Source organism: Natator depressus, chromosome 20 (genome assembly GCF_965152275.1).
Source record: "Natator depressus isolate rNatDep1 chromosome 20, rNatDep2.hap1, whole genome shotgun sequence".
Taxonomy (NCBI): domain Eukaryota; kingdom Metazoa; phylum Chordata; order Testudines; family Cheloniidae; genus Natator; species Natator depressus.
Genome location: NC_134253.1, coordinates 23770323 through 23838139, shown reverse-complemented (window position 1 = coordinate 23838139; position 67817 = coordinate 23770323). Strand labels below are relative to the sequence as shown.

General features: G+C 61.7%; 4 protein-coding genes across 5 annotated transcripts in view; 2 read left to right on the top strand and 2 right to left on the bottom strand.

Moving 5' to 3' along the window:
- Nucleotides 1–6580, top strand: part of RGL3 (ral guanine nucleotide dissociation stimulator like 3) — a 10656-nt gene extending 4076 nt beyond the window's left edge. Inside the window, 15 exon segments of the mRNA XM_074934965.1 lie at nt 287–417; nt 729–944; nt 1170–1273; nt 2092–2176; nt 2573–2659; nt 2945–2977; nt 3516–3637; nt 4227–4316; nt 5007–5035; nt 5038–5150; nt 5446–5607; nt 5806–5878; nt 5881–5919; nt 6302–6513; nt 6515–6580. Of these exon segments, the coding sequence (XP_074791066.1) occupies nt 287–417; nt 729–944; nt 1170–1273; nt 2092–2176; nt 2573–2659; nt 2945–2977; nt 3516–3637; nt 4227–4316; nt 5007–5035; nt 5038–5150; nt 5446–5607; nt 5806–5878; nt 5881–5919; nt 6302–6513; nt 6515–6580 (1562 nt within the window).
- A 7519-nt stretch (nt 6581–14099) lies between these two features.
- Nucleotides 14100–30097, top strand: EPOR (erythropoietin receptor). Its single transcript, XM_074935053.1, has 9 exons — nt 14100–15035; nt 16077–16267; nt 22438–22567; nt 22917–23095; nt 24023–24174; nt 24259–24412; nt 25326–25413; nt 26056–26143; nt 26622–30097. Exons 2-9 carry the CDS (start codon nt 16162–16164, stop codon nt 27213–27215), a joined length of 1491 nt encoding a protein of 496 aa, XP_074791154.1. The 5' UTR covers nt 14100–15035; nt 16077–16161; the 3' UTR covers nt 27216–30097.
- A 7-nt stretch (nt 30098–30104) lies between these two features.
- SWSAP1 (SWIM-type zinc finger 7 associated protein 1) lies at nt 30105–31635 on the bottom strand. The gene is made up of 2 exons (XM_074935054.1): nt 31426–31635; nt 30105–30850 (listed from the first exon to the last, which is right to left on the bottom strand). The coding sequence occupies exons 1-2, from the start codon at nt 31633–31635 to the stop codon at nt 30311–30313; spliced, it is 750 nt and encodes a 249-aa protein (XP_074791155.1). The 3' UTR covers nt 30105–30310.
- Nucleotides 31636–51492: 19857 nt separating this feature from the next.
- PLPPR2 (phospholipid phosphatase related 2) lies at nt 51493–64989 on the bottom strand. 2 transcript variants are annotated; one of them, XM_074935297.1, is made up of 9 exons: nt 64839–64989; nt 59677–59795; nt 57682–57870; nt 55851–55971; nt 55314–55567; nt 54824–55000; nt 53454–53591; nt 52266–52384; nt 51493–51717 (listed from the first exon to the last, which is right to left on the bottom strand). In XM_074935297.1, the coding sequence occupies exons 2-9, from the start codon at nt 59740–59742 to the stop codon at nt 51612–51614; spliced, it is 1170 nt and encodes a 389-aa protein (XP_074791398.1). In that variant the 5' UTR covers nt 59743–59795; nt 64839–64989; the 3' UTR covers nt 51493–51611. The 2 variants fall into 2 exon arrangements, 1 of the variants encoding a protein (XP_074791398.1); XR_012635868.1 differs by having other exon boundaries at nt 51596–51717; nt 52198–52384.
- Nucleotides 64990–67817: the final 2828 nt, after the last annotated feature.

Below are 67817 nucleotides of genomic sequence, written 5' to 3'. Positions count from 1 at the left end.
CCTGTTCCCACTCCCCCACACCTCTGCCTGCCCCTGTTACTCCCTGCTCCAGCTGTCCCCTGGTTACAACCCCCACCTCTGCCTGTCCCCTGGTTACAACCCCCCAGCACCTGTCCCCCTCCTGGCTCTTCCACCACCACCTGTCCCCTGGCTGCAGCCCCTCGTCTGTCTGTCCATCTTATGCCCTCCTCCAACCATCCCTTGGCTGGGACCCCTCAGTGCCTGTCCCCCTCGCAGGCCGCTGTGCAGCCGGCTGGTCTGATGCCCGGCGCTGTCTCCCCTGCAGGCTGTGACTCCCCTGGGGCTGGTCCGCTGGCGCTGGGGGGCAAGGGGGGGCCAGAGGGCTGCGGGGAGCCCCCTGATCTCCTGTCGTTCAGTGTGGAGGAGGTGGCCGAGCAGATCACGCTAATGGACATAGTAAGTGGGGGGCTGGGGGAGGGGGGCCAGAGCTCCCAAGAGAGCATAGCCTAGGGGTTAGAGCAGGGGCCCCGAGGGGCAGAACTCCTGGGTTCTCTCCCCAGCTCTGGGAGGGGAGTGGGGTCTAGGGCTTAGAGCAGGGAGGGGCTGGGAACCAGGACTCCTGGGTTCTCTCCCCAGCTCTGGGAGGGGAGTGGTGTCTAGTGGTTAGAGCAGGGGGGTGCTGGGAGCCAGGACTCCTGGGTTCTGGTCCCAGCTGGGCCTGGGCACAGAGCACGGTCCCTTCCCCGCTCCCTCTCCTCCCTCCCCAGGAGCTGTTCATGCAGGTGAGGCCCTTCCACTGCCTGGGCTGTGTGTGGTCGCAGCGGGACCGCAAGGCCGGCGAGGGGGCCGCGCCCAGCGTCCGCGCCACCGTGGCCCAGTTCAACGCTGTCACCGGCTGCGTCGTCGCCTCGGTGCTGGGTGACGTGCAGCTCCGTGCGCCGCAGAGAGCCCGGCTGCTGGAGAAGTGGGTCGCCATCGCCCAGGTGGGGGCAGGGGACAGCTGAGGGGGTGGGGGTGGGAGGCGGGCCGTGGGGGCCCAGTGGGGTGCGGGGGAAGGTGAGGGGCACTTACGGGAGGTTGGGGGGAATCCAGGCCAGCAGGGGCTGGGGGAGGGAGTCCAGTAGTAACTGGACGTGTGCCGGCCTGGGGGGTTGGGGGGCAGATCGGGGGGGGGGGAGCTGGATCCCACTGACTCCCCTCCCGCCCAGCACTGCTACTTTCTGCGTAACTTCTCCTCCCTGCGAGCCGTGATCTCCGCCCTGCAGTCCAGCCCCGTGCACCGGCTCAAGAGGACCTGGGCTGCTGTCAGCCGGTGAGAGCCGGGGGGGCTGAACGGAGGGGGCTGGGGACAAGCGCAGGGGGCGGGGGCTGTCCAGCTCTCACGGCCTGCCTCCCTTCAGCTTGGTCGGGAGAGCTCGGGGGTGAGTTTGGCTCCATGCAACCTGACTAGCGTCCCCCAAAGGTGCGGCTGGGATGGCCAGGGCTAATCCAGGAAGTCCCGCCTTCCAGAGCGTGGGACTTGTCCCCAAGAGCCAATGCTCTTGGGTTGGGGCTCACGGTGGGGAGTGGGGTCCAGAGGGTCCTGGTGACCCTGGGGGGTGCTATGGGCGGGGGTCAGGGCATGCTGGGGAGGCTGCCAGGATGGGGTTCAGCGGGTGGGCAAGGGATTGGGGGGGTGAGAGGATTGGGGTGCTGGGGTGGGGGTAGTGTCAGGACGATGCAGGGACCAGGGATTGGTGGGTGCTGGGATTGGGGGTTGAGGATTGGAGGTGCCGGAGATGGGTGGGGATTGGGGGTGAGGATCAGGGGTGCTGGGGCAGATGGGGGTGGGGATCAGGGGTGCCAGGGTGGGTGGGGGCAGGGATCGGGGGCTGAGGATTGGGGGTGCCTGGGCCGATGGGGCCGGGGATCAGAGGTGTCGGAGCCGATGGGTTCGGGGATCAGGGGTGCCAGGGTGAGTGGGGGCGGGGATCGGGGGCTGAGGATTGGAGGTGCTGGGGCCGATGGGGCTGGGGATCGATGGGGCCGGGGACCAGGGGCAGTGGGGCCGGGGATCGGGGGTGCCGGGGCCGATGGGGATGGGGATCGGGGGTGCATGCATGGAGAGAGCTCTGCCTCGGTTCCCCCCAGGGACACCATGGGCGTCTTCCGGAAGCTCTCGCAGATCTTCTCCGATGACAAGAACCACCTGAGCTGCCGGGAAATCCTGCTGCAGGTACCTGGCACGGGGGCCGTGCTGTGGGGTGCTGTGCCCCAGGGAGCAGGGTAGGGGGCTCGGGGGGGGTTGGTGAAAGGTGGGTGGCTTGCCAGGGGATGTCGGGCTGCAGGGGGGCAGGAAGCTGGGCAGGGGGCGGGGTGGGGGGCACCGTGCCCCCGGCAGTGGGATTTTGCTCCGTGTACCGGCGGCGCCCGTCAAAGGTTTCTTTCCGCTGGGCCTCTGCCCAGGGAGACGCTGCCCGGGGTGCCCCCGACGGAGCCCGCAAAGCGACTCAGCGAATGACTCCCCCGGGCTGGGGGAGGGGAGCCCAGGGCTGGGCTAGCAGGGGGCTGCGGGTTGGGAGTGAGGGGCGCTGGCAGAGCCGGTGGGTGACCCGGACCCTCCCCCCTCCAGGCGCCCCCCCCGGCCACGGTCCCGTACCTCGGCACCTTCTTGACGGATCTGGTGATGCTGGACACGGCGCTGCCGGATTTCCTGGAGGTGAGTCGGGGGTTGGGGGGGTCTCCCCAGGCTCACACCATTGCTGTGCCCCCCCCCCGCAGTGCCCGACTCAGGGGCCCCTTGGGCCGAGCTGCCTGTTCCCCCGAGACCCCCAGAGGCTCTTCTGCACATCCTGCCCCCGGGGGCCAGGACATATCTCATCTCACCCCACCCCCATTGTTCGTCAGTCCTCCTCGAGTGCCAGCCCCTTCCCGGGGTAACCACCTAATGTGAACACTGGCGGGGCCCCAACCGCCCTCATGTTCTCTCTCTGATTCCCCCCAGGGTGGGCTCATCAACTTTGAAAAGAGGAGGAAGGTGAGTGTGTGGGGGGGGCGGCGGGGGAGCTGGCCGGGAGAGCAGAGAGGAGTGGGGTCTAGTGGTCAAGGGGCGGGGGGCTGGGAGTCAGGACTCCTGGGATCTCTGATTCATTGGTGGGAGGCTGTGGGGAGGGTAAGGGGATGGGAGATGGGGGGGGGGAGATGGGGGACAGGAAGCTGGAGGGGTGGATAAGAGGCTGGGGGGGTGATGACGGCCGGGAGCTGGGGGGCAGGAGGCTGGGGGGATGGGAGGTGCGGGGGATGGAGGACAGGAGGCTGGCAGTGGCGGGACGAGTGCTGGGGGGCACGGGGAATGGATGGGAGGCTGGGGGGCACAGGCTTGGGGGGACGGGAGCTGGGGGGAACGGAAGGCTGGGCAGATGGTGCGGACAGGAGCTGAGGAGGATGGGGGATGGGGGGATGGCTGGGGGGCAGTAGGGAACAGGAGCTGGGGGGCAGGAGGCTGGGCGGAGTGGGGGACGGGAGCTGGGAGAGAGGGAGCCCCGAACCCAGTCTCACCCCATGTCCGGGCCCAGGAGGCAGAGATCCTGCTGCGGATCCGGCAGCTGCAGGCGTCGTGTGGGGGCTACGCCCTGCACCCCAACCCCCCCATGCTGGCCACCTTTCAGCGCCACGCCCAGCTCTCCGAGGAGCAGAGGTACCACGGGGGGTGGGGAGGGGGTCTCGGGGGGAGCAGGGCGGGGATAGGAGGGAGGTGGTCAGGGAGCAGGGAGTGCAGTGGGGGGGCAGGGAAGGGGCCGGAAGGGGGCCGGTGGGGAGGGGGCGGGGAGGGTGGGACAGGAGAGAGGCTGGGGGCCAGCAGGGAGCGGGGCAGGGAGAGGCAGGGGGGCAGCAGAGAGGCCGGGGTGGGGGCAGTACGGAGGCGAGGGAGGGGGCAGTGAGGGGGGCAGGAGGAAGTCTGGGGAGCAGCAGTGAGAGGGGGCAGGAGGGAGGCCGGGGAGCAGCAGGGAGCGGGGAAGAGAGATGCAGGGGGGCAGCTGGGAGGCCGGGGAGGGGGCAGCGAGGGGGGGCAGGAGGGAGGCTGGGGGGCAGTACAGAGGTGGGGGAGGCGGCTGGGAGGGGGGGTAGGAGGGAGGCCGGGGGGCAGCGGGAGGTGGGGGAGCGGGTAGTTGGGCTTCACCTGGGGAGCTGCCTGGAGCGTCCCCCTCCATGACGGACGGAGCGCAGTAGCAGCGGGGGGGGCAGGACGGACACGCACTAACCCCCCCAATCCGCTCCCCCCCCAGCTACCGGGTCTCCCGGCTCATCGAGCCCCCAGCCAACTCCTGCCCCAGCTCACCCCGTGTGAAACACAGCCTCAGCAAACGCTTCAGCTCGTAAGTGGCCCCCGGCCCCCCCGGGGCCCCCGCCGCGGGGAGCCCCCAAGCTACGGCCGGGCGGGCAGCTCCGGAGCTGGCCTGGGCTCCGCGAAAGGCCGGATGGGACGATCCCAGTGGGGGAGTCTGTCTGTCCAAGCGTCCGTCTCCCTGTGAGCAGGCCCCCCCCCCAAAACCTGAGCGAGGGGAGCCAGGAGCCCTGCCCGGGAGGTGTGGGGATGGCCCTGGCATGGGGGCCATGGGCTGGTCACCCTCCTGCCCGTGACCAGCCTGCCTCAGTTTCCCATGGGGGTTCCCGTCAGCATCCTGCATCCCCTGTTCAGAGGGGTTGATCCTGCTCGGCTCCTGGGGGCGCCAGGGGGCAGCTCTTGGCCAGGCATCACTCCCCTCTCCTCTGGGGGTCAGTCCCTCGGCACTAGTGGCTGGTCAGGCAGAATCAGTGGGGAAACTGAGGCACACCTCGTGGTCATAAAACTATTACCAGAATTCCCACATTCAGTCGAGGGATGGGGGAGGGGCAGGGGGTCCGTGGGTATTCGGGGGAGGAGGTGGGCGTTGGGGGGCGTCTTGCTCTGTGGGGGTGGAATTGGCATCTGGAGGGGGATAGGGATGTCTGGGGGGCAGGTTCTCCTTTCGAGCCCCCCCAGCCCTTCTCCCCTTTCTTGCTCATTCACTCCTGTCTCCCCTCAGGCTCCTGCTGGGGTCCGAGGCCCTGCCCCCCGGCTGTCCTCTGCAAAGGGCAGCATCTCGCCCTCGGGCACCGGCAGCAGCTGCAAAGCCGATGAGGGGCCCAGTGCCCCCTGCTCCCCAGAGATGGGGGGGCCCCTCTGCAAGGTATTGTGGGGTGCCGGGGCGGGGGGATGTGCTGGGGTGGCTCAGACCTGACTGGGGGTAGCCGGGGATGGGCTGGGCTGTCCCAGTGCAAAGGCCAGTGCCCGCTGGGCTCCCGGGGTTAGAGCAGGGGGAGGGGGGATTGGGAGCCAGGACTCCTGGGTTCTCTCCCCAGCTCTGGGAGGGGAGTGGGGTGCAGTGGTTAGAGTTGGGGGGAGGGCGGGGCTGGGAGCCCGGACTCCTGGGTTCTATCCCTGCTCGCTCACCAGCTCCCATTTCTCCCCCTGCCCTGGCACAGAGCCTGCTGGAGCTGCCATTGAGCACCTGCCCCCCCGAGGAGCCGTCCTCCCCCCTCGCCCGCCGCCCCTGCTCGCCCTTCTACAACCAGCAGGGGGCGGACTCGTGCGTCATGCGGGTCAGCATGGAGAACGCCCACGGCAACCTCTACAAGAGCATCCTGGTGAGGGGGGGCTGGGGGTCCTGCCTCTGGGCGGGGGGTGGGGCTGGGGTCTGGCCCCGCCCCTTTGGGCCCCACGCCGTCTCTGCCCTCCTCCCCACCCCTGCATGTGCTGCCCCCTCCCCGAGCCTGCTCTGCTCCGCCCCCCCCATGCCCGTCTCTGCTCCCCACGCTGATCCTGTGGCCCCCGCTGCCCCCCAGCTGACCAGCCAGGACAAGACCCCAGCCGTGGTGCTGCGCGCCCTTCAGAAACACAGCCTGGAAGGGACCCCGCCCGAGACTTCCAGCTCCTGCAGCTGCTGGGGGGCGGCCGAGGTGAGGGGGGCACGGCTGGGATGGGGAGCAGAGGGCGGGGTGGGAGAGCATGGGGGGTGGGGAGGTGTCACAGGTAGGGGGAGAGCATGCTGGGTGTGGGGGGAGGGGCAGGGGGTGTTGCTGGAGAAGAGGACCAGGTGGGGGGAGTACATGGGGGGGGAGGATGAGGGCATGGGAGAGGGGAGGTGTCACAGGTGGGGGGATGAGGTCATGGGGGGAAGGTGGTGTTGGGGAGGGGCAGGGGGTATTGCCGGAGCAGAGGACCAGGTGGGGGGACCTTGCGGGGGGGAGCAGGGGGGTGTTCCTGGAGAAGGGGACCAGCTGGGGGTCTCCAGTATCATTGTGCCCCCTCACGCTCTCCCCCAACCCCCCCCCCCCCCAGAGCTGCTGATCCCCGACGGGGCCAACGCCTTCTACGCCATGAATCCAGCTGCCGACTTCAACTTCGTCCTGCGCCGGAAGGGCCCCCCCAGCCCCCGCCTGCCCCCACCCAGCCCTGCCCACAGAGCCCCCACTCCCCTCCCCCACAGCCCCGCCCTAACCACGGAGCCCGCACTCCCCTCCCCCCTAGAGCCCATTTTACCCCGTGCACCCCGCAGCCGGCCACCCCCCCACGCTCCCTCCTCTCCTCGCTCCCAGCCCCCAGCCCCCCCCATCCTAGCGCCTCCCCCTGGCAGCCTCCCCCCTGATCTCCACCCCCAGAACCCCCTGCTTCGTTCCCCAGCTCCCCTGCCCCCCGACTGGCTGCACATCCAGCTCCTCCCTGCGCCCCCTGTTGGCCCCTCCCCAGGCTGCTGTGCACAGGGCCCCCCATTGTCTTGACCCATAGGGGTCACCAAGACTCTGGGGATCTATACTATCCCTCCCCCCGCCCACCACGCCAGCAGGGAAAGGGTGACAGGGAAACAACCCTCAGCTGGGCTCTCCCAACTCCCCCCTCAGTCAGTCCCTGGGTATGGGCACCCCCCAGCCTGCCCCCCGTCCCGCCTGGCAGCCAGGAGCGCCGAGCATGCCATGGGGCACCGGAGATGCGAGGATCGGCTGTGCTGAGGGCCGGGCTTCCCCCGGCTGCCCTGCTCCTGGGAAGAGGGGTTTGGGGGGCAGGCGATCCATGGGGACCTGGATGGGGCCAGCGCTCCTGGGAGAGGTCCCCCATCCAGGTCCCCATGGATCGCCTGCCCCCCAAACCCCTCTTCCCAGGAGCAGGGCAGCCGGGGGAAGCCCGGCCCTCAGCACAGCCGATCCTCGCATCTCCGGTGCCCCATGGCATGCTCGGCGCTCCTGGCTGCCAGGCGGGACGGGGGGCAGGCTGGGGGGTGCCCATACCCAGGGACTGACTGAGGGGGGAGTTGGAGAGCCCAGTGAGGGTTGTTTCCCTGTCACCTTTCCCTGCTGGCGTGGTGGGCGGGGGGAGGGATAGTATAGATCCCCAGAGTCTTGGTGACCCCTATGGGTCAAGACAATGGGGGGCCTGTGCACAGCAGCCTGGGAGGGGCCAACAGGGGGCGCAGGGAGGAGCTGGATGTGCAGCCAGTCGGGGGGCAGGGGAGCGGGGAACGAAGCAGGGGGTTCTGGGGGTGGAGATCAGGGGGGAGGCTGCCAGGGGGAGGCGCTGATGGGGGGGCTGGGGGCTGGGAGCGAGGAGGGAGGGAGCGTTGGGGTCTCATTCCCCTCCGCAGCTTTGTGTGTAGGTGTGGGGAGTCCCCACTTCAGCCCTTCGCAACCCCAGGATCAGGGTGTCTGCAACTCCTCCCAGCCCAGGATCGGGCCCTTGGTGGATGTACCCCCCCCCCACTCCAGAATTGGGCCCTCAGTCACCCCCCACCCTCAGGCTGGGGCCTGGAGCTGAATCAGGATTGGACCTTGGGGGATGGGGACAGAGGAGGGGTTGGCTCCTGGGGTCCCACGTCCCCCTTGCTACGACTGACGCTGGGGGCTGCGTGCCCAGGGCCACGAGGGCAGCGAGACGCTCGCCCCCAGGCCACTGTGGGGGGAAGGAGGGCTCCGGGCTGGGAGGGGGCAACGGACCCCAGCTGGGAGCCTGAGCCCCAGAGAGATCCCCAGGGTCTGGCAGCCACCCCCTGCTTCCTGCCCGTCACAGCCCTGCCCCAGCTCTGCCAGCAGCGGATAGAGAGGGTCATGGGGGCGGGTGGGTGAGAGGTGGGAAGGGATGGATAGAGGGGGCATGGGGCAGGTAGGGATGGATAGAGGGGGGCAAGGGGAAGAGTGAGAGGTGGGAGAGGATGGATAGGGGGCAAGGGGATGGGTGGGGTGGGAAGGGATGGATAGAGGGGGCAAGGGGATGGGTGGGATGGGAAGGGATGGATAGAGGGGGCAAGGGGACGGGTGGGGGTGGGAAGGGATGGATGGGGGGTATGGGCGGGTGGGGGTGGGAAGGGATGGATAGAGGGGGCAAGGGGACGGGTGGGGGTGGGAAGGGATGGATAGAGGGGGCAAGGGGTGGGTGGGGGGTGGGAAGGGATGGAGGGGGGGCATGGGGATGGGTGGGTGCCTGTGGGGAGGGACGATAGATCAGGTGGAGGGCAGACGGGTTCTGCAGCTGGCTGGCGCAGGGCCGTGCCCTGGGTTCCTCCAGGTTGGTATCTGGGGCCCACGGTGCCTCCCTGGTGCCAGGCCAGGCTCCCTGCCCCTCGCTGGGGGGTGCCCGGCTGCATGGGGCCGGGTCCATCGGCTATGAATCGCGGCTGGACGCGGGCGCTCCCGGGTGCATGACCCCCAGTTTATTCAGTGCCCACTGGGGCCGGGGACTCTGTCTTCCCGTGGGGACCCGTCCCCCCGGGATCCGCTCCCAGCCCAGAGCCCATCTCACCCCGGCCGCGCCTGTGGGTCCATTGTCCTTTAAACACTGGCCTGGATCCACAGGGGCTGCTCCAGGCTGGGTGTTTGGGGGTGACTCCCTTATGGGGCAGCACCCCCGGCCCCACGTGACTCTGGAACTGGGCCTGTGGCACCAGCCACCCTCTCTCTCGGTGGCTCCCTGGAGCGGAGGCCGGCCAGCCCCCTACGTGCCCCCCAGGAGCCAGATCCCACCAGAGCAGGTTCATTAGTCACCTGCTCGCAGCCTCAGTGGGGCCCAGGGTGGCACTGGGGGGTCGCATGGGGCAGCCTGGCCAAGCCAGAGCGTGTACCCAGCAGAGCTGCGGTGGGCACCATTCTGGCTCCGTCCTTTGTCCGGCCAAGGGGCAGCGCTTAACTCCTGGCCTGACCCCTTTGTTCTGGTGCCGGGGCCTGTGCTGGGTTGCTGGGTGTGAATGAGGGGTCCGGGGGGCTCCCCTTGGCTGTTGGGAGTCTCCAGCTGGTCCTTAAACGAGCCCTTGGGTCCACCCCAGCCAGCCCCAGGTGCCTGCTCTGGGCCAAGAGCAGATTTAACACTTTCACATCTCACCACTAGTTTCCTGCCCCCCCAATCCCTGCAGTTGCCTAGCAACCAGCCAGCCTTATTCCTCCCCCACCCCTGCTGTTAAGGGGGGTCCTTAATATCCCCCCCAGTCTTGGTGATCCTGGCTCCCCCAACCCCACTGTGACCCCTGTGGTGACAAGAGGGGGGCCGTCAGCCTGTGGTGACCCCCAGTCTCTTCTTGCTGTCCCAGCTCAGAAAGGGTTAACGGGCAGGCCCCAGTGGGGGAAATCGGGCGGGAGCCCCCGTGGGGGGGCGTGATTATCCCGCGTGGGGCGGGGGAGATAAGCAGCAGGGAGAGAGGGAAGTGTCCTGGGAACGGCTGATATGGGTCCTTCCCCCCACATCGCCTGCACCTTCCCTGAGCACAGAGTATCCCTGGCCGCCGCCCATCCCCCCCCCCAACCACTAGCCCCCGAGGCCTCTCCCAGAGCTGGGGCTTGAACCCAGGAGTCCTGATCCCCCTCCCCCCAACCACTAGCCCCCGAGGCCTCTCCCAGAGCTGGGGCTAGAACCCAGGGGTCCTGATCCCCTTCCCCCAACCACTAGCCCCCGAGGCCTCTCCCAGAGCTGGGGCTAGAACCCAGGAGTCCTGATCCCCCTCCCCCCAACCACTAACCCCCGAGGATTCTCCCAGAGCTGGGGCTAGAACCCAGGAGTCCTGATCCCCCTCCCCCCAACCACTAGCCCCCGAGGATTCTCCCAGAGCTGGGGCTAGAACCCAGGAGTCCTGATCCCCCTCCCCCCAACCACTAGCCCCCGAGGCCTCTCCCAGAGCTGGGGCTAGAACCCAGGGGTCCTGATCCCCCTCCCCCCAACCACTAATCCCCGAGGCCTCTCCCAGAGCTGGGGCTAGAACCCAGGGGTCCAGATCCCCCTCCCCCCAACCACTAGCCCCCGAGGCCTCTCCCAGAGCTGGGGCTAGAACCCAGGGGTCCTGATCCCCTTCCCCCCAACCACTAACCCCCGAGGCCTCTCCCAGAGCTGGGGCTAGAACCCAGGGGTCCAGATCCCCCTCCCCCCAACCACTAGCCCCCGAGGCCTCTCCCAGAGCTGGGGCTAGAACCCAGGAGTCCTGATCCCCCTCCCCCCAACCACTAACCCCCGAGGATTCTCCCAGAGCTGGGGCTAGAACCCAGGAGTCCTGATCCCCCTCCCCCCAACCACTAGCCCCCGAGGATTCTCCCAGAGCTGGGGCTAGAACCCAGGAGTCCTGATCCCCCTCCCCCCAACCACTAGCCCCCGAGGCCTCTCCCAGAGCTGGGGCTAGAACCCAGGGGTCCTGATCCCCCTCCCCCCAACCACTAATCCCCGAGGCCTCTCCCAGAGCTGGGGCTAGAACCCAGGGGTCCAGATCCCCCTCCCCCCAACCACTAGCCCCCGAGGCCTCTCCCAGAGCTGGGGCTAGAACCCAGGGGTCCTGATCCCCTTCCCCCCAACCACTAACCCCCGAGGCCTCTCCCAGAGCTGGGGCTAGAACCCAGGGGTCCAGATCCCCCTCCCCCCAACCACTAGCCCCCGAGGCCTCTCCCAGAGCTGGGGCTAGAACCCAGGAGTCCTGATCCCCCTCCCCCCAACCACTAACCCCCGAGGCCTCTTCCAGAGCTGGGGCTAGAACCCAGGGGTCCTGATCCCCCTCCCCCCAACCACTAACCCCCGAGGATTCTCCCAGAGCTGGGGCTAGAACCCAGGAGTCCTGATCCCCCTCCCCCCAACCACTAACCCCCGAGGCCTCTTCCAGAGCTGGGGCTAGAACCCAGGGGTCCTGATCCCCCTCCCCCCAACCACTAGCCCCCGAGGCCTCTCCCAGAGCTGGGGCTAGAACCCAGGGGTCCTGATCCCCCTCCCCCCAACCACTAATCCCCGAGGCCTCTCCCAGAGCTGGGGCTAGAACCCAGGAGTCCTGATCCCCCTCCCCCCAACCACTAGCCCCCGAGGCCTCTCCCAGAGCTGGGGCTAGAACCCAGGGGTCCTGATCCCCCTCCCCCCAACCACTAATTCCCGAGGCCTCTCCCAGAGCTGGGGCTAGAACCCAGGGGTCCTGATCCCCCTCCCCCCAACCACTAATCCCCGAGGCCTCTCCCAGAGCTGGGGCTAGAACCCAGGGGTCCTGATCCCCCTCCCCCCAACCACTAGCCCCCGAGGCCTCTCCCAGAGCTGGGGCTAGAACCCAGGGGTCCTGATCCCCCTCCCCCCAACCACTAGCCCCCGAGGCCTCTCCCAGAGCTGGGGCTAGAACCCAGGGGTCCTGATCCCCCTACCCCCAACCACTAATCCCCGAGGCTTCTCCCAGAGCTGGGGCTAGAACCCAGGGGTCCTGATCCCCCTCCCCCCAACCACTAATCCCCGAGGCCTCTCCCAGAGCTGGGGCTAGAACCCAGGGGTCCTGATCCCCCTCCCCCCAACCACTAGCCCCCGAGGCCTCTCCCAGAGCTGGGGCTAGAACCCAGGAGTCCTGATCCCCCTCCCCCCAACCACTAGCCCCCGAGGCCTCTCCCAGAGCTGGGGCTAGAACCCAGGGGTCCTGATCCCCCTCCCCCCAACCACTAGCCCCCGAGGCCTCTCCCAGAGCTGGGGCTAGAACCCAGGGGTCCTGATCCCCCTCCCCCCAACCACTAGCCCCCGAGGCCTCTCCCAGAGCTGGGGCTAGAACCCAGGGGTCCTGATCCCCCTCCCCCCAACCACTAACCCCCGAGGCCTCTCCCAGAGCTGGGGCTAGAACCCAGGAGTCCTGATCCCCCTCCCCCCAACCATAGAATCATAGAATATCAGGGTTGGAAGGGACCCCAGAAGGTCATCTAGTCCAACCCCCTGCTCGAAGCAGGACCAATTCCCAGTTAAATCATCCCAGCCAGGGCTTTGTCAAGCCTGACCTTAAAAACCTCTAAGGAAGGAGATTCTACCACCTCCCTAGGTAACGCATTCCAGTGTTTCACCACCCTCTTAGTGAAAAAGTTTTTCCTAATATCCAATCTAAACCTCCCCCATTGCAACTTGAGACCATTACTCCTTGTTCTGTCATCTGCTACCATTGAGAACAGTCTAGAGCCATCCTCTTTGGAACCCCCTTTCAGGTAGTTGAAAGCAGCTATCAAATCCCCCCTCATTCTTCTCTTCTGCAGACTAAACAATCCCAGCTCCCTCAGCCTCTCCTCATAAGTCATGTGCTCTAGACCCCTAATCATTTTTGTTGCCCTTCGCTGGACTCTCTCCAATTTATCCACATCCTTCTTGTAGTGTGGGGCCCAAAACTGGACACAGTACTCCAGATGAGGCCTCACCAGTGTCGAATAGAGGGGAACGATCACGTCCCTCGATCTGCTCGCTATGCCCCTACTTATACATCCCAAAATGCCATTGGCCTTCTTGGCAACAAGGGCACACTGCTGACTCATATCCAGCTTCTCGTCCACTGTCACCCCTAGGTCCTTTTCTGCAGAACTGCTGCCTAGCCATTCGGTCCCTAGTCTGTAGCGGTGCATTGGATTCTTCCATCCTAAGTGCAGGACCCTGCACTTATCCTTATTGAACCTCATCAGATTTCTTTTGGCCCAATCCTCCAATTTGTCTAGGTCCTTCTGTATCCTATCCCTCCCCTCCAGCGTATCTACCACTCCTCCCAGTTTAGTATCATCCGCAAATTTGCTGAGAGTGCAATCCACACCATCCTCCAGATCATTTATGAAGATATTGAACAAAACCGGCCCCAGGACCGACCCCTGGGGCACTCCACTTGACACCGCCTGCCAACTAGACATGGAGCCATTGATCACTACCCGTTGAGCCCGACAATCTAGCCAGCTTTCTACCCACCTTATAGTGCATTCATCCAGCCCATACTTCCTTAACTTGCTGACAAGAATACTGTGGGAGACCGTGTCAAAAGCTTTGCTAAAGTCAAGAAACAATACATCCACTGCTTTCCCTTCATCCACAGAACCAGTAATCTCATCATAAAAGGCGATTAGATTAGTCAGGCATGACCTTCCCTTGGTGAACCCATGCTGACTGTTCCTGATCACTTTCCTCTCATGTAAGTGCTTCAGGATTGATTCTTTGAGGACCTGCTCCATGATTTTTCCAGGGACTGAGGTGAGGCTGACTGGCCTGTAGTTCCCAGGATCCTCCTTCTTCCCTTTTTTAAAGATTGGCACTACATTAGCCTTTTTCCAGTCATCCGGGACTTCCCCCATTCGCCACGAGTTTTCAAAGATAGTGGCCAAGGGCTCTGCAATCACAGCTGCCAATTCCTTCAGCACTCTCGGATGCAACTCGTCCGGCCCCATGGACTTGTGCACGTCCAGCTTTTCTAACCACTAGCCCCCGAGGCCTCTCCCAGAGCTGGGGCTAGAACCCAGGAGTCCTGATCCCCCTCCCCCCAACCACTAACCCCCGAGGCCTCTCCCAGAGCTGGGGCTAGAACCCAGGGGTCCTGATCCCCCTCCCCCCAACCACTAGCCCCCGAGGCCTCTCCCAGAGCTGGGGCTAGAACCCAGGAGTCCTGACACACACACCCCTTCCCTGAGCTGGGGATAGAACCCAACCCCAAGCTGGACAAAGTGCCCCGTGGCTGATGTTTTAACCTTCCAATGCAAGGAGCTCGTGTGTATGTTTGTGTGCATGGGTGTGTGTGTGTGTGCATGCAGGGATGTGCCTGTATTCGGGGGGGGGGGGTGCATGCAGAGAGGTACATGTCTTTGTGCGTGTGTGCATGTGTGTATTGGTGTGTGTGTGGAGATGTGTGTCTGTCCCTGCAGGCGTGTGTGTATGTAGTCACGTGTACATGCAGGGATGTGCCTGTATTCGGGGGGGGGGGTGCATGCAGGAACGTACATGTCTTTGTGCATCCATGTAGTCGTGTGTGTGCAGGGGTGTGCCTGCACCAGTGTGTCCGGGGCGGCATGCGTGCATTCCTCGTTTTATGGCCACGCTTGTGCACGTGTTGGGGGTGGGGCTGGGGGCGTTGAGCGGGACGCTCAGTTACCACCCCCGCAAGATCCTGCTACTCAGCTGTTTCAAAGAGGCCCGGGGCTTGGTGTAAACAGCCCGGTCCAGCCCGGCGCCACTCCAGCGCCTTATCTCTGGCCAACACGCCGTGTTTGTTTCAGCCTGTCCCGCCCCATGTTCTTGCTGTGACAGATCTCACCTGCGTCACGGGGGGCCGGCGTGTGGGGCCCGGCTTTGATTGAACGTGGGACAGTTTGTTTTTCACAGTAAAAAGCGAGGACAGGGGTGTTAGTGAAAGCTACAAATACCTGGATGATCTGGGTCCAATTCCCAGCTGTGCCGCAGACTCCCTGGTGACCGCACGGCACGGCTCTGTGCCTCAGTTTCCCCACCCGTACAATGGGGATAATGAATCTACTTTGGTCTGGCTTGTGAGTTCAGACCGGGAGTGCTTGGGGCAAGGACTGTCTCAGTGGGTCTGGGCAGTGCCTGGCACAACGGGGGCCAGTGGCGTAGCTAGGGGGAGCGAACAGGGCCACCTGCTTGTACTCACCGGGCGGCGCGCCGGGTCCTCGGCGGCCCTGAAGGCCCCCGCCGCTGAAATGCCGCTGAGGACCCGGAGCGACTGAAGGCCCCTGCCAAGCCGGACCCCGTGAAGACCCCCCCCACCGAAGACCCTGGGCGACTGAAGGCCCCCACCGAGCCGGACCCCGTGAAGACCCCCCCCACCGAAGACCCGGAGCGTCGCTGGGTGAGTAAAAATTTAAAAAGGCACTGCTCCCCCCGCTCCCCCCTCCCGGCTGGGCGACTGACGGGGGCCCTGAGCTCGGTCAGGGTCTGGGCAGCACCAGGCCCAATTGGGACCTGATCTTGGTTGGCGCCTCTCGGGCTCTTGCAATGCACAAAACCCAGCAATACCGATGTGCTGGCATCACAATGCCCTGGTTTATCTGCTGCCCAGTTCCAACGTCCCCTGGGAGGGTTTGATTATCTTCCTGCTGCTGGGAAGGGACCTGCCCTCCTTCCAGCCAGACGGTTGGGGAGTGCAGGCGGGGGGTGTCTAAACCCCCTTTAACACCCTCTTTCCAGCACCCTCTGGGTCTGGGGTGCATCACCCCCCCCCCCCCGTTTGGTCCAGGTCCTGCGACCTGGAGCCTGAGTGTCCCTGTTTGCGGCATGGTGAGGGCCATCTCCCGCTCGATCCCCCCGCTGCACCCTTGATCGGCAAAGCGCAGGATTGGCCCGGCTAGAGCCCACGGGGTGGGGATTCACTGCCTCGTCTGATCAGCTCCCCAGCTGTGCATCCTACGGGCCAGTGAATCCTGTGTGATGGGGATCCACTCTCTTCTGGAGCCCACTGGCCAGTGATCCACACAGCCCCCCACTGGATCCCACCAGGCAGAACCTTCTGGATCCCATGGGGCAGTGATCTGCTCCCCCCGGATCCCACGGGGCAGTGATCCGCTCCCCCCTGCATCCCACAGGGCAATGGTCAGCTCCCCCCGGATCCCACGGGGCAGTGATCCGCTCCCCTCTGCATCCCACAGGGCAATGGTCAGCTCCCCCCTGGATCCCATGGGGCAGTGATCTGTTCCCCCCGGATCCCACGGGGCAGAGAGCTGCTCCCTCCGGATCCCACAGGGCAGTGATCCGCTCCCCAAGGCAGTGGAGGGGGCATTGGTGGAGACATGGGGGTGTCTCTACCCCTCCTGGCTCCTCTCCAACTCCCTGCCGTGCTCCTCAGCCTCTCCTAGCAGCAGCCCCAGCCCAGCCCTTATCTGTCCCCTCCCAGCCTGCCCGCCCCGCCGAGCGCAGCCACAACCTGCAGCCAGGGGCCAGGGAGCCCTGCCAGGCCAGACGGCTCAGCGCTCCGGACCATGGAGCCTCGTTGGAGCCACATCGCTGCCCTCTGCACCCTGCTGGCCTGGGCCACCTGCACCACGCAGGAGGGAGCCGGACCCGACAATGGCTTCAACATCCAAGGTATCAGCGCGGGCCCTGGGGGCTGGCAGTGCCCTGCGGGCTGGGGGAGGGTGAGTGGCCCGGGGGCCAGGCAGGGGCACGGGGCAGGAATGTTTCATAACAGGAAACTGATTTCCTCCCTCTGCTGTTAGATCCTGACAGCTAGTGTGTGTGTGAGTGTGTGCGCGTGAGCGCGTGCATGAGTGTGAGTGTGTGTGCGTGAGCATGTGTGCGTGAGTGCGTACGTGAGCATGAGCAGAAGTGTGTGTGTGACCGTGAGCACGAGTGTGCGTGGATGTGTGTGAGTGGAAGCATGAGTGTGTGGGGGGGTGTGCACGTGCGTGAGTGTGGGGGTGCGCTTGCAGGCGTTTGTGCTGAGTGCCTGCTGTGTGCGCGTGTGCGCGTGTGTGCACCAGGCTCTAGTGAATGTGGCTGTGAAACATGTTCTGATGTCTTAGCTCAGCGTGTGGGTCTGCCCGATCGACCCCCAGACACACGTGTCCCTCCAGTCGGCTCTCTGTCCTCAGACCCGTCTGTCCTAACGAGAGCCCGAACTACAGCAGAGCTGACCCACCCCATTGATCTATCTATCCCCATACCCCCCTCTATCTATCTATCTATCTATCTATCTATCTATCTATCTATCTATCTATCTATCCCCCCACACACCCATCTCTCCATTCAAATGCCTATATGGCCCTAACCGCCAGCAATCTGAGCATCTCCAGAAGGATGCTGAGGTTGGGGGAAAGCCCCCTAGCAGCCCACCTCTCTGACAGAGTGTATCACTGACCCACTTGCCCGTGTGCTGATCTAGGTTTGTTTCCCAGCCCACGCTAACGGGGCTGCCGGGCAGTTCTGTAGTGCAGCGTGTCGGCGACTCTGCTGAGAGAGACCCGTTAGATAAAAGCAGAAGTAATTCGCGGTAACCTGCAGAGCTAGACTTGGTCATAAAAATTTCATTTTTATTTTTGATCATTTCGACGGAGAATCTCAGGGTTTATTTGTAAGTCTTTTTTTTTAGATTTGCATTGAGCTAAATCTTCACAGCTGCACAAAATTACGGGGCTTTTTTCAGACAACGGGGTGGGGGTGCCGACAACAAGTATTTAACGACACTAGGTGTTCAGATTGAAAAAGGTCAAGCTTTCTCACCGGTCCAACCCAACTTGCCAACGTCACGTACCAAAATACGCAAAGGAAACAGCCTTAAATCAAACTACGGCCTTCTCTCCGTAGATTTCAGTGATCATCGGCGGAAACACTTGTTATCAGGTTGTGCGTGTACATGGTGAAATCAACATTTACTGATAAACATCTTCTCCTTCCCAGCCCATGCACAGATAAGCATGGTGGGCCATTGTACAAGCATGTGTGTTATGGGAAATATAATTTGAGAAACTTATATGGTAAAAAGATGGACTGTATAGGTAATGAGGTAGCTGCATATCTATATACGGACGGGGGGTGCATGTTACGTGAAATACGTTTTGGGAGATATGTCTGGTAAGGTGCCATGTATAGACAGCTAGATGTGGGTCTATGCACAGATAGAGAAGTGTGTGTATAATTTGTGTGTCTATACAAAATATGTGAGTATATGCCTCTTTGTGTATATGTGTATCTACGTAAAATGTGTGAATGTGCATAAATATGTGTATCTTGTGTACATACACACACAAATATATATATACACGCACATGTATGATACACACACATCTCACATCTATTTCTGTGACTGTGTATCTATAAAGAAAATGTGTTTCTCTAGCGAAGCGTGTGTATAGCTGTATACTGTGTGTGTATGTTTAATATCTAGCCTCTTGGAATATGTTTTCCAAACTGCACTTTACCTCCGACATCTAAGCATGTACATAGTCTGAAACATCCTTATCGTGTGTAGCATACAAGGTTGGTTTGCACAGTCTTTGCCCAGAAGGAGGTGGGAGGCAGAGCAACTGAAAGATAAAAGGGAGGGAAAGAGGGGGTGACATCACGGTGGGGGGTTTACCCCTAGATCAGGGAGAGAAGCTGGAGGAGGCATTTCTAGAACAAATAACAGAAGGATCCAAAACACAAGACCTGGTAGTAAGCAGGGGGCACTTCACCTCCCCACACATCTGTCGGGAAGGTCATACGGCAAGATTTCCAGTCCGCTGCTGGAATGCGCTGGGGCCAGCCGTTTGTTCCCGCCAGCGGAGGAAGGAACCGGGGGAAAGGGCAGTTTTGACTTGATTCTGACCAGTGGGGAGGAATTGGTCACACATCTGAAGTTGAAAGGCGATTTGGGTGGAAGTGATTGTGACGGGATAGGTTCCATGTTTCGAGGGAAAGGAAGGAGTGAGAGCAGCAGGAACAGGACAGTGGACATCAAAAAAAGCCGACGTTGACAAACTCCGAGAACTGGCAGCTGAGGTCCCATGGGGAGAAAATCTGTGGGATAAAGGAGTTGAGGAGAGCTGGCAGTTTCTCAAGGAGACGCTATCAAAGATACAGCTTCGAAGTATCCCAATACAAAGGAGAGATCAGAAGAACAGTAAAAGGCCAGCGGGGCTCCTTCAGGAGCTCTTTAATGACCTGAAAATCAAAAAGGGCTCCTACTAAAAGTGGAAACCTGGATGAACTGCTCAGGAGGAGAACAAAAAACCAGCGCAATCATGTAGGGACAAAATCAGACAGGCTAAGGCACAAAACGATTTACACCTGCAAGGGCCATATAAAGCAAGAAGAAGAGGTTCTTTAAATCCATTAGGAGCAAGAGAAAGGCAAAGGAAAGTGGAGATCCTCTACTTAGCGGGGAAGGAGCGCTAATAACTGATGACATCAAGAAGGCCGAAGTGTCTAATGCCTATTTTGCATCAGTCTTCATTAAAATGGCTAACGGTGTCCAGGTACTCAACGCAATGAATATTAACCAGGGGGAAGGAGCGCGAGCCAAAACAAGGAAAGATCAGGGTAAAGCATATTTAAATAAGTGAGATACATTCAAGTTGGCAGGGTCTGATGAAAGCCATCCTAGGTTACTTAAGGAACGAGCTGAAGCGATTATCTTCGAGAGCTCCTGGAGGATGGGTGAGGTCCCAGAGGACTGGACAGGGGCAAATGTAGTATTTTCCTTCTTTGTCTACTGGCCCAGTGAGCTGTAGATAGGAAATATCTTGATTTCAGTAACACTTTGGGTGCAGTCCCATGTGACAGTCTCATAAGCCAACTAAGGAAATGCAGTCTAGATGTAAGATAGATAGAGAGGTGGGTGCACAACTGGTTGAAAATTGTACTCAGAGAGTAGTTATCAATGGTTGGCTGTCAAACTGTGAGGGTGTGTCTGCTGGGGTCCCGCAGGGGTCAGTCCTGGGTCCAGTACTGTTCAATGTTTGTATTAGTGACTTGGCTAACGGAGTGGAGCGTGTGCTTATACGTTTGTGGCTGACACTAAGCTGGGAGGGGTTCCAAGCACTTTGGAGGACAGGATTAGAATTCAAAACAGCCCTGGCAAATTGGAAAATTGGCCTGAAATCAACAAGATGAAATTCAGTAAAGACAAGTGCAAAGTACTTCACTCAGGAAGGAAAAATCAAAGGTCTAGTGTCAGGAAGAGGAGCTGGGGGCTAGAGTGAGTCACAAATTGAACGAGCCCGCAATGTGATGCAGTTGTGAAACCGGCTAATATTCCGGGGTGTATTAGCAGGAGTGTCATACGTGAGACGCGGGAGGTGACTGTCCCACTCTGCTCGGCACTGGGGAGGCCTCAGCTGGAGTCCTGGGTCCAGTTCTGGGTGCTGCGCTTTAGGGAAGATGTGGACAAATTGGAGAGTGGCCAGAGGAGACCCACAGAAATGATCCAAGGTTTAGAAAACCGGATCTGTGAGAGAAGATTAAACCCTGGGCATGTTTAGTCCTGAGAAAAGATGACTGAGACAGGGGAGCTGAGAACAGTCTTCAAATATCTTAAGGGCTGTTAGAAAGAGGGTGGGGATCAATGGTTCTCCCTGTCTCTGGAGGGTAGGACAAGAAGCAATGGGCTTCATCTGCAGCGAGGGAGATGGAGGCTAGAATTAGGAAAAACTTTCTAACTAACCCTAAGGGGGGCTAAGCTCTGGACCAGGTGTCCAAGGGCGGTTGTGGGATCCCTGACATGAGGTTTTGAAGAACCAGTTGGACAAACCCCGGTCAGGGGCGGTCAAGGTTTATTTGCTCCTGCCTCAGCACAGTGGGCTGGACCCGATGAGCTCTCGCCGATGAGCTCTCGAGATCCCTTCCAGCCCCACATTTCTATGTTTCTTTGATATTTTATTCCTCTACCGTACAGACATTTTGTTAAAACCACGTCTTCTCTTAATATATGAATGAGACGCAGCTCGTGCCTCCATAGTCACGGTTAAGTTGAATTTTGCTCCTAAAACAGGGTTATAAAGAATATATTGTTTTCTAAAATCTAATCTAATCTATCTATTCCAATACACATCTATCTATCTATCTATCTATCTATCTATCCCCATACACCCCTTCTATCTATCTATCTACCTATCTATATATCCCCATACACCCCTTCTATCTATCTATCCATCCCCATACACCCCTTCTATCTATCTATCTATCTATCTATCTATCTATCTATCTATCTATCTATCTATCTATCCCCATACACCCCTTCTATCTAATCTATCTATCTATCTATCTATCTATCCCCATACACCCCTTCTATCTATCTATCTATCTATCTATCTATCAATCTATCCCCATACACCACTTCTATCTATCTAATCTATCTATCTATCCCCATACACCACTTCTATCTATCTAATCTATCTATCTATCCCCATACACCACTTCTATCTATCTATCCCCATACACCCCATCTATATCTATCTATCTATCTATCTATCGATCCCCATACACCCCTTCTATCTATCTATCTATCCCCATACACCCCAATCTATATCTATCTATCTATCTATCTCCATACACCCCTTCTATCTATCTATCTATCTATCTATCTACCTATCTATGCCCATACACCCCCCCCTCTATCCCCACACACCCCTTCTATCTATCTAATCTATCTATCCATCCCATACACCCCTTCTATCTATCTATCTATTTAATCTACTTTCCTAAATTATATAAAGGGAACGTAGCCTATAAGGTAATAATATAGAACAGGTAATTAAAGATCATTTCTCGACTCCATGCGTGACGCAGACTGGGAGTTGTTAACAGAAAGCAGCTTCAAGCAAAATGACAGAGGCTAAGGGGAATTCTGTGTCTGCACGTGGCTGAATCCCCGTGAAATGCCTGGAACAGGCGGCGCTGGTCTAATAAACGAAGCACGAACTAATCATATGTATTATCTGGATTATGGTAGAGCCCAAAGGCCCAGTTGTGCCGGGCGCTGCCCGGACACAGTATAACCGTGCAGTGAGGAGCTGTGTTATTATTTTCTACACACAATCACCCACATGTACACATACACCTAGTCCTACCCCCCCATACACAGACACACACACAGACACACACCTACCTTCACACACAGACATACACACCTGTTTCTACACACATCCACACCCATATATCTATATATACACACACCTACCTTCACACACATGCACACAGATACACACACACACAGACCCCCTATTGGATAGCCCTTCATGAGTCAGCAGACACTCGTGCACACAGAGATGCTCACACACACACACACACATTCACCCGGACTCTCCCCCGCACACATTAACTCTCCTGCATGGTGCCAATGGAGTGCCCTGCTCCATTCACGGGGTGTCTGCCTGCAGTGGGACAGACCCAGGGAGCGGAGGTCTGCCCCCAGGAACCCCTCGGGCAGGGCCGGCTGGCTCCAGACGAGACCCCTCACTCTCAGCAGCAGCTGGGGCCTGTTGCCTGCTGGGGGTTGGGGTTGTTCTTGTGCCTGGCTGCGAAGGTCTCTCTTGGAGCCACCTCCCCGGGCGGTTCAAGGCAAGGGGCTGTTAACCCTCAGAACCCCCAGCAGCAGGATGTTACTAGGGCGCAGGGTTTGCTGCAGGGTAGCGGCGTTCTTCGCTGGCCAGGCTTTAGGGGTGCAGGACTAGGATCAGGGGGATTGCTCGATGACTCGGGGTGGGGGGGTTGTTAATTGGTCCGTGTGGTTGGTGGGGGAGAGGTGGCTGCTAACTGGGCCCTCCCTGTGCCCCCAGCTGCCCTGCTTCTGGGTGAGGAGCCCCTGGACCCCAAATGTTTCACACGCTGCCTGGAGGACCTGACCTGCTTCTGGGAGAGCAGCAGCCCCCCGAGTGCCACGGAATATGGCTTCTTCTATGTCGTGGAGTGAGTCCCCCTCCCCCTCCCGCACCGGGGACCCCTCTGCGGGGAGATGAGGGGGGAGAGGGCAAGTCTTGGAATGCCAGTGCTGCCATTGTGCCCCCGTCCCTCCCATGCCCGCCTCTGTGCCCCCAAGTCTCATCCCACAGCCTGCCCCTTGCCCCCTCCCTCTGCACCCTCAGGCTGTGCCCCCCAGGCCAGCCCCAGCATGTGCCCCACCAAGCGTGCCCCCTCTGCTGATACCCCCATCCCACGTCTGCTGCCCCGGGCATGCATGAAAGGGCCCCAGGTCTCCCCTCCCCCCAGCCTCTGCTGCTGCTGACCCCCTGCCCCCCTCTCTCCCTGCCTCTGACAGGGGGGACGCCCCGCAACGCTGCAACCTGAGCGTGGCCCGGACGCCCTGGAACAGCACCCGCTTCACCTGCATCTTCCCCCCCCAGGACACCCCGTCCTTCACCCCCCTGCACGTTGGTGCCTTCACTGGCAACAGCAGCAACATCGTCCACGCCCGCACCATCATGGTCAACCAAGTGGGTAGGTGTGAGAGCCGGGAGGGGAAAGGCCCCACGTCCCCCGGAGCCAGCCAGTCCTCCTGCCCCGGGCCGGATCGGAGCCGGCGCCCCCTAGAGGGGAAAGGCCCCATACCCCATTCCCAGTCCCCCCGAGCCAGCCAGTCTTCTTGCCCCAGGCCAGATCGGAGCCGGCGCCCCCTAGAGGGGAAAGGCCCCATACCCCATTCCCAGTTCCCCCGAGCCAGCCAGTCCTCCTGCCCCGGGCCGGATCGGAGCCGGCGCCCCCTAGAGGGGAAAGGCCCCATACCCCATTCCCAGTCCCCCCGAGCCAGCCAGTCCTCCTGCCCCAGGCCAGACAGGAGCCAGTGCACAGAGGGGAAAGGCCCCATGCCTCATTCCCCAGCCCCTGAGCCAGCTGGGCCCCTGCCCCAAGCCGGATCGGAGCCGGCACCCCCTAGAGGGGAAAGGCCCTGTGTCCCATTCCCAGCTCTCCCCCCAACCCCCCCCGAGCTATCCAGTCTCCAGCCCCGGGCCACATCGGAGCCAGCACTGACTAGAGGGGAAAGGCCCCGTGACCCATTCCCTGCCCCCCCACCCAGCCAGTCCCTGCCCTGGGCCAGATCGGAGCCAGTGCCTGGAGGGGAAAGACCCCATGCCCCACTCCCCACCCCCCGACCCAGCTAATTCCCCTGCCCCGGGCCAGATGGGTGCTGGCGCCCCCTCGAGGGGAAAGTCCCCATGCCCACGCCCCACAGCCAACCCATCCCCCTCCTTAGGGCTGCATTGAGGCTGGCGGCCCCCTAGAGGGGAACGGCCCCATTCCCAGCCTCCCGACCCAGCCAGGCCCCCACCCCCCCCCCGGGGCCAGCACCCCCTAGAGGGGAAAGGCCTCGAGCCCCATTCCCAGGCCCCCGGACACACCAGCTCACGTCTCCCCCCCCGGCCGCAGTTCTCCCGGACCCTCCGTCCAACCTGACGGCGCGTGCGACCGAGAGCCCGGGGCAGCTGACCGTGAGCTGGCAGCCGCCCGGCCTCCGCTACCTGGAGAGCAGCCTGCGCTACGAGGTGGCCTTCGCCCCCGAGGGCGCCGAGCGCCAGACGGTGAGCCCCCCCCCGCCCCTGCCCTGCCCCGGCCCCGCCCGGCCCCGCCCGGCGCCCCTCACCCTGCCCTCCCGCCCCCCGCAGGTCGACATCCCCGACGGCCGCACCGAGTGCCTGATCCTCAACCTGCGGGGCCGGACCCGCTACGCCCTGGCCGTGCGCGTCAAGCCCGACGGCGTCAGCTACAGCGGCTACTGGAGTGCCTGGTCGGCGCCGGTCACCGTGGTGACGCCCCACGGTGAGACCCCCTCCCCGGAGGCCCCCCCCCGCGTTGGGTGGTGGGGGATAGCGGGGGGGGTGGAGGGGCCGTTGGGTGGCAGGGGATAGCGGGGTGGGGATGGGGGTGGAGGGGCCGTTGGGTGGCGGGGGATAGTGGGGTGGGGGTGGAGGGGTCATTGGGTGGTGGGGAATAGCGGGGTGGGGGTGGAGGGGTTGTTGGATGGCGGGGGATAGCGGGGTGGGGGTGGAGGGGTCATTGGGTGGTGGGGAATAGCGGGGTGGGGGTGGAGGGGCCGTTGGGTGGCGGGGGATAGCGGGGGATAGCGGGGTGGGGATGGGGGTGGAGGGGCCGTTGGGTGGCAGGGAATAGCGGGGTGGGGGTGGAGGGGTCACTGGGTGGTGGGGAATAGCGGGGTGGGGGTGGAGGGGCCGTTGGGTGGCGGGGGATAGCGGGGTGGGGGTGGGGGTGCAGGGGCTGTTGGGTGGCAGGGAATAGCGGGGTGGGGGTGGAGGGGTCATTGGATGGCGGGGGATAGCGGGGTGGGGGTGGAGGGGCCGTTGGGTGGCAGGGGATAGCGGGATGGGGTGGGGGTGGAGGGGCCGTGGGGTGGAGGGGGAGGATGGGGGATGGGGGTGGAGGGGTCGTTGGGTGGCAGGGGGTAGTGGGGGATGGGGGTGGAGTGGCTGTAGGGCAGCAGGGGAGGATTGGGGTGGAGGGACCATCGGGTGGCGGGGGATAGCGGGGGGATGGGGGTGGAGGGGCCGTGGGCTGGCGGGGGATAGCGGGGTGGGGTGGGGGTGGAGGGGGCCGCGGGATGGTCTGGGGGTCCGATCCTGGGCCCTTCTCTATGATCCCACTGGAGGCAGCTGGCGCCATCCATGGGGCCACTTGTTCCCGCAGCCTGGGCTGACCCTGCCACCCCACCTTGCAGATCTGGACCCCCTGATCCTGTCGCTGTCGCTCATCCTGGTGCTCATCGTGGTGCTCCTGGCCCTCTTTGCCCTGCTCACCCACCGCAGGTACCGCCCGCCGCGCCCGTGCCCACCAGGACAGCCCATCCCGCACTCGCTGGGCCCCTCCAGGCTAAGGCTTCAACCCCAGCCTTACTCATGTGCACACGCCTGCCAAACTGGGTGTGGTGCCCAGGGGGGCAGAGGAGTGGGGGTGGGGGCTGTAAGGTTGTGTGTGGGGGGGTGCAAGGGGGCTGCGAGGTTGTGTGTGCAGATGCCCCTGTGTGCAGTCATGTTTGGGGGCGGTATACATTTGTGTGTGAGGCGTGTGCGCGTGCATGGAGGTGTGTCCAGGGGTGCACATGTGCACACACGCCTCACACATGTGTGGGGGACTGGGCACGTGTGTGAGAGTATGCGCAAGGCATGTGTGCACGGAGGGGTGTCCCCAGGGGTGCGTGCATGTACTTGTCTAGGGTAGCATGCGCATGCGTGTGGCAACGTGTCTGCATATGCTTGGCGCTTGCGTGTGTGAGGGGATGCACGAGGCGTGGGGGCGGCGCTGGGGGCCGTATCTCCTGAGCCCCCTGCCGCCAACGGCCCACAAGCGTTCGCAGGGTGGGTGCACATTCATTTCCATTGCGGGGGGGGGGAGGATTCACACCTGGGCTTGTCTCCTGTTCACCTCTGTCCCCCCCGCTCCCCCCCAAGGTTTTTGAAGAAGCAGCTGTGGCCTGTGATTCCCAGCCCGGAGCAAAAATTCGAGGGGCTTTTCACCCTCTACAAGGGGAACTTCCAGGTACCGGATTCTGCCCTGGCCAGGGGCCCCACAGGGGGCTGCAGCACATCGATGCATGGAGGGGTCTGGCCAGCAGGGCCTGCTGGGGCGGGGGGGGTCACCACACTGCCCACATCTGTGCTGGGGCTATGGGGGTCTGATGCTGGGGGGACGTGCTGGGCTGGGGGACCAGGGCGGTTGTCCGGGGGGGGGAGATGCTTAGAGATGGGGAAGCCCCCAGAGAAGGGCCAAGCTGCAGAGTGAGCCCGGGGCTGGTTTTCATGCTGCCAAATGCTAGGCATTGTTGTTGTAGGCCCTACATAAATCCTTGGTTTAAAACAAAGGGGCTGGCAGGATCTGGCCCAGGGTGGGTGCTGGGGGGACGGGCAGAACTTGAGAGTCCAGCGGTGCAGAGAGGGGGCTCAGACCACCAGGCCTGGCTCAGAAGGTGCCCCCGCACCCAGCCTCTCCGGTGATCCAGGCCCTGTTGCCTTCGCAGCTCTGGCTGGGACAAAGGAACGCCTGCCTCTGGTGGAGTGGGAACCCTGGCTACTTGGAGGAGCAGCCCAGCCTGCTGGAGGTGCTGTCCGAGGGCCGCGAATCCAAGGCGGAGGGGCCGGTGCCCCCTCTGCCCCCCAAAGCCCAGGGCTCGGCCCTGCCCAGCCGCCCTCAGCTGCCCGCAGAGCCCCAGGGCGACTACCTGGTGCTGGATGAACAGCTGATGCCGTGCAGCCTGGGCGAGGACTCTCTGCTCCTGCTGGATGCCTGGAGCAGTGCGGGCGTTGAAGCCCCCCCTGCCGTGGGGCAGGAGCTGGGCCTCCCGGAGGCCACACCGGAGCCTGTCCCGGGGGAGCGGGTCTCGTCCTCTTCCAGCTTCGAGTACACCGTCTTCGACCCCAGTTCGGAGCTGCTGGCACCCTGTGGGCACCAGCGCCCGCTCAAATACAGCTACTTGCTGGTGTCCGACTCAGGGATCTCTGCTGACTACGGCCCCCTGGGCACCAGCACCAACCGGCCCAACCTCTACACCAACCTGTGCCAGGATGGGGGCCAGGCCCAGCCCTTCCCAGCCAGCTACGTGGCGTGCTCATAGTGCCGGCGGACGGGCAGGGGACTCCAGGCCTGGCGAACAGAGATGGACCCCCAGGTCTGCCGGACGTGGAGGAAACTCCTTCCCGGCAGGACGTCGCGGGGACCCTGTCCTGGCAGGAGGTTCAGGAGACCTGGGAGGAGGTAAAGGAGACCCCCGTCCCAGCAGGAGGTTGAGGATGGATATATGACCCCAGCACCAGCTCCCTCTTGCCCGGTGCTTGCCAGGCTGTGGTGGGAGCCAAGGCAGGTGGGAGCCGAACTGCCCCAGCTCAGGCTCAGACTGGGCTCTCGCCGGGACGGAAACTCCCACCTGGCCGGATGGGCCACGGGGCGACGCGGACGGTGCTGGCTGTTGCAGCCATGGAGCAGGTGGTCAGGGACCAACCTGCCAGCAGGGGGCGTTACCTCCAATTGCCCCCCCGACCAGAGCTGGCTTGGATTCGAAACACGAGCTGGGTGGAAGCTGTAGCCCCCTGTGCCACAAAGGGGAGCCCACCCACTCTGCTCTCCCTCCCACCCCCCAGCCTGGCTCGGCTGCAAGGGGTGCTGGGAGTCCTGCAATCCTGCTCCTTTTCTTTTTGTACTTATGTGTATAGGGGAGGAAAGCTCAAAAAGCCCCGTTACCCCTGTAAATCTGTTACTGCTGTGACCAATGTAGTAGCCAGGCAGTAGGGGCTAGAGGTTAGAGTGGGGGGTGGGCCGGGTGTCAGGACTCTTGGGTTCTAGCCCCAGCTGTGGGAGGAGAGTGGGGCCTAGTGGTTAGAGCTAGGGGAGCTGGGCGTCAGGACTCCTGGGTTCCAGCCCCCGCTCCGAGAGGGAAGTGCAGTTTGGGGGTTGGGCTGGCAGCCATGACTCCTGGGTTCTATCCCAGCTATGCCACTGACTGGCTTTGTGACCTGGGGCAAGTCCCACCCCTGCCCCCTTTCTGCACCTGTTTCCCCACTTGTAAAACAGGGCTGACAATACTGACCAACCCGGGTTGTCATTTGGATCTTCCCTCTGCTATAGGTATTTAACCCCATGGGGTTGTCCCTGCCCTGGGGCGCTCTCGTCATTAACCCTTTAAGGGATGCTGCCGGCGCCAGATGGACTGATTCGCCCTGGCACCACCGCAGCCCTCTTGGGGTGAGACCAACCCACCTGGCCAGCACTGAAACACCTGGGGGTTGAGGGCTCCTATCTGCCTGGCAGCGGTGGGGCCCCAGCTTTGGCCAGGGGCTTGTTAAAGGGGAGCAGGCGGGGCTGGCTAGGAGGGCCAGTGGGGGTTGAGAATCCCCACAACTAGGGGACTGCCCCGCAGCGCACAGTGCCCTGGCAGGGCTGGGGCCCAGCTAGGAGCCCGCAGCGGCTGGATGCGTGAGAGATCTTGGTCTTTTAATAAAGGGGCTGGTTTTTTCCACTCCACGTCTGCCTACTTTCTGCTGGGGAAGGCTCCACGGATCCGGGATGCCCCGTTACGTCAGCTCAGTCTGAAACCGATCAAGCTCCGACTTCAAACCGGTTCGGCATTTCCCCCTCACTGCTCCTCCAGGGGACTGCCGCCTTCTCTGCTGGGTAGAAACCTCCTTCCCCATCTGTGCCTGGGCCAGCCTTGTCAGGCCAGCTTAGAGCGAGGGAGACGCAGGGGGAAAAGATGCCGCGGGAGAGACTGGAACCCCTTTAGGCAGGGACTGGCTTTGTGATTGGAGTTTGTACAGCACCTAGCACAACGGGATCCTGGACACTGCCGTCATACAGATAAATCATGTTTTCCGCTCCTCGTAGCAGGGCCTGAGGATCGTGACACCGGTTAAAGCCAGCATGCGTGGCTGCCTGTCCCGCGTGCTGGGGTCTTGCACGTGCCCGGCCCAAGTGCAAGGAAACGTGGCAACGGGGCCCTGGACGCTGCTGGCTCTCCCGTGCCACTAGGCGTCAATGACTCCACTGGCTCTCAGCCTGGGCGCTGGTAGAAACACTGTGGCGTAGCTCGAGCGGGCGGCAGACAGTGCCGGGGTGCCAGGGGCGGAATCGGGGGAGTAGCTCTGCTTGGGTCCAGCCTCCCACCTGTGTGAGGACCCCCCCCCGACCCTCCAAACAGCCCCACAGGCAGGCAGCAGGCAGAACCCTTTGGCTCAGTGCCCGTCCCCACCTGATAGCGATTATCTCCACAGCAACCAGCCCCCCGGGGGTTATCAGCAGCAGCTCAGCTTGTGGCAGGCAGCGGAAGCCCAGCCAAGCGCTGACTCTCGGCAGGGACTGGCGCCGATCCAACATCGGCAGGGTGAGCCACTTGGGACGGGAGCCCGTCGGGAGGGACGGGAGGGGGCAGGAGCTGAAGGCTCCAGCCGAGGCGGCAGGGAGCCTGCACAGGGGCTGCTGGGCCTGATTCGTGGCTTCACCATCCTTGTGCCAGCGCCCCAAGCCCTGTGCCAGATCAGCTCCATGGCACTAACCAGCTGGGAGGGACATTCGCGGCTGTGGAAGGGGAGTGCGGTCTAGTGGGTTAGAACAGGAGAGGGAGGGCCTGGGAGCCAGGACTCCTGGATTCTACTCCCAGATCTGGGAGGGGCTGGAGTCAGGTTTTATTAATGGATCTGGACCGGGAGTAGGGGCTAATGCTCAGAGCAGGGGAAATGACTCGAGGTCAGACAGCAGGTGAGTGGCAAGAGCCAGGAACAGAGGCCCAATCTCCTCCGCTCCGAGCCCTGCATCCTACGCACTGGAACAGATGGGCTCCCCCTCAGAGTTGGGCGCAGCTAACTGGTCAGGTCACCCCACCTCCTCAGAGAGCCGAAACCCTGGAAAATAAATTAGATTCAGGGGTAGAGACTGCACATTACGCTGTCTGTGCAGCACCTGGCGCGATGGGGGGGGGGGCCCCCGATCTCGGCTGCTCCTTCGGCGGTACTGGAATAAAGAGATTTGTATTGTTGAATCTTCCAACATTTCTATTCACTGTGGGTGGCAAATTAAGCAGGCCAAGGAGGGGACGTACAGAGACGGATTTTCCCCTAAATCACCCAAGCTTCAGCCAACGACCAGGGCAGAAACCCACACTCGGGAAACAGACGGATTTACATCTCCAGTGGAGAATGCTAGAGGCCAGAGCCCCAGTGGTCACTTCTCAGCCCCGGTAGCTCTGTCTCTGTCCGAAGCTGCCCCTGGATCCTCTGCACACCCCCGTGGAACCGGATATACCTTCATCTCTCCATCGAGGCTGAATCCCAGCCTCCATTCCCGGTCTGGAGCACCAGGCTGGGACAGGCGTGCCCTGAACAGCCCGTCGCCCCCACAGTCCTCCTGGCCCAGGGCTGCCGCCGAGTCTGGGCACAGCCAGCACTGGGCTGGGAAGTAGCGCTGGAGGATACTGAGATGATCCTCAACCTCTGTTTCCCCGGAGACCTGCATGGAGGCGATGAGCTGGCAGCAGGGGGCAGATCCTTGGGGGTCCGCGCGGAGACGCCCCGTGAAGTACGAAGCTGTGTCCACCAGCAGGGCTGAGAGCTGGGCAGCTGCCTGAGGGCCAGGGCAACCAGCGAGGTAATGCTCCAGGCCATCCAGCAAGATGAGGGCAGGGGGCCCAGGCAGGCTCTGGTGCAGCGAGGCCAACAGCTGCCGCAACTCCCGCAAGGAGGGCGGGTAGAGGAACTGGATGCGCTAGGGTGGGGAAGGGGAGGGAAGCGATTGAATTGGGTCAGCCCCCGCCCGGGATCCCCTCCCCCACAGCCCATCCTGCCCCCGCCCGGAATCCCCTCCCCCACAGCCCATCCTGCCCCCGCCCGGGATCCCCTCCCCCACAGCCCATCCTGCCCCTGCCCGGGATCCCCTCCCTCACCAGGCCAACCACAGCCAAGCCCCCCTGCCTCCCAGCTAGTCCCAACCCAGTATATCCTCCCTTCCCCTGCCTGGCATCCCCCTGCCAACACCCCACCAAGTCCAGGCCGCCAGCTGTCCTATGCCAGCACCAACCCCCCCCCCTCCAAAAAGCCCCTCCCTATCTGGCCCCTCCCACTCCTCAGGCCCCTCCCTTTATCCGATGCCCTGCCCCTTAGGCTCCTCCCCTGCCATGAAGCCCCACCCCTTAGCTCCCCGCTCCCATCAGGCACTGCGGCCTCCAGCTTCGCTCCACATTCAGCCCCCCGCCCCCTAAGACTTTGACCCTTGGCCCCGCCCCTTCCGCGCAGGCCCCGCCCCCTCGGCCCCGCCCCTTCCGCGCAGGCCCCGCCCATCACCTGCAGGCCGCGCGGGTCGCTCTCCCCGCGCCGGGCCCCCGGCAGCCGCTGCAGGGCGCGAGGCGCCAGGAACAGCGCGCGGGGCCCGCCCCGGGCCGCCCGGAACAGCAGCGCCGAGCGGCCGGAGCGGGCCGGGCCCAGCACCAGGGCCGGGGCCGGGGCCGGGTCGGGCCCCGCTGCGCCCAGCGCCCGCTGCAGCGCCGCCGACATTGCCCCGCCCACTCCGCGCCCGGGCCAATCCGGGGGGATGTCCCGCCCAGGCCCCGGGGGATAGCTAATCAGAAATCGTCTTTGGTTCCGGTCACGCCCCTTTTCAATCTCCAGCCAATCTGGAATAAGGACCGCCCGCCTCCGTTGATCTAGCCAATCCTGGGGCGAGTCCCACTGGCCGCCTCTTTTTTTTGCCTTCCAGCCAATCCGCGGGGAGGGCCCGCCCACTCTCTGAAGCCTAGCCAATCAGTGGCTGCAACCGCCTCTGGCCGCGCGGTCACAGCCCCGAGCACTGGACCCATCTCACCGCGCCCCCAGCGTAGCTGGGATAGAACCCAGGCGTCCGGGCCCCACCCCCTCCCCTGAGCACCGGGTCCCCCCGCAACTGGGATAGAACCCAGGCGTCCGGGCCCCACCCCCTGCCCTGAGCACCGGGTCCCCGCGCAGCTGGGATAGAACCCAGGCGTCCGGGCCCCACCCCCTGCCCTGAGCACCGGGTCCCCCCGCAGCTGGGATAGAACCCAGGCGTCCGGGTCCCCCTCCCTGCCCAGGGCACTGGACCCCAGTTCACCCGCACTGACTGGGCTATATAACACTGACACCCTTTGGCTGGTGCCCCGGGCGCTGATGGGGCTGTGGGGAGAGCGGAGGGGTTTGAGGAATGTTCCCTTTATTTGGCTGCCAAATCCATCCCCACATTTCTGCCGACGCCCCTGGCTCCTGACCCGCAGCCCCGGCGATCCCAGCCCTGGGTCCCGCCCCTCCCCACAGCTCAGTCAACGCCCCTTGATCCTGACCGATCGCACCCAGCTGTGTCGATGCTCCTCACCCCTGACCTCCAGCCCTTCTGCTACCCCGGCCCTGGGCTCCAGCCCTTCCACCTCTGCCAACGCTCTTAATCTCAACCTGTGCCCCCTGTTATCCTACCTCTGCTTCCCCCACAGCTCTGGCCATGCCCCTCAAGCCTGACCTCCTGTGCCTGCCCCTCAAGCCTGCCCCATGGCCTCCTTGGAAAGGCTCCAGAGAAACTTATTTCACCGTAAGGTGAATGGGTGGTTGCTGGCTTTGGGCCCTGGGGGCCATGGGGGACTCGGAGGGGGATTAATTCAAACATTTAGCAGTAACTAAACGGTGGCATTTTCAGCCGGCTGGTGCCTCCATCTGTCCCCTGCTCCGTGGGGCATCTGCAAACCTCTCACCATCTGTCGCCTGCTAGGGCCAGAGCTGGGGGAGGGGGAGGGGAGCTAGGTTGGGAGGAGTTAATTTGCAGTAGAATTGGGGAGGGGAGGAAATCCAGGGACACCCCAGCGAGTGGACACCTGATAAGCACTCTGGGGTCCTACTGTTACCACCCAGGGCTGCATTATCCCAGGGGCAGCCCAGCCTGGGGTGAAATGATACAAAGGAAGCCTGAGAGGGGCTACCGGGGGGGGGGGCAGAGGGGGATCTCTGGGCTGCGAAGGGTCAGAAGGAACCCACCCTGAACCCCGGGGAGGACCCCACCCTAGCCAGTCTCGCCCCCTGCCCCCAGGCCGATTTTAAGGAGGATCCAATTAACCAGATTACTCGGGGATCACAGCTCAAAGCACCTCGGTTGTTAATTACCAGCTAAGGCGCAGTGTGTGCTTCCATGTGCCAGGCAGGTCTGGAGCTGGTGTGATCTCCCAGGCCAACTACTGGAGAGCCGCGTGAATTGGCTCTGACCTTAGACTGGGGGTCCCTGATCTCCCTTCCCCACACATGCTCCGTTGCCCCCAACTCAACTCTCAGCCTGGGGATGCTGGATATAAACTACAGACCCCTCCCCACAGGGTAATGGATTTAGCAGCCTCCCCCAACCCGCACGGACACAGAGACCACTCTATGGGGTGCCCAATGGGCCTGCTGTGGGGCAGATGCCACACTGTGGAATGGGGGGGCTACCCAAGGGGGCTTTGCTGCTACAGCCCCCCACCAGCATGCCCCTGCCCTGGGACTCCTCTGGGGGAGCATGGGCCTTTCCCCTCTAGGGTGTGCCAGCTCCCATCCAGCTCCAGGGACTGGGTGGCTCAGGGGTTTGGCCCCCTTTCTTTAGGGCTGGGTTCCATGGCCAGCTTGGTTGGAGATCTGTCACATTCAGGAGATCTTGGGGGGGGGGGTTTACCTCTCCCCTCCATCTCTGCTCTGAATGTGTCTGGGAATCCATTGCTAATGGATAGCTGGGGCCTACTGTGTCAGTGCCCAAAATGGGGTGGGGGGTGATGGAAGGGGAGGGGTGTGGGTGCTGTTTTAGGGGCAGGAGGTAAACGTGGGGGGTACAGTGTATTGGGGATGGGCTGGGGGAGGGGCTATTTTAGGGGCAGGAGAATGGGGTGGTGTTGGTACAGTGCATTGGACAGGGGGTGGGGGGTGGCCGTACCAGGGTCCCCTCCTGTGGGATGTTTCTGGTCGGTGCCCAGCTCTGGGCAGGGCCACTGGCTGCAGGGGGCCTGTGCTGCTGGCATGCAGAGCTGGCAGGAGGGCTGTGGAGGGGGGGACTGGGGCCGGTAATCATGGGTTGGGTGCGCAGGGCATGGGGGGGCGGGCAGCATGGGGCCAGCTCCCTGCACTGATGAGGGAATTGCGGGGAGTGACTATACAGGGGCATGGGTTAGAGCAGGGAGCTGGGAAGTAGGACTTCTGGGTCTGTTCCCAGCTCTGGGGTTGGCCCTCCAGGGTTGGCCCGGAGTCTCCAGGAATTAAAGATGAATCTTTAATTAAAGATTATGTCGTGATGAAACCTCCAGCAATACGTCCACCCAAAATTGGCAACCCTCATACCCTGGCACTGGGGGGGGGGAGGGGGGGCCTGCTCATCTGGTCAAGTGCCATTTGCCAGGCCTCTGCCAGAGCTGCCAATCATCCCCTACACACACACATGCTCCCTAGCAACTGCGTTGCCTAGCGCCCGCTGCTCTGGTTGCCAAGCAACACTGAGAAGTTTCAGGGTTCCAGTGGGTGGAGAATTTTTAAGGGGGAGGCCAGAAACAGCCTCCCACGATGACACCCCTGTACCCCGGCTCGATCCCACCTGCAGCCTCTCGTGACCATGGGGGCAGGAGGGCAGCTGTGGGCCAGTAGCACCATCAATAACTGTCGGGGAAGGGGAGGATTAAAGGGAATGGGGTGTTCACTGCCCATCCTCCACCCTGATCTGTGTGTCTCCGGATTGCCAAGGTGCCCATCGTTGGCGTTTCTGGGCACTGAGTTTGCCAGCCAACCCCCGGCTCCCAGGATGTGCTGGGCCCTCCCACAACCCCCTCCTCCACGTATACACAGGCATACTGTACACACCCACGGGGGAGGAGAGCATGGGGGGGGTGGAGAAGGGGGCTGGCATGGGACCACTGTGGTCACCTAGTCTGACCTCCTGCATGGCACAGGCCAGCGGATTTCCCCCAGCAATCCCTGTGTCCGGCCCGTCACCTCTGTGGGAGCTAGAGAGGGCCATTCTAGAGCTGGGGGGGGGAGGGGTGTCCTGGAGCTGGGAGTGGCTCTTGAATAGGATGATTCTAGAGTCGGGGGTTCTAGAACAGCAAGTTCTTGAGTCGGTGATTCTAGAGATAGTGGGTTATGTTTGGGGTTGTAGAAGAGGTGTGTTCTAGAGTTGGGGGGTTCTGGCCCACAGGGCTCCAGAACATGGCAGTTTTAGGGTTGGGTGGTTCTCGAGTTGGGTTCTAGAATGGGGGTCCCAGAGCAGAGTGACTGTAGAGTTTGGGGGGGGCTGGCCTGGGACCATTACGGGGCTGTGAGATCTAGAACGACGGGGTTTTCAGAACAGGGTATTCTAGAGAAGGAGGTTCTGGACCGGGGGCCTCCAGAGTGGGGAGGTTCTAGAGCAGGGGGCTGTGGACTTCAGGGTGCTACAGAGCCTTTTCCAAGTCTGCTCTGTAGACCAAACAGTTCAGCTGGGGGACGGGGCAGGATCCTGCTGGAGCAAAGCCCCCAGCAGCACATGGAGCCCAGTGCCAACCCTGCCCTGGGCAAAAATATTCAGGTAGAAGCCCCAGCTGCCTCCACCTTGCTACAGAAGCCAAGAGACCAGACCCTACCCTCACATACAGGCCCTCCCCTGCTCCCTCCGGAAGGCTCCCAGATCCGGGGCTTTTACCATTTTCCAGGGCCAGGAGGAGCCAGCCACTGTCCTGCCTCCATCCCAAGATCTGGAGAGACGCTGAAGCCCAGTGGCCTTTCCCACCAGGATCCAAGTCCCCATGCGCTGGTGGAGTAGGCAGATGTACTAGGAGCAGAGAAGTGGGGTGGGAAATGTACCTAGGATGGGCCATATCTAACCACCCCCATGGCTCACTGGCTCTCCATCTCACAGCGAGAAAAGTGCTCTGAGAATAGTTCCCCCCACCCCATATTTACCTAAGGCAGACGGGCTCCGCTCGCTGGGGTTTTTCTGTAGCAGGTCAGGAGTCAAGCAGCCAGGAAGATCCAGCCTTTGAGAGCCACTCCCAGACTGGGGGCTCTGGCCGCTCAGCTTCCCCCAAACTGGGAGAAATGGAGAACGCTGACCTGGGCCTTGTCGATGTCCGAACCAAGCAGAGGTGGGAATATGTTAGCCGTGCTGGATTTGTGACCCAGGCCGAGCCCAGGGTTTGCCTAGATTGATAGAGGCCAGGGCCAGACGGGATAACACTGAGCTGCCCTGCAGTAATTCCTGGTTGAACTAGGGCAGAGCTTTTAGAAACACACCCAAGCTTGATTTAAAAATTGCCAGTGATGGAAAACCCACCACGAGCCTTGGGAAGTTATTCCAATAGAGCAGCTCCCTCACTGTTAAAAATTTGCACTTTATTACCAGTCTGAATTTGGCTAGCTTAAACTTCCAGCTTTGGATCGTGTTCGACCTTTCGCTGCTAGACTGAAGAGCCCAGGATAAATATTTGTTCCTTGTAGGTACTTAGAGGCTGGGATCAAGTCGTCCTTTAACCTTCTCTTTGTTCAGCGAAATAGATTGAGTTCCTGCAGTCTCTCACTCTAAGGCCTGTTTTCTAGTCCTTGAATCATTTTCCTGGCTCTTCTTTGAACCCTCTTCAATTTATCAACCTGCTTCTTAGCAGAGCGCAGGATTCCAGCAGAGGTAGCACCAGTGCCAAAGCCAGAAGGAATCAAATCGCCGCGCCTGCTTGAAATCTCCTTAAAGGGGTTTGAACTGTTGGATTTCAGGCTTTTAAATTGAGGCCCTGCAATTCTTATTTAGGCAGCTGAAGAAAGTCGGTCGACGTTTTCAAAGATGCTGCCCTGGGGCCAATGGAAAATTCCCACCGGAACTGGCTTTTTGATGGCCAATTGGGGGTTTCAAAAAAAAAAAAAAAATGACTGTGTGTGTGTGTGTGTGGAAAGTGTTTGATTTCCTCCCAGATGTTTGATTGGTCCGAGAACAACCAAAAACCTGAAAACTGACCCTCAAATGGGAGAATCCCTAAACTAAGGCTGACCAAAAACAACCCCAAAAATAGTGATTTGGGGGACACACACAAAACAGTCACATTTTTCGACAGAAAATTTCAAGAGAGACAGTTGGGGTTGGGTTTTTTTTTTCCCTTCCACTTTTTGTTGAAAATTTCCACACAAAAGGCTCCCCCATTTCCCAGCACTGAGTTCCCTCAGTGCCCATTTGTAGAGCCCTGAGCGGATACAAAATGTATAGCCACAGCCGATCCACAAACAGGGGCCACGGATATAAAGCGGACAGCCGCAGATTGGCTGGGCACTACTCATTTGTTTCAACGAAGGAAAAAGAAAGAAAGAAAGAAAGTTTTTCACCCTGAGGCTAAGGACAGGGGCACGTCGCACTGGTTGGCTCCCAGCCCCCTTGCGCCCAGGGCCGGCGAGTTGTACGAGCCTGTGGTACCTGTGCTCCAGGAATATTCAGAGCATGAGGGCCCAGCTCCACCGATGTTCGGGGCCAGGTCTCTCCCCCGGGCCCGGCCTGCTGCCCCCAGGCACCACCCCCGGCGTGTCTCCCAGCCCCGCCTGCTGCCCCCGGGGCTATTTAAAAGGGCCCGGGGCCCCTTGCCACCACCACCGGCAGCGCAGCAGCCCCTGGGGTGTGTGTGGGGGTCTCCGCGTGCTGCTCCCCCCCAAGCACTGACTCTGCCAATGGGAGCTGCGGGCAGCAGCGCACGGAGACCTCCCGCCCCCATGCCTAGGAGCCGCGGCCAGAGGGGCGTGCGAGTCGCTTTCGGGAGCCGCCCGAGGTAAGCGCCGCACCCCTCCCGCCCTCCCGCCCCAGCTCAGAGCCTGCACCCAAACTCCCTCCCAAAGACCGCCCCCCACCTGCCCTACCCCCCAACCCCCTGCCCCAGCTCAGAGCCTGCACCCAAACTCCCTCCCAGAGCCGCCCCCCTGCCCCCCTCCTGCACCCCGCCCCCCGGTGCCCCAGCCCAGAGCCTGCACCCCGCACCCAAACTCCCTCCCAGAGCCCACCCCTCACCCCTCCTGCACCCAAACTCCCTTCCAGAGCCATCCCCCTGCCCCCCTCCTGCACCCCACCCCCGGTGCCCCAGCCCAGAGCCTGCACCCCGCACCCAAACTCCCTCCCAGAGCCCACCCCTCACCCCTCCTGCACCCAAACTCCCTTCCAGAGCTCGCACCCTCACCCCTCTCGCACCCAAACTCCCTTCCAGAGCCTTAGGCAGGTGGGGGGGGGGGCGGGGGCAGGACTTGGATCTGTTCCGGGCACCACCAAAAATTATACAAACCTGCCACCCCTGCTTATCTCCACACATGTTCCACTGAGGGAAATCTCTGAAGCAGCCAGTGACCCTGGCCTGGGTGGGCCACGGCTCAGGTCTGGTGGCAGCAGGATTCCTCGCTTGCCCACCCACGAACACCTGGGCCAGTCCTCGCAGCGTCTGTGGTCTCCTAAATCAGCAGCTGGGGCTGAAATCCACCCCCATGCGCTGGGGCCAGCACAAGCCCTTGGCGTCACTTAAATCTTGCTTAAAAGAGTCGGAGCATGGCCCAGCGGACAGGGCATTTGGCTAGGAGTCAGGATTTCCGGGCTGGAGCTCGGGCCCTCGAGCCTGGTAAGCTTGGAGACCCCGAGCTGCAATATCCCCGCTGCGATTTTTAGTGCGCTAGCTCGAGCCCTGCTCACATGGATCTGTCAACGTGGGCGCGGGAAGCTCAGGGGGGTTGGCTCCTGACGAGGGTGGTTGTAGCTAGAGGAGAAAGCATTAGCCTCAGATCCCCAGCAGGGGCGACGCTGCAGTACCGGGGTTACAATTCCTACAATACCCCAGGTACCTCTGGCCGTAGGAAGCAGCCTGACCCTTCGGAGGCAAGTTGGGGCTGAGGCGGGGGGTGGGAGGGACAGTCACCTTGCAAATCTCATGCTGCTCATGGCTGGCAGAGGGGAATCCCACCCTGACCCTTGTGCTGTCTCCCCCAAAGTTTGAGTTGCTGAGCTGCAGCTGCTTCTGGGGTGGATGACAGCCAGTGTTTTAACAAGCAGTGGCTTAGAGCAGGGAGCGAAGGCGAATGTTGCATCATAAGAGCGGCCATACTGGGTCAGACCAAAGGCCCAGTGTCCTGTCCTCTGACAGTGGCCAGTGCCAGGTGCCCCAAAGGGAATGAACAGACAGGTTTTCATCAAGTGATCCATGCCCTGTCGCCCGATCCCAGCTTCTGGCAAACAGAGGCTAGGGACACCATCCCTGCCCATCCTGGCTGATAGATTCATGGAGGATCAGTCCATCAATGGCTATCTAGCTCCCTTTTGAACCCCGTTATAGTCTTGGCCTTCACAACACCCTCTGGCAAGGAGTTCCAGAGGTTAACAGTGCGTTGCGTGAAAACGTACTTTCTTGTGTTTGTTTTAAACCTGCTGCCTATTAATTTCATTTGGTGGCCCCTAGTTCTCGTGTTATGAGAAGGAGTAAATAACACTTCCTTAGTTACTTTCTCTACACCACTCATGATTTTATAGCCCTCTATCATCTCCCCCCTTAGTCGCCTCTTTTCCAAGCTGAAAAGTCCCAGTCTTATTAATCTCTCCTCACACGGAAGCCCTTCTATACCCCTAAACATCTTTGTTACCCTTTTGTGAACCTTTTCCAATTCCAATATGCCTTTTTGAGCTGGGGCGACCACATCTGCACGCAGTATATGAACATAAGAACATCCAGCCAGTAGTGCAGGGTGGGGGATGTTACCTGGAGCTAGATGAGATATCAGGGCTACCAGCCCCTCATCTTGTCATATACCAGAGGGGGGCGTGGGCGGACTGAGGAGCGTGAGTGGTGAGGGCCTGGGTGCTTGGAGTCAGCCCCTGCAGGTCAGAGCCTGGGGGTCTCCAAGGGAGGTCACGGCACCCACTGGCCACTGGGCACTTTAGAGGCCAACGTCTCTGCCTCCAGCGACAGGGCAGGACAGGCTCCGGGGAGAATGCGCCTTGGATCCAAACGCTGATTCACTCCAGTGGAGCAACGGTGATTTGCCCCCTCTCATGCCAAGTCCTCAGCTGGCTGTTGCACCTTTGGACTCGAAGGGTCCAGACTCCCAGCTGGCTTTCCAGGGAAGCAGCTTGGATGAACAGAAAAAGATCCAGGAATCCCCATGTAGCCCTGTCTCCTGCCTCCAGCTGGGCCCAGCACCAGCTGCTACAGAGGAAGATGCAAGAACCCCATTGGTGGATTAACTGCCCCCCCAAGGGGGGAATCTCCTCTTATCCTCCAATATTGGGGGGTCAGCTCGTGGCCCATTGCCCAAGGGGAGTTTAAAACCACCTATTCTTTTGACCCTCTCCACCCTGACCCTGGATGCTCTTGCTCCCCATGGAAAAGTCTGATCCAGGCAGGAATCCTCCTCATCTTGTAGTGAGGAGTTCCACAGGCCAACACAATCACCGGGGGGCAGGGGCGGGAATGGGGTAGCATGACACAGGGGCCAGCATGGGTCTTGGCTCGTTGGTGCCATCTAGTGTGGGCGGGCACCATTCCGTGTTCCTCCAGGGGTGGTGCTGAGCCCCCGGCTGGGTGAGCGTCAGCCGGTGCAGGAAGGAGGGAGAGAGGCACGAGATGAGAGACTCTCCCCTCGGCTACGCGTATTCTCAAGCAATAACAACGCAATCCGTATTATCTACCCAAGAATACCCGTCGCCGAAGGGAGCTAGCGGGCTGGGGGTTCCTCTTGGGCACAGCTCCTGCCCAGGTGACCCGGAGGGGAGCTCCAGCCTGCAGAGAAAACAGGAGAGAAAGCAGGAGCTGAAAGAGAAATAGAGAGTTAGCCCCAAGGGGACAGGGGTGGGGTGAGTTAGGATGCCAGGCTGGCAGCACTACCCTGATTCTGTGCCTGGCCCTCTGTGCTCTTACCCCATGTGGGGCTGGAGCATGTCCGTGCCACTCCGCTGGCTCCATGCAGGGCTGCCAGGTCACACCAGCTGGGGATCTGCCCCATTGATTCTGATGGAACGACGCCCATTGACACCAGCTGGGATCTGGCCCCATTGAATCCAATAGAGCGACACTGGACTAGAACCCAGGAGTCCTGACTCACAGATGCCCCACTCGCTAGTATCTAAACATACGCTGCCCCATGTGGGTAGCTTGCAAAACACCCCATTAACTTAGGGGTGTCAGGGGAATCAATGGGGCCTCCCGAGTGCAATGCTGGGTACAGGAACATGCCCTCAGGGAAATGCTCTGGGGGCAGGGAGGGGCTGGCTGAAAGGCTTTTAGTTCAGGCCCAGCTGGGATGTGCTCACAGTCTCTTGGGGGTAACGATGATTCCATTAGTCATTTAAAAAAGGCCTCGTTAAGGCTGGGTCCATTTGGGCTTGACCAGCACCTTGGTTAATTCTTGTATATTTCAAACTCCTTAAGTCACTTTAGCAACTGCTGCCCTGAGGGTCTAGCCTGGCTCACCCTCTCTTAGTCTAATTGTGAATAACCTGGGGCTAGAACCCCGGAGTTCTAGCTCCCAGCCCCTGCTCTAACCACTAGGCCATAATGCCCTGACCCTACTCTTTACAGCTGATCTAAAACTGGGGGCAAATACATTCACCCTCAGTCCTGAGTCCCCGCCCTCTCCCTGCTGTAACTCACTAGCCCCCACTTCCCTCCCAGAGCCAGAAACAGAACCCAGGAGTCCTGACTCCCAGCCCCTCCTGCTCCAACCACTAAACTCCACTTCCTTCCTAGCACAGATTCTAGAACCCCGCCCTCCTGACCAGTCAGGCAGCCTCTTCTCTTCCAAGCAGGGAGCACACCCAGGCACCCGGATAAATGTTTAATTCTGACACTCCGGAGCTCTGGGCAGGGTGTTGTGGGGGTGGTATTTTTTCTGGGGTGTGTTAATGGACCCAACCCAGCTCTTCACACCAGCACTGTCTGCTGCGTGACTGGTTACACAGCTGGAAGCGTGATGTAAGATTATTTCCCCAGGTGCCCCCACCCTCGATTTCTACTCTTCTCTAAGACCCCCTCTTGCTCCCAGGGACCCTTCTCCTAGCAGGGAAAGAAGGGGACCCCTGCTCTGTAAATACCTGTGCTCTGGAATTGTTATTAGAGGTCTTAGAGTCCTGGCTAGAGACCCCAGCTGAGATCAGGGCCCCATTACACTGGGCGCTGCTTAGACACCAACCAAGATCGGGTCCCCACTGTGCCAGGCCCTGCCCGAGATAGGGCCCACATTGTGCCAGGCGCTAAACAAACCCCAACCGAGATCAGGGCCCCGTCACACTGGACCCTACCCAAATCCTGACCGAGCTCACCCTGGCTAGGAAAGCAGCCGTCTCCAAAGGTTCTGGGCTCTGATGACAAGAGAGATCTTCTTATCCTGCAATCAGGCCTTTCTCTGCGCTCCCCCCCCCCCCCCGCTCCATCCCTCCCCTTTCCTGGCCCCCCCATCGTTCGCTTTCAGCACCAAGGCCAGCTCCCCTGGATTGCATTGTCCCAATCCAGGAAGCCATGATCAGCGCGAGGCATTTTCACACCCACCGACCAAGAACTCAGCAAAATGGGGGTTCGAGGGCAGATTTGGGCAGGGCCCCAGTTCTCCCCGCTGTCCTGGTATTCAGAGAATCGAGCCCCGGCCGGGGGGGAGGTGGGGGGTTCTTTTAGGGGATGGATAAACAGGTGGAAGCCGGCAACTTTTAGGGCAAGCCACCCGCTTTGCCCAGCCCTCATCCGAGATGCCTGGGGCCCGGGGCCCCCGCCTGGGGCTCTTCAAATGCACTCTGATGGCTCGCCTGTTTCGCTCCCAATCCATTGACGCAGTACTTTGCAAAGGCCTTAGGAGGAGCCTCCTGATAGGTGTCAATCCGAGCCCCTGGCACCCTTCTCTCTCTGCACAAACCAGCCATCGGCTGGGGCGGGGAGCGGCTGACAAACTAGCGAGAAGAAGAAAAACGAGGCGGGTTTCTGGATAAGGGGTGGGGGGCTGGGTTTTTTTTTTCTTTACACATTTTTGCTCACTAAAAAAGAAAGAAAAGAAAACACCCACCCAGGAACCAGGGAGAAAAGCCACAAAGCAGGGAAAGGGCGCAGCAGTGGGAGACTGTAGCTGAATGTGAAAACACAAGGGGGGGGAAAGAGATTTTGCCAGAGAGGGGGGAACATTCCCGGAGATGCTTTGGAAAAGAAAACACCCTCAAAAAAGGAGCAGAGCGGGCGCCCCAACCAGAAAATAACCCCGGGGCTTCATCTTCATTCCGTGTGCCTGGCTGGGGAAGAGCCCACAAACCGGTGCTGGCGGGTTAGGAAAATGACACTGGAGTCAGGCTGGTCCCCACCCGCGGGAGTAGAAGTGTGGGCTGGAGACGCTGGGGTGGGAAGAGGAGCAGCCCCGAGGGGCTGGGGAAGTGAGAGCAGAGGTGGGGGCTGGGAGGGACGGGAAATGGGGCTCCGGCCCTGGGAAAGGATGGGGCAGAATGGAATGAAGGAGGGGTGGAAAAAACCCAGCGGGGTTTTCTTAGCATGTTGCCCCACCTTGGAGGATCTCTCTCACACACACACTAACACACACACACACTGACTCACACTCACACACTAACACACGCACTGACACTCACACACACACACTCACGCTGACACACACACACTCTAACACACACTCACAATCACTGACACTAACACACTCGCACTCACTAACACACACACAATCACTGACACGAACACACTCACACTCACTAACACACACACACTGACACTCACACACACTGACACACACGACCCACACACAATCACTGACACGAACACACTCACACTCACTAACACACACGCTAGCACACTAACGCACACACTGACACTAACACACACTCACGCCCCAGCAAACGGATCCAGTCCGGGGCATGCAAAGAAATAGCAAAAGGCTGCAAAGGCTCCCGGGGGGCAAAGGCGCGACCCGAGAGCCCGGGACTCACCCCTCTTTTGTCCGGCAGCTCCCGAGGAGGGGAGGCAGCGCGGGGCGGGGGCTCGGGGACTCGCCTCGTGTCTGTCTGTCCGTCCTCAGCCCAGGCTCCTTCTCGATGTTTTCTCTCGGCGGAGGAAATCCCCGGATTTCTTGTGGAATTCCAGCCGGATGTGTCTTTAAAATCACGCCCCCCCCATTCCCTCTCTGCCCCCACCCCCGGATCGTCCCCCACCAGTCCAGAAACCTCCATGACTCCGGAGAAAGCACCCCCCCCACCCCAGCTCCACGCTGTAAACATGCCTGGGAAAAGAAAAGAGGCGAGCCAGGGGCTGGATTTGCCCCCCTTCCTCCCCCCGCCGTCACTGCAGCCAGCCGCCCCCCCCCCCGGAGCGGAGGGGTCACGCGATGTGGGGTGACACCCCCCAGCTGGGGGGGAAGGATCCGTATGGCGAGCGCAGGACCCGCAGCAGCCCGGGGGATGCCACGCCCTGTGCCCCTGGCTGCGAGAATCCCGGCGTGGGGTGGGGCCTGCCCGCGGGTGACAGTCACGCGAGTGGCGTGGGACTGAGCGGGGGGGGATCGTGGTTGTAAAGGAGGCGACGCCCCGGTATCTGGGGGGGGGGGGAAGGGAGCGAGGAGGGGGGGGGCTGGAGAGAGGGGCCGGGAGGGGGGAGCGGGGACTCTGGCGGGGGGAAGGTGGGTAGCTGGGGAGGGCCCCGCCCCTCTTGGGAAACTGACCCCCCCCCCGGTGTGAGTGCGAGGCCCCTGCGTGGCTGGACCAGGGGGATGGGAGGGGCTGGGAGCAGTGGGGGTTACAAAGAGAGTGAGGTGGGGGGGGAGCGACACGCCGGTGCCAACAGACAGACCCCACCCCGCCCCCAGAGCCAGGCCCGGGTCCGGTACCGATGCCTCACTGGGGCCTCCGGCTGCAGGGCGGGTCCTGGGCTCTGCGGACACGGCGGGGGGGGGGCACCAGCTGGATTTCCAGCCCCACTGTGGGCAGCCCTGGGCCTAGCAGGGAGTCTGCTCAGCCCCAGCTGGGTTTGCGCTGGTGCCCGCCACTGGCTCCCCCCCCAGCCCTGTGCCCAGAACTGGCTCAAGCCTCCCCCCACCCCCAGCATGGCCCTGGTACCCACCACGGGCTCCCCCCCCAGCCCTGTGCCTAGAGCTGGCTCAAGCCCCCCTCCCCCAGCATGGCCCTGGTGCCCTGTGCTGGCTCATGCCCCCCCATATAGCCCTAGTCCCACCACTCGCTCACCCCCCCCCCAGCCCTGTGCCCAGTGCTGGCTCAACCCCGCTCCCCCACTTGGTGCCTGGCACTGGCTCACCCCTCCCCCACAGTCCCATGCCCAGAGATGGCTCACCCCCCCTCCCCGCCATGGCATGGCCCCGGTGCCCGGCACCGTCTCTGCCAGAGGCCCAGCTGAGGGCAAACCAGCTCATGCAAAGCCTGTGCGCCTCCTGCCCCCACACAGGGCCTGTCTCAGTGCCCCTGGGGTCAGGGTCTGGGGCAACTCTCAGGGTCCCCTAAGCCCTGCAGGGAGCTGAGATCCCTGCCCGAGCCCCATCACTCAAAGCCCCGCCCACCCCCCATCACATACCTCCAGACCTGGCACTGGGGGGTGGGGGGAAGGGGACAGGTGAAATGACTGACACAGGCCTGTGTGACACACACACACACACACACACACCAACCACTGACCCAGGCTCCCTTGCAGCCCCGACTCCTGCTCTTCTTGCAGGTTTCACCCTGGGCCCCACCAGGCCCCTCATCCAGCTTCCCCTCCAACTTCACTGACCCCTTCAGCCTCCCCAATCCCCCAGCTCCCCAACATGAAACACTGGTGCCAGTCTCGTCAGAAAAGCACCCACCCCCCACACACTAACCGTGGGACTGGATCCTGGCCTGGATCCCCAGCCACCTACCCCGGCTAACGGGGGACATCGCTGAAGGGACGGAGAAACTCCCCCTCCCACAGTGAGGGGCTCAGGCTCTCTGCAGACTCAGGCCCTGAGGGCAGGAAGCCCCTCTCTTGTTTCCAGCCAGAGCTGCGATCCACCTGCCTCCGGGAGCTGGGGCTCCCTGGGCACAGATATGCCCTGGGGGCAGAGCTGGGCCCTACTGGTTCTGTCTCAGGGGCTCAGACCCTCCTCCCCAGGGATGAGCTTGGCATAAATACTCCCAGCCAGTGACACCGCCATGCCCCGCCCCTGTGCCTTCTCCCCAGTGAGCTCCGAGCACCTCATGAATATTCATTAAGCCATGCCCCAGGTACCTTTCTTGGATCCCTGCAGAGAGGTAAACTGAGGCATGGGGGAGGGAGTGTGGCTATAGTGAGGGTCAGAGCCAGGACCACAGAACCCAGGACTCCTGACCCTCAGCGCCAGGCCTCGCCATGTGCAGCAGCTACAGAGCCCAGGGTCCAGCGTGCCCTGTGCTGGAGGCTTCAAGACTCTTGTGCAGTACTTAAAGGGGCAATGCAGGAGACGTGGGGGGCCGGCGGCCGTTTCCCTGTGGGAGAAGCACAAGCCTGGGATTCAGGAGAGCTGGGTTCTATTCCTAGCTCCATCACTGGCCTGCTGGGTGACCCACTCTCTGCCTCAGTTTCCCTTCTCACCCTTTAGCCGCATAGACTAGGAGCTCTTAGGACTGTCTTTTACTGAGGGTCCTCGCAGCACCCGGCACAACTGGGGCCCTGAGCTCAGCTCTACCGTAATTTGCCTAAAAGTTAGTAGTGGAAAAATAACACATGGGGCACCTCCCCATAGCCGTACCCAGCTAAACAGGTACGCGGCCCCCTTCGGCTGTTCTGTGCCATTCAGATGAAGCCCAAGGCACCAGCTGATGCTAAACCCAGACAGACCAACTGCGCACTGACGGACAGGTAGAGCAACGAGTGACGTTTCTGTAGTAACAAAGGTGTTCCCAGGTGGGCTGTCCAATAACTGAGTCTGCAGAGAGCCTGAGCCCGTCGATGGGGAGGGGGAGCTGCCTGGGTGTAACCAACACAGTGACTTTGCCTGAGTCTGCAGAGAGCCTGAGCCTGTCACTCCCAGAGCAGGGGAGCTGCCCGGATGCTTCCCAATGAGGTGTTAACTCCCCTCCTGCTCTGTGTGGGGTAGGAGGGGAGGGCGCAGGGGGCTGAGACACCCCAGCTGCTGAGACGCATACCAATGAGGTAGCCAGGAAGGGAACCGCCCCCCGCAGCCCGCTGCCACCACACCTACCCCAAGCCTTTATCAGGACCCAACATTGTCCACCCTCGCCAGGGGTGACGTGCCAGTGATCACACAGACAGTCAGTGGCAGTGCTGAGGATAGAACCCAGGAGTCCTGGCTCCCAGCCCCCACCCCCCTGCTCTAACCACGAGACACCACTCCCCTCTGAGAGCTGGAAATCCTGACTCCCAGCTGTCAGAGAGCCACAGGTCCGGTGCTCCCACACGGCTCTGGAACAGTCCCTGGGCAGACCAGACCCCTTTCGAGGGTTAACTCCCTTAAGGTCACATGCTCTCGCTGGGGTAAGCACCTCTCCTGCCCTCACCACCCCTGGGTCAAGCCATGAGCTCGCCGGGGCAAGGCCACCTGGGTTGGATCCCTGGGAAGGCTTTCACCCCAAAGAGAGCCATGCCCCCCGACTTCCTGAGCCTGGAGTGACTCCCAGCCAGCGGTGTAAATAGGGTTTATTAGAGTTGGGAACCCAGCGGAGCAGGTGCTGGGTTAGCCTAGAGACCAGTTTGTTTTCATTCCCGGCCTAACCAGGCCACCTGGTCACCCGCCTTCATGCTTTGTTCTCCTGCTGGCTTCCCGCAGAGGGGGGCGGCCGGCCTGGGGCATTAGATCTGAGGCACCAACTGTCTGGCCCATTGTCGTCCGGGTTCGTCATGGGCATGGGGCCCCCGGCAACCAGGTGTCGATCACACCTGGATCGCTACAAAGAATAAACCCCCTTGTTCACACACCTAGTTAACCAGGCAGCACAGAGGGGAAACTGAGGCACACACCATATTCATACAAAATATTAAGAATTCCCATTTTTTTCACACCATCCCCCCCCCCCCGCTCTAACCACTAGACCCCACTCCCCTCCCAGAGCTGGAAATAGAACTGCCGAGTCCTGGCTCCCGGCCCATCCCAACTCTAACCACTAGCCCATAACCCCTAACCCCAGTCTTTACAACCGGTCTCACACTAGGTACAATTACATTCTCACTCAGTGCTGATGTTTGGGAGCCCCTCTCCAGCTGGCAGGGGTACCCGGCCCCCGGTTTCCAATTTTTGTGAGACCAGCCCCCACTTTGGAGTCAGGAGGTATCTCCGCATCCCCCCTCCCCAGCCTGCGGCCAAGGGCCCCTTCGCAGGGCAAACGCAAACCAATCCCAAGCGGTTTGATGCCAGCTGGTGAGCTGGAGGGAAAGTTTTAAACGGCTCCGAGGTTCGTCCCAGGCTGGGATGTGGGGGGACGGGGTGCCCAGCAGGGACCCCATCCCAGGGCTGGATCTAGGCCCCATGGGGCTGGGCAGTGCACTGAGTGAATAGCTAATGCCTCTGCCTCCCCCCATGTACCCTGTGCACATGGACCCACACTCAGCCGTACGCCCCCCAAGCCCGCACTCTACCCATGCCCGCGGCAGCTCCCATCTCCTCCCTGCCAACACCCTGGCTACAGGGGGCCCCGGCATGGCACTTGGCCCTTCCTGGGGGCGGCTGCCCAGCCCACCAGTGCCAGGCTCTGCGGAAGGGCAGGAGCGCAGCCTCACCTGGGCCTCGTTAGCTGGAAGGCCGTTAATTAAGGTCGGAGCCCCTGGGCCCGACCAAAGGCTTAGGCAAGCTCTGTTGTGGGGGGACTGAGCTAGGCAAACGGAGCAGCCTAGTGACCTTGGGATGGGTCAGGTTTGCTCTAGGCTCTGAGGGAAGAGCCCTTAAATCCTGGCCACGGGAGGGCTTGGCTTTGCCTCCGCCGGGCTGTTGAAGGGCCTTCATTACGGAGGGAAACTGAGGCAGGCTGCGCTCAGCCACAAGGGGGTGGTGGGGAGGGGCGGGTGCCCCTTCTGCAGGTCCGTCTACCCCGGCATCCCAGCTGGACCCTTCAAAAGTAGCGGTGAGGTCCGAGCCCCCCAAGTGAGGAGGGAATAACTTGCCCCCAGGGGAGCCGCCCATCTACCCCGCAACTCCTGCTGAACATCCCCCCCCCACACACACGAGGGTTGGGGGGGGCTGTTCTCTTGCTATTGCAAAGCCTCCAGATGCTCCTGGGATACGCCTCCCCCCGCCCCCCCCCCGTGTGATTGTGTTTCCATGGCAATGGAGAATAAACCACCGCATCAGGGGAAGAGAGATTTGCCCCTGGGACATTGGGGTGGGGGCAGGGACTGCCCTGGACACAGGCCACTGGGAATTCCAGGCCACGGGGCCTTCCCCTCTAGGGGGCACTGGCTCCAATCCCGCCCCCGGGCAGGGGTCTGGCTGGCTCGGGGGTGGGAAATGGGACACTGGGCCTTGGGGGGTTCACCCTGACAATGAACTGGGCTCGAGAGAGTCACTGGGGGAGAGTGTCCCACCCTGGAGGTGCAGGGGGAGGGGGATGCTATGAGCCCCCCCACATCAGCGACACGCCCTGTTTCATGTGGCTGACATGGCTGATCCGTCACATCAGGAGGGGGTGACACTGGAGCTTGGCCAGGAAGCCTGGGGAGGGGGGAGCCCAGGGCTGGGCTAGCAGGAGTCTGTGGGTCAGGAGTGAGGGGCACTGGCAGAGCTGGGGGGAGCCCAGGGCTGGGATAGCAGGGAGCTGTGGGTCGGGAGTGAGGGGCATCAGTTGCACTGTTTGCTCTGATCTCTGCCCCCCGCCCCAGTTGCAGCCTCACACACTCGTTCTGGGGGGGCTGCGACTCAGGGGGCTGATGATTGACGACTCTCCAGGCCACCAGCGTCTGTTACAAACGTGATTTTTATTAAATCCTTGTGGGAACATGTTAGATTTGGCCTGACCCCCCCACCTTTGGATCAGACCTTCCCCCGCCCCCCCCAGCCACCCCCACCCCAGGCACCTGCCCCCCATATCCCAGCAGGGGGGGTTCTCCACAGCAGACTCCCCAGCCCTGGCCGGACGACCCAAGGGGGAAGAAATGGGTCCAGGATGTGTTCGATCCCCCTGGAGGTTGGGGTGTTGATGCAGCAGCTCCGCGCCCCCCCCCCGGCTCCGGGGCTCCCCTCGCACTCCTGGCTTGTGATGATAGGAGTGAGTCCGGCTCCAGGTGTGAGGGTGGCGGGGAAACCCCGGCGGGGGCGAGTCCGGCCCAGCCACTCGCAGGGGTGTGAATGGCCCCAGCTCGGCGCCCATCACTTAAACCCCGACGTCGTTAACGACTCCAGCCCTGGGGGGGGGGCATGGATCAGCCACCAGCCACGGCTCTGTTGGTGCCACGAGTGGGGGGCACTTAGTCCTTCCCCCCCAGGCAAGGAGGACAGGGGCCCAGGGGCCCACCAAGCCCCCCCACAACACCCATCTGGTCTGGGCAACTCCTGTGGGTGGGGCTTATTCCATGGGTGGAGCTTGGACGAGCCCCTCCCCTTCCCCCATCTGAGCCCTATGGTTGGACAGCGATAATCTGTGATTGATGGGTGAGGCTGAGCTGCTCACAAAGGGCTCAGGATTCCCCCTCCCCCACTTCTCTGGGCACCGACAGCTTTGGGGGGGCACCCTGGGACCCCCCCAGGGAGAAGGGTCATGGCTGTAGGGGTGCCCAGGCCCCGGGCAGCCAGGATGAATGGGCTCCAGAGACAGAAGCAGCCCCCCACGCCTGCCCCCCAATGCCCTCGCCCACCCCTCACACATGTGCCCCCCCCACCCAGCCGTGCCCCCTCCTACCCTTCCCCCGATCTGCTCAATCCAGATTCAGCAGGGCCCAGAATTTGTTGCAAACAACCCCCCCCCCACCACATTGCTCCCAGTTTGCTGGTTTCTTCCTTTTGTCTTGAGCTCTGCCGAGGCCTTTGAAACCAGCCCCCGACCCCCCCTCTGGCCCCCACTGCCCCCTGACCCCCCTCTGACCTTCATCACCCCCCTCTGGCCCCCACTGCTCCCCCAGCCCCCCACTCAGCACTGCCCCCTTGTCAGCTTCTGTCCCCAGCCCCCCCCCGATCAAACTGACTGACATACCACCCCACTTCCCCCCGTCCAATCTCCCACCTGCCCAGCCTGCATAGAGGGGAGGCAGCACTCAGCTGGGGGCCCTTTGGGGCTCTCAGTGGGGGGCCCTAATTGTGTTCCTATCACCCCAACTTCAGCAGCTGCAGGATGGGGGGGACTGAAACTCCCACTTATTGCCCTGGCTGCAGGATTGGGCCCACCTCGGGTGGGGGGGGAAGAAAGCTGGGCCCTATAGAAAAGGAGGGTGAGATTTTACACCCCCTCCCCCCCACGCGCGCCACACTTACGAGTGTGTCATTACAAACCACAAACAAACCAGGGAGGAATTGGTTAAAGGGATGGTGCTGGTCGGGGGGGCAATAGGCAAAGGGGTGTCCTGGGTGGGAGGTTCTGGGGGGGCCCCAACATCCCCTCCCCTCCCCAGGGGGCAGTGTCTCCGTCAGACCTCGCTGGTGACGGAGCGGGAGGGGATGAGCACGTCGGGGGTGGTGGGGAAGAGACACAGCTGGGGGTCAGGTGATTTCTGGGAGCACAGCTCTGTGATCCTGGAGGGGAGAGAAACGGAGGGGGGGGAAGAGCTTTAAATGTGTCCCCAAAGCCCCTGAAAAAGTTACAGTCCCCCACATTGAACCCACAACCTTTGGTCCCAGAGCACAGCCCTCTAGTGATACAGCTGAGGGAGCAATGCTGGTAGTAGGCACCACTGGTAGGTTGTTATCCCCTTTGCAATCTGGCTCGGGCAGCGCTGGTAGGTTGTTATCCCCTCTGCAATCTGGTTTGTCCAGCGCTGGTAGGTTGTTATCCCCTCTGCAATCTGGTTTGGCCAGCGCTGGTAGGTTGTTCCACCTCCAAATCCCCCATTTTTCTCTCCTTTCCCCCCAAAACTCCTGTTTCATGCCCCCCAGAATCTGCATATTCTCCGAAAATTAATTTGCCCTCCCAAAACACATTCCCATAATCCACCCTCCCCATTCACCCCCTCTCCTGCCCCACTTCCCCCCTCCCTGGCACTGGGCTGCACCTGCCTGGGGGTGGGGGGAGGGAGCGCTCCCTCGGCAGGTCTCCAGCAGGGCGTAGGGGGGGTGGCACTTACTCGTAGGGCCGAGCCGCCCCAGCGTGGCCCCCCATGCGAAGGGAGCGAGCTAGCTGCCTCTCCAGGCCTCGGGTGAGCAGCGTGGAGAAATCCTGCTCTTCTGGGGGGTCCCTGACCCGCTAGGGCCCCCCCCAGGGAGAGCAGCGTCAGGCGGGAGGAGGGGGGAAATGGGGGGGAAAGAAACGACAGAGAGATGGAAACAATGTTAGGCCTTTGCTCCTTGCTCACCATGGGTGGGGGAATTGGGGGGGTTGAGGGGTCTTTGGGGTTCACACTGGGGGGATCAGGGGGTCATTGGCATTCAAACTGTTGGATGTGGGGTTCAAATGGGGGGCATCGGGGGTCTCACAGGGGGGAGCCCTCACAGGGGGGACTGAGGCTCCTATGGGGTGAGAAAGGGGTTTGGGGCTCATCTCTGGGGGGCAGCCTGAGATGGAGAAGGGTGGGAATGGGAGGGGGAAGTGTGGCGAGAGAAGGAACCCAGGATGCAGGACTCGGTGTCTATACTCCCCCCCCGCGCCCCCAATTGGGCCCCACTCCTCCTGCATGTCCCCGCCAGACCCCGCCCCGTTCAGCATCCTCCCCCAAGACTGTGAGAGCCACCCCCACCCTACAGCCAGCTGCCATGGGTGCTGGGGGCCAGATGCCTGGTGAAGCATCCCCCCCCCCAACACCACCCCTGCTCCCTGCATGACCTGGGGGGCAGGCGGGGGTGTTGAGGTGTCATGGGGCCACGGGTGAGGGTTTCAGGGGGGAGGGGACCAGGGGAGTTATGAAGTTCCCAGCTCCCACGCTGGGGGCCAGGGGTTAAGGCCGCACTGTCCTGGCCCCACTGCCTCTCCCCATCCTGATCCCACCCCGAGGGGAACCTACCCCCCCCCACAGCTCCCCACCAGCTCAGAATGTGAGGTGGGGGAGGGGATGGCAGCGGGGCCATGTGACCCCCTCCCTCACACCTGCTCTCCCAGTCCTACACCCCCGTTCTGCAGCCCCCCAACCTCCACCCCTGCGCCCTGCAGCATCCTGCATTTTCCTGGGGCTCGGGACGGGGGGGGGCACTGAGCAAAGAGCCCCCGGCCCCAGAGGATGCAGCCACTGCCCTGCGACGGGAGGGGGATGGGCTGGCTGGTGGCTCCCCAGAGCTGGGCGCATCCCCAGGTGGCTCGTTGCGGGTGCCCTGCCCCTCACCTGGGCTACGCTGAACTTTTCCAGGGGGCTCTCGACGCAGGGCAGCCCCACGCCGGGGACGCTGGCCAGGCTCTCGGCCGGCGCCGGCTTCTGGGCCGCGGGCGCCTTGCTCCGGAAGTTATTGACCACGCAGGTGACCTGGGGATGGGGACCCAGAGTGAGGGAGGGTCCGGCCCCCCTAGGCACCCCTCCCCGCTCCCTGCGGCGCGGCGCCCCCCAGCTGACGGGTGGCTGAGTGCGATGGGGGGATTCTGGGGTGTGGCTGAGAGGCCTCCTGGGTGGGGGGTTGTGCGCTGAGGACTGTTGGAGTTGGGGGTGAGGTGGGGGCTGTGTGGTTTGGTGGGGTGTCCGGGGGGGTAGGGATGGGGGGCAGGTGGGTGCTGTGTGGTAGGGAATGGGGGACTGCGGGGGGCTTAAGGGCCAGATGGGGGGCTGTGGAGAGCTGTGGGGGATTTGGAGGGTCAGGTGAGAGATTGAGAAGAGCTGTGGGGGTGGGGACCATGTGGGGGTGGGCTCGGGGGGGTGTCAGGGAGGTGTGGGGGGCAGCAGAGGGTGTGGGGGGGCAGGTGGGAGGCTGTGGAGAGCTGTTGGGATGGGGGCCAAGTGGCAGGGGCTGGGGTTGTTTAAGGGAGGTGGGGGGCCGTGGGGAGCTCAGGGGGCAGGTGGGGGGCTGTGGAGAGGCATGGGGGGTGGGTGCTATGTGGCAGGGGCTGGGGGTGTTCAGGGGAGATGGGGGGCCATGGGGGAGCTTGGGGGCCAGGTGGGGGGCTGAGGGCGCTCAGGGGAGCTGGGGAGCTGCGGGGGAGCTCGGGCGGGCAGGTGTGGAGCTGGGGGTGCTGGGAGAGCCGAGGGGGCTGGGGTTGCTCAGGGGAGGTGGGGAGCCATGGGGGGCAGATGGGGGACTAGGGGGGCTGTGGGGGTCATGTGGCAGGGGCTTGGGGGAAGTGGGGGGCGGTGGGGTGGCTGTGGAGAGCTGTGGGGGTAGGCGCCTTGTGGCACGGGCTGAGGGCGCTCAGGGGAGGTGGGGGGCTGTGGGGGAGCTCGGGAGGGACAGTTTGGGGGCTGGGGGGCCTGTGGAGAGCCGAGAGGGCTGGGGCACTCAGGAGAGGTGGAGAGTCGTGGGGGGCAAGTAGGGGGCTGTGGGGGCTGTGGACAGGCGAGTGGGCTGAGGGCGCTCAGAGGAGGTGGGGGGCTGTGGGGGAGCTCGGGGGGGACAGTTTGGGGGCTGGGGGGCCTGTGGAGAGCCGAGGGGGCTGGGGCACTCAGGAGAGGTGGAGGGTCGTGGGGGACAAGTAGGGGGCTGTGGGGGCTGTGGACAGGCGAGGGGGCTGGGGACGCTCCGGGGAGGTGGGGGGCTGTGGGGGGCTCACCAGGAAGGCGGCGATGGCGGCTCCGGTCAGGAATCCAGCCAGCACATCAGCCCAGTGGTTTCGGTGCTCGGCCACCCGCACCACCCCCACGAGGGCAGCCGGGCCGGCCAGCGCCAGGCAGAGCGTGGGCTTGGCCAGCCGGGAGCCCCGCACCTCCAGCACCAGCGTCACATACATCTGGGGGGAGAGAGATGGCGTGGGGGGGGGCAGGATCCATCAGAAGCCCCCCAAGCCCTGCCCTCCGGACCCCCCTGCCCGCAGACTGCCTGCCTCCCTCCCCCTCCCTTGGGCTGCCCTGCCCCATAGCCCCCCCCACCGCACTGCCTCCCCTCTCCCTGCCCTACGGCCCCCTGTGCTGTCCCCTCTCCCTGCCCCCTCAACCCCTCTGCCCCACCTCCCTACCCCCATCCCACTGCCCCGACTAGCCCCGCGGCCTCCCCTCCCTCTGCCCCACAGCCCCATCAGCCTGTCCCAGCCCCCCAGCCCGTACGGCGGTGTAGACCACGGCGTAGGCACTGAGCGCAGCGTCCTTGGAGGGGAAGGCTTTGCGGGCTGCAGTGACCAGGGCGGGGTTCCCAGCGCAGGCCCCCCGGTCGGTGATGTACTGGGGGCCGGGCAGCTGGCACCCCAGGGCCGTGTAGTTGGGGCGGCAAACGGAGAGGAAGTGGGGGGTCTGGTTCCCCGTGACGACCTGCCCGGCGTTCGCGAAGATGGTGGTGGTGAACAGGCCGAAGGAATAGACACCTGCGGGAGGAGGGGAATGATTAGTGCAGAGATGGGGGGCTGCCGGTCAGGAGCGAGGGGAACCGGCAGAACAGGGGGGAGGACAGCCCAGGGCCGGGCGAGCAGGGGGCTGTGGGTCGGGAGCGAGGGGCACCAGCAGAATGGGGGGGAAGACAGACCAGGGTTGGGCGAGCAGGGGGCTGCGGGTCGGGAGCGAGGGGCACCAGCAGAACGGGGGGGAAGACAGACCAGGGCCGGGCGAGCAGGGGGCTGCGGGTCGGGAGCGAGGGGCCCCCCCACTCACCCAGGAAGCGGACGATGCGTCTCAGCAGCGGGATGAAGTAGCAGCATTCCCCAGAGACGATGGTTTTCTCCTTACGCCGCCGCGGCCAGCAGAGAAATCCAGCCAGTTCCCCGACCAGGATCTTGGAGCCGGGGGGGGCAGGAGCCCAGTTAGCGGCTGCATCAGCACCCCCCACCTCAGGCCCAATCCCCCTGGGCCCCATCCGCAGGGGCTGCCCCCTCCCACTTCTCGGGAAGCAGGACGGGATCTAGGAGCCAGCCAGGGCAGCCTTGGGGCTGCTCTAACTCATGCTCTGCCCCAGCACAGGCCTCTGTGGGGAGGCAGGGAGCAGGCACACCCCAGTGTGCTCCAGCTACGCCCCCCAAGCCAGGGCCTTAGGCCAGCCTGGAGCTCCTGGGACCAGGCAGGGGAGCTCCCACCTGAGAAGCACAAAGTGCCATCACCATAACTGAGAATCGGGCCCAGGGTGCAGGATCGGGCCCCCAAGAGCCCCCCCTTAGTCTTCCCCTCCCCCAATACCCTGTCCTGCCCCCAGGGGGCACTCCGCTGCCATCGGGACCCCAGCCTGGATCCCAATGCTGGCCCCACTGCTCCAGGTGCTGGGGGATCCTTGGGGCAGGGGGTGGGGGAGGAGTGAGGCAGCCTCATCTGTGCAGGGAGGAGTTGGGGATCCCTGACCCCCCCTTCTAGCCCCTCCCCCCAGCCCTCCCTGGGTCCCGTCCTCCCTCCCCGCCCCCCGGCAGAGCAGACGGTGCAGCCAGGATTAGCCAACTGGAGCGGACGGAGCCCAGATGCAGGGGAGTGGAGGGAAGGGAGGGGGGCTGGGAGCTCCCAGCTTCTAAAGCGGGGGACGGAGCCGTGGACTATCTCCCCCAAACCCTGCCTCAGTTCCCATGAAGGGGAGATCGGGGAAGGGCAGGGATGGAGGGGCGGGGGTGGTGGGCAGAGGGCAAAGACGGAGAAAGAGAGAAAGGGAAATGGGGCTGTGGGTGGGGACTGAGGGGCACTGGTGGAGCACTGGGGGGGGGGCTGAGCCCCCTCCCAGCTCAGCCCCATCTTTCTCCTGCCCCAAGGCCCCATCCGTGCTCTGGGAGGGGGGAGGCCCTGCTTTCCGTGTCCAGCTGCTGGTCAGTGGGGCCAGGACAGGGGCTCGGCCGTACGCGGAACCAGCCGCATTCATGCTGCCAGCTTGGCATGGGGGGTGTGGGCTGGGGGCACCAGGCCCCAGCTGCTCCCTGTTCCCTTTGCACAGATGATCTACATGACTCCCCTGCCCCACCCCTGCTGGCCCCCCAAAAACCCCAGCCCCCCCTCCACTCCACCAGTCTCCTGGAGCCACCAGTCCTGCCCCCCAGCCCGCACGCCACTCCATGCAGAAGCAACGTCCAGTCCCTGCTAACCCAGGCCCGGATCCAGGACCCTGACACCCCAGCTGGGTCTGAGGGCCCCCCGGAGGAGGCTCTGAGAACCCCAAGCAGCCCCCCCCCCCACAGTCTATGCTCTGCAGGTGCCAGCGGGTCCCTGTGGCAGGGGGAGCCCTTGGTCACTGGCCCCCAATGGGGCACATGGGGCTGGTGTGTGGGTGCCTTGACAGCAGCCTCTGCTTGGGGGGGGCACATTGCCCCCAAGCCCAAGGGGTTGGCATGGGTCTGGAGGGTCAGAACCCAGGTGTGACACTCATGGGCCCAATCCCTCTGAGATCCCAGCCCCACCAGAACCCCCGGGCACCACCCAGCCCTCCCATACCCCCCATGCCAGACCCACACGTCAGCCCCCAATGTACACGCCCCCCCCAGCCCCACATGCCACCCCCTGCCCGGGTGCCCCTCACCATGGCCGTGGGCACGGCGGTGACCAGGGAGTAGACCAGGACGGGCGGGGCGCGGCTGGCGTCCTCGGGCCCCGGGTAGGGCTTGGCATAGGCGCTGTCGTAGCAGAAGAAGCCCTGGATGTGGACGGGGAAGGTGTCGGTGTATTCGAAGTGATACGCCAGCAGCGCCGTGCCCGCCATGATCACCAGCTGGAAATAGAACATGGCAGCTCAGCGCCTGGCCCCGGCCCGCGCCCGGCCCGGACTGAGCGCCGGGCGGAGCGGAGCGAGGAGGCAGAGTCGCGGGCTGGGAGCGGGGGGAGCCCAGGAACCATCCGTCCCGCCTCCCCTTCCCTCCCCCCCCCCGGCTCCGTGCAAGCTCCCTCGTGCACTCCCGTTCACGCTTGGGTGCCTGCTGTACCTCCGCATCACATCACGGCCGAGGCACCCACCTCAGTCAGACTGGGGCAGACGGCTGCTCCCCCCCCTCGCCTCCCCCCAGGGCTTCCCCCCCCACCTGCCCCTCCTCCAGCCAGAGCACCCAAATAAATCCAACCCCCCCACACACACCACGCTGTGCCTTTTCAAGGCTGCAGGCCCCCCTCACCCAGCAGTGAGATGCAGCTGCCTCTGGGGTGGGGTGCAGGGGCTGTTTATACAGGGACCCCTTGCTCGGTGCTGAGATGCAGCCACCTCTGGGGTGGGGCATGGGGGCTGTTTAGGATGGGAAGGAAGTGACGAAGGATCCTGTGAGCAAGGGAGTGGGGGCTGGGGATTTGCCTTGGCCCCCCCAGCCCCTGGCAGTGAGCTCAAAGGGTCAGGGCCAGGGTTTTATGAAGTGACAGAAGGAAAATTTCATTCCCTGGCTTGTGGCCCTGGCTCTCTAGGCTGACTTCGTGCTCCTGAGCTGGACGGTGAAGGGGGGTCGTTTAGCCCCCCCCAACATGATCTCCCCCCCACACTTGCCGTTTAACACAGGACCCTCCTCCACAGCAAAACCCCTGTGTCTAACCTCTGGAGGGTTCACGGCAGGAGGGGCTGGTGCTAGGGCATGAGGAAGGGGGGTTGGTAGGGCACTGCTGCAGGGAAGCTCACAGCACTGCCTTCCTCGCCCCTGGCCTGGAGCACTATTGTGGGGAACTTGCAGTGCTGGAGTCCCCCCATCTCCCCAGGCTGGGCACTGCTGCAGAGAAGCTCACAGCTCTGGAGTCCCCCTGGCCGGGGCACTGCCTGGGACAAAGTGGGAATTTTTCATAATGTTTTGTATGACTATGGTGTGTGCCTCAGTTTCCCCTATGTGCTGCATGGGGGTGGGGTCGGGGGAGGTTGTTTACTGTTTGCAGAGGTCCAGGTGTGACTGACACCTGGACCCCAGGCCTATGGAGAGTCCCAGAAAACAAGGACCACATCAAATGCCCGGACGTTTGGTACCTAGCGACTAAGGAGCATGGATGACCCAGATGACCAGGCTGTAACTTTCTGTTCTCTCTGATAACTAAGGGCTTGCTCCGCTGTGTTCCAGAAACTAATAAACCCTCCTGGGAGGGATGTCACTCTGGAGTCAGGAAGTCAGGGGGCATGGCTCCCTTTGGGGGTGCAAGTCTCCCCCAGGGCTCCAATCCAGGTGGACTCGCTGCAGGGAGCTCACGGCATGACCCAGGGGTGCTGAATGTTCGGTCCCAGGAGGCGGGGAAGCCGAGGGGCTGACCCCAGTGAGACAGTGTGACCCTGATGGGGCTGATGCACTGAAGGGGTCTTCCCAGGGCCGTGCGAGAGCACGGGGCCGGTGGATCTGCGACACTGCCACAGGGAAGCTCGCAGTGCCAGGTCCCCGTTTTAAGGTACATTGGTAAATTTTGGATTCTCTCACTAAGCTGAGTGGAGAACAGAACCTAGGAGTCCTGGCTCCCAGCCCCCTCTTCTCTAATCACTACACCCCACTCTCCTCCCATAGCCAGGGAGGGAACCCAGGCTTCCTGGCGCCCAGCCCCACCCTCCTCAGGCCTAATGCCTTACCTCCACGAACACAAAGCAGGGGATGATGGAAATGCTTCTCTTCAGCTCCTGCTTCCCGCCAGCCATGATGCCCACTCCGGGCGTGGGAGAGAGGGGGTCCCTCCGTGGGGAGGGGGCACCTAGCAAAGGAGACCCAAAGGCAGAGCGGTCACTGCATCCCTACACAGCCCCTTGCCCATGCACAGTGCAAACAGAGACCCCAGGTCCCTCCCCCAAGCAGCATCTTGCATGGTGTGAACTGCCCCCCACTCCCCTGATTCATCTTCCAGGCCGAGACCTGGCTGCCCCCCACAGCCCGCACCTCAGCTGAGGCCTCCCATGGGCTCCTGATCTGGCTGCCATCCTGCCACTTAGTCTCCTGTCCCTGCTCCTTTGGGGCGTCGGGACAATCCGACAAATCATAGAATCATAGAATATCAGGGTTGGAAGGGACCCCAGAAGGTCATCTAGTCCAACCCCCTGCTCGAAGCAGGACCAATTCCCAGTTAAATCATCCCAGCCAGGGCTTTGTCAAGCCTGACCTTAAAAACCTCTAAGGAAGGAGATTCTACCACCTCCCTAGGTAACGCATTCCAGTGTTTCACCACCCTCTTAGTGAAAAAGTTTTTCCTAATATCCAATCTAAACCTCCCCCATTGCAACTTGAGACCATTACTCCTCGTTCTGTCATCTGCTACCATTGAGAACAGTCTAGAGCCATCCTCTTTGGAACCCCCTTTCAGGTAGTTGAAAGCAGCTATCAAATCCCCCCTCATTCTTCTCTTCTGCAGACTAAACAATCCCAGCTCCCTCAGCCTCTCTTCATAAGTCATGTGCTCTAGACCCCTAATCATTTTTGTTGCCCTTCGCTGGACTCTCTCCAATTTATCCACATCCTTCTTGTAGTGTGGGGCCCAAAACTGGACACAGTACTCCAGATGAGGCCTCACCAGTGTCGAATAGGGGGGAACGATCACGTCCCTCAATCTGCTCGCTATGCCCCTACTTATACATCCCAAAATGCCATTGGCCTTCTTGGCAACAAGGGCACACTGTTGACTCATATCCAGCTTCTCGTCCACTGTCACCCCTAGGTCCTTTTCTGCAGAACTGCTGCCTAGCCATTCGGTCCCTAGTCTGTAGCGGTGCATTGGATTCTTCCATCCTAAGTGCAGGACCCTGCACTTATCCTTATTGAACCTCATCAGATTTCTTTTGGCCCAATCCTCCAATTTGTCTAGGTCCTTCTGTATCCTATCCCTCCCCTCCAGCGTATCTACCACTCCTCCCAGTTTAGTATCATCCGCAAATTTGCTGAGAGTGCAATCCACACCATCCACACCCCAAAGCGGGACGACGAGTCGAGATTTTGGAATGTTGGTGGAATGGAAATTCGGGGAAAACGTCGGACAGTTGGGAGTAGCCAGACGTTCTCTTTTGATACGTTTGAAGCGTTCGAACAGGACAGAAAACATGAGCTAGGAGAGATCTCAGCATGAGATGGGAAAGCAAGAGGAATGTAAAACAGCACAATACAAGATCTGCTGCGGTGAACGAGAAAGTGTGTCATAGAATCTAAACAGAGAAAATAGAACTGAATACCAAAGTGTAATCAATTCTTTGTCTCAGTTTAGATTCTCTTGCACTTGCATAGAGCTGCGATCTAAACAGAGAAAATATCCTCATATAAAAATATAATCCATTATTTTTTCAGTATTTCGGTTCTATTACACTTTTCTATTAGATAGTATTTTCTCTATTCAGATTATAGCTCTTTCAATGTAACATAATCTAAAGTCTAGATAGTAGAATAATGAGATAAAGGTAATAGAATAATAAATCATATAATCTCCGAGTATAAGGGAATATATAATGTAAAGGTATACAACAGGGTGTAATAGCGTGTGAAAGTTTAAGAGGATAAGGAATTGTACGCAGCAGAAGGACTGGCTCCATTTTGATCAGTTTCCAAATTTTTCTGTTAAAAAGGACGTGGAAATCCACCTTTCAACTGTGACAAAATGGCCTTTTCTGACAGGAAACACCTCTGCCGAAATTGCTTCTGGTCACCGGACTCGGCAGGTTCTGGGCCCCATTCGGGGCCGCAGGCCGGGTGCCAGCTGGGTGGTATCTCCACGGGCGACATACCAAAACCTGGGCTCTACCAAGCGGCTTCCTCCGTGCGGCACCTCCACTCCGCACCGTACGTACCAGGGCACGCCGTCTGGAGGACTCCGTGTTGTAGAACTGGGGGGGCAGATGCGTTCGGGGACTGGACAGAACTGTTAAACGGGTTGACAGTTGGACTATCTGATCCTGTCTGCCCGTGCGAGAGATGGGGAATCCTACCTATGCGAGAGACAACGGATCCCAGCCCACATGCATTGTGCGAGAGGGAGTGGGACCCAGATGTGCTCGTGCGAGGGGGCGGGGCCCAGACACGCTCGTGCAAGAGGGGGCGGGGCCCAGACACGCTTTCTGTCACACTTTCAGTCACACTCCGGGGTTTTGTGCCACCGGAGTTTCCCTGCGAGAAGCGCTCGGTCACCCGTGAAATGGGGCATGTGAGCCAAGCCACCGCGAGGGTGCGACGAGATCCAAGTGTGGCTCAGCCGAGGTAGGAGCCTTTCTCCCATCCCCTGGGGCAACCTCTTCTGCCCCCGCGATTTCTAGAAACCCTGGCTTAGAAACGCTTGTAAATACGAGTGGGTCTATTTTACGTATCCCTCCACCTGCAGGGTAAAGGTACCAAAAGGAAAAGGCTGGAAGTAGTCCCTGCAGAGGCAGCCAGCACACCGCTGAAGGGATGGCATTGGGAAGTGCTGATTGGTGGGGTGGCTGGAAGTAGTCCTGGCAGAGGTGGACAGATGGGCACTGCCTGGGTGAAGGGGCTGGATTGAGACATGCTGATTGGCTGGGAGGTTGGAAGTAGTCCTGGCGGAGGAGGACAGAGCACGGAAGAGGCAGCAGCCTGACCTGTACAATCTACCCCCAGCCCACACACCCGAGAGAGGGCAACAGCCCTTGCGGAGTGACCCGTTCCCCTGGCCCGGGGCCGTCTGCACCCAGTGAGCACAAAGCATTAGCAGGGACCCACGCCTGGGGGCTGACTGGGACTCAGGACTCCTGGGTTCTGTTCCCTGTTCTGCCTCTGACCAGCTGTGTGACCTCATTGCCCCCCTGTGTGCCTCAGTTTCCCCTCCCACTCTGCGTCTATGTAGATTGTAAGCCCCTTGGGGCAGGGACCGTCTCTCAGTGTTCAGCATCTGGCACAACGGGGGCCTGATCTCAGCTGGGGTCTGTGCAGCGCCCGGCACAGCGGGGCCCTGACCTCGATCAGATGCTAGACCCTACCATAAATGCAGTCAACAATCTGAATTCATCTCAACCTTCTTGCTCTCTGCCCCATGTGTTTGGGGAATGGGGGAGGGGTCTTGATGCATTTCAGCCCCCCCCCCCCCCCTGCACAATTACATTGAACTGACAGCCCGCTTCCCCCAGTTCTCTTCCGGATGGTCAGGACCCCCCATCTCCCGGGAGGGGTGTGGTAGCTGATACTGGGGCGAATACCCCCCCACACACACACACTAATCCTGTCCATTTCACACCCCAGTTCGGCTGCCCTGGCTGCACGTGGAGATAAATAGAGATTAACACCACTCCCCCCCGCCACAAAGTTCCCAGCCCCCGTGGATAACCCCACACAGGTCCCTGCTACTGATCCAGACCCCAACCCCAGCCCCACTGTCCAGGTCCTCACCTGGCATCACACCTGTCGAGCCCCCCCTTTTCTGCACAGAGTCAGGCTCTGATCTGCCCCCCGCCTGTACAGCTCTGCCAGGGCCACGGCCCCATCGCCCCTGCCTGAGCTGGGCCAAGGGGCGGATCCAGCCGTCACCAGCCCTGGTTCACTAGCAACAGGCCCCCTCGCTCTGAGTCACCAGGCGCCTGGCTCTCGGGCCCAGCGATCGCACCCGTTACTGGCTACAGATTCCACCGAGACTGGGCCAGGCTGGGGGGCTGTAAATCTCTGTATCCCAGACACCCCCTTTTATACAGCCCCACCCCCTCCTCCCTCTATCCATCCAGCCCCACAAACACCCATCTATCTATCCATCCATCTCCATACACCCTCCTCCAGCCATCCAGCCATCCCCGCACACCCCTTTTATACAGCCCCTCCCCCCTCTATCCATCCATATACACCCCCTCTACCCATCCTTCCCCACACACCCCTTTTATACAGCCCCACCCCTCCCCCTCTATCCATCCATCTCCATACACTCTCCTCCAGCCATCCAGCCATCCCTGCACACCCCTTTTATACAGCCCCTCCCCCCTCTATCCATCCATATACACCCCCTCTATCCATCCATATACACCCCTTTTATAGAGCCCCACCCTCCCCCTCTATCCATCCTTCCCCATACACCCCTTTTATACAGCCCCTCCCCCCCATCCATCCATATACACCCCCTCTAACCATCCATCCCTGCACACCCCTTTTATACAGCCCCACCCCCTCTACCCATCCTTCCCCACACACGCCTTTTATACAGCCCCACCCCCTCCTCCCTCTATCCATCCAGCCCCACACACCCTCCTCTAGCCATCCAGTCATCCCCACACACCCCTTTTATACAACCCCACCCCTCCCTCTCTATCCATCCATATACACCCCTCTATCCATCCATATACACCCCTTTTATACAGCCCCACCCCCTCCTCCCTCTATCTATCCAGCCCCACACACCCTCCTCCATCCATCCAGTCATCCCCCCATACACCCCCTTTTATACATCCCCACCCCTCCCCACAGTCAATCCATATACACCCTCCTCTATCCATCCATCCCCATATACCTCTTTTATACAGCCCCTCCCCCCTCTGTCAATCCATATACACCCCCTCTATCCATCCATCCCCATACACCCCTTTTATACAGCCCCTCCCCCTCTATCCATCCATCTCCATACACCCCTTTTATACAGCCCCTCCCCCCTCTATCCATCCATCCCCATACACCCCTTTTATACAGCCCCTCACCCTCTGTCCAGCCATACATCCCCCTCTATCCATCGAGCCCCGACACACGCATTTGTCCATCTCACACCCCCAGCTCCCCCCCAGCGGCTGTTGCTGGCCCCCGCTGCCCGGCGCTGGGGCCTGCCGACCCCTCTCACCGCCCCTCTCTAGGCAGCAGCCATCGCTGCCCCCCCGGCCAGGCCCCCGGGGCTCCTCGCCGGCCGGTCACTGCTCCGCCGGCCGCCGGCCCGGCTCCATCGCGCTGGATCGCGGCGACCGCCCGGTTCCGGAGCCGCTCCGCAGCTGCGGCTTCTCCAGAGCGAGGGGGCGGCGCAGGGGCGGGGGTGGGAGCTGCGGGGGGGGGGATCAGCTGGCGTCATTAACATGAGGCATGTGCCCCCTGCGAGGGGGGGGTCCAGGCGCGGAGAAGGGGCTGTGCCCCCCCCATGCCGTCCCCCTTTGCAGGTTGATTGTCCTGGTGCTCGCTGGGGTTTGTATTGTGCCCCCCTCCTCCCCCCCCCCCGCTTAAGGGGTCTGAGAAAATGTGTATGTGGGTCGATCATAATCTGGTGGGAGCAGTTTGGGTGGGACTGTGCTTAAAACGCCCCCCCCATCTCCACACACGCCAGAGGGGTGTTTATCCCCCTCCGGGGGTCTTTGCCCTAGGTGACCGAGAGAGTCGGAGCGGGGCTAGAACCTCGGAGTCCCAGGAGAAAGGGAGAAGATGGGGGGGGTCCATTATGGAGGTGACACTCGGCCGGGACGAGGGTCTCATGAAAAGGGGACCCCAGCTCTCGTGTGTGGGTGAGAGGTCCAGTGTGGCCAATGCTCAGGAGTCTCACGATCATTGTTTGCTTCCTCAAGGCCCCAGGTCCTGGAGTCAGGGGAGATGGGATGATTTCAGCCTTCGGTCTTGAAGAAAAAGGAAGTTTCTAACCCTCGAGGCTGCGGCGACAGCTTCAAAATGGGCGACTGGGAGGCCCACCCCATCTCGGGAGCCAGTCGGTTCTGGCCAGTGGGAGGACAAAGGGCTGAAGAGAGAGGACCCAGGTGATCTGACCAGCCAGTTCCAGCCAGTGTGGGAACAAAGGACAGAAGAGAGAGGGCCCAGGTGACCTGTCTGCTTGGGACCGAGGACAAAGGAGGGAGGAGAGGCTGTAGGATGATCGGCTGAAAGGAGGGGGTGTCGGGACTGGGAGCAGAGGGCAGCCTGAGTCCACCTGGATGTGGGATCGACCTAGATGAACTGGGCTGAGGGTTGCTAGGTCCAGGGCCCTGAGAATCCCTTTGCTGGGTCCAGTGTTCAATAAACCCTCTGTTACTCTGGCTGAGGGTCACTGCAGGCTCGAGATCAGGGTGGCCTTGGTCCCTCTGGGGGTGGGGGCCGCAGGGGTCCAGAGCAAGTGGACTTCCTGAGTGGGAGAGACAGGCATGCAGAAAGCTCAGAGGAAAGGTCCCAGGGGGTAGCGGGGCCAGAGGACCGAACCCTAGGGAGAGAGTGCAACCCTCACGGGGGCCTGTCACATGGAAGGTCCCTCCCAGGGGCTGTAGGGAGCCCAGTGAGCACAGGGCCTGTGAGTCCATGACACGGCTTCTGTCTGAATCTTTTCCTTAAGCTGGGTCAAATAACCGTCTGGTGGGTTTAGACCAGGGTTGGGCAAACTACGGCCCACGGGCCACATCCGGCCCATCAGACCATTTAATCCAGCCCTCTGCTCCCGCTGGGGATTGGGGTCGGGGATTTGCCCCATGCTGCACGGCTCCCAGGAGGTAACCGGCATGACCCCCCTCCAGCTCCTATGTAGTATGCGGAGGCGTGGCCAGGCGGCTCTCCCCGATGCCCTGTCCGCAGGCGCTGCCCCTGCAGCTCCCATTGGCCAAGGTTCCTGGCCAATGGGAGCTGCAGGGGTGGTGCCAGTGGACAGGACAGCTCGTAGAGCTGCCTGGCCATGCCTTGGAGTCACAGCGGGGACATGCTTCCAGGAGCTGCTTGTGGTAAATGCCACCCAGACCCAGCACCCCTGAGCCCACTCTGTGCCCCAATCCCCAGCCACAGCCCTGATCCCCCTCCCGCCCTCTGAACCCCAAACCCCTCATCCCCAGCCCCCCCCCCCGAGTCTGCCCCGCACCCTGAACTCCTCATTTCTGGCCCCACCCCAGAGCCTGCACCCCCAGCTGGAGCCCTCACCCCCTCCCACACCTCTACCCCCAATTTCGTGAGCATTCATGGCCTGCCCTACAATTTCCATATCCATACATGGCCCTCAGGCCAAAAAGTTTGCCCACATCATGATGTAACGACTATACACATGGCTACGTGCGTACTGAATGGGGGCGGGGGGCTGCTTCCACGGGGCAGCGCATCCACCTGCATTTCGGGTGTCCCGATGTTGAGGGACTGGGCGCGGGAGCGTAATGCAGCAGGGTGCATGGACAGGCTGGAGGGACCTGTGCCCCGGGCCAGAGTGAACCCGGGGGGCAAAGTAGCTCCATGGAGCTGGCCACAGATTCTCTCTGCTCTGATCCAAGCACTCACCGAGGGCATCTGGGGTGTACAAATTGCCAGCTGGCAGAGGGGAAATGCCGGGTTTGCAGTGCCAGGAGCTCATAGTTTGGGGTACAGGCAAGGCAAGCTGTGACTCACCCTGCACCCCTGGGGTAGCCCCAAAAGAGTCCCAGGGAGTGCCTGAAGCATGTGGGTCACGGCAGCTTTCTCTCAGGCAGGTGCAAGCTAACGGGGATCTGGGGGTGGGGGGGGAGAACTGGTTGGGAAAAGCAAAGGAGAACAGAAAAGGACAACGTGAATGCTCATGGGAAACAGTCCACTCCCTTCACACGTGCTTGTGCAAATCACAACAGATACCAGTCCCAAGTGCTTGTGCAAAACAGTCTGCTCCATTCCCAAGTGTAAAACACAAGGGCGACCATTCCCATGCACCTGTGCAAGATGCGGCAGGTTCCACTTCCGCTCGCTGGTGAGAAACAGGGCACTTTCCGTTCACAAGTGCTCGTGCGAAACGCAGCACGGTCCAGCACAGCTTCTGGTGGAACACCTGCTGCTTCTTGGAGGCATCCAAGAAGCTGGAAGGCCCAGCTCTGTGCTCTACAGATCCCGTGCCCCCCAGTTCAGCGCTAAA

Coding starts and splice junctions, on each gene's coding strand:
- EPOR (XM_074935053.1), top strand. CDS start 16,162: ATGGAGCCTCGTTGGAGCCACATCGCTGCCCTCTGCACCCTGCTGGCC. Junction 16,268..22,437: donor CAATGGCTTCAACATCCAAG/GTATCAGCGCGG, acceptor CTGTGCCCCCAG/CTGCCCTGCTTCTGGGTGAG. Junction 24,175..24,258: donor AGGGCGCCGAGCGCCAGACG/GTGAGCCCCCCC, acceptor CGCCCCCCGCAG/GTCGACATCCCCGACGGCCG.
- SWSAP1 (XM_074935054.1), bottom strand. CDS start 31,635: ATGTCGGCGGCGCTGCAGCGGGCGCTGGGCGCAGCGGGGCCCGACCCG. Junction 30,851..31,425: donor GCGACCCGCGCGGCCTGCAG/GTGATGGGCGGG, acceptor TCCCCACCCTAG/CGCATCCAGTTCCTCTACCC.
- PLPPR2 (XM_074935297.1), bottom strand. CDS start 59,742: ATGGCTGGCGGGAAGCAGGAGCTGAAGAGAAGCATTTCCATCATCCCC. Junction 57,871..59,676: donor CCTGCTTTGTGTTCGTGGAG/GTAAGGCATTAG, acceptor TTCTATTTCCAG/CTGGTGATCATGGCGGGCAC. Junction 51,718..52,265: donor GGGGCGGCTCGGCCCTACGA/GTAAGTGCCACC, acceptor TCTCCCCTCCAG/GATCACAGAGCTGTGCTCCC.